This window comes from Peromyscus californicus, unplaced genomic scaffold (genome assembly GCF_007827085.1).
Source record: "Peromyscus californicus insignis strain IS unplaced genomic scaffold, ASM782708v3 Scaffold_5__1_contigs__length_169319896, whole genome shotgun sequence".
Classification (NCBI taxonomy): domain Eukaryota; kingdom Metazoa; phylum Chordata; class Mammalia; order Rodentia; family Cricetidae; genus Peromyscus; species Peromyscus californicus.
This window is the reverse complement of record NW_026294573.1, coordinates 39,676,878-39,748,966: the sequence shown is the minus strand read 5'-3', so window position 1 is coordinate 39,748,966 and position 72,089 is coordinate 39,676,878. Positions and strand designations below refer to the sequence as shown.

Genomic DNA, 72,089 nt, shown 5'->3' with positions numbered 1-72,089 from the left:
TTATGTTCACTTGGAGAATGGAGAAGGCTAGTAAATCTGCTCAGTTTCAGGTATTTCCTGAAGGTATTTTGAGTTATTTACTTTTCTTTTAATGGAAATTTCCTGCAGGATGAAGTGCTTTACCTTATCCTAGAACATCCTGTTGCTTCGCCTTCTTGTAAACATGATACCCTAAAATATCCTCTTTCTTTACTTTTCCTTTACGTCCTATGTCTTAAAAGTTTCCCTCTGAAATGAAAGGCTTAGCCTCTTAGAAAACTGCTATACAGCTGTACTCTTTACTATTCTTCCTACACACAACCTTAATTGGTGTGGGTTCTCTAGAAGGGCAGAACTGACAGACGATTCCAGTACAAAGGTATTTATTAGGCTGGCTTCCATAACACAGGTTCAGTAGTCTGAAAGTGACTGTCTGCACACAGAGGAGGCTGAGAACTCAGGAACTGCTTAGTCCACAAGGACAGGTGCATCACCAGTGTCGGTCTGGTTCTGAAGGACTTCTGGATTGCTGATGACCTTCATGTTGGAAGGTCATGTTGGAAGGCTAAAGAACTTGTATTCTGATGTCAACCAAGGATGGCAGCAGCACAGCACCAGTAACAACAAAGTAGATGCACTTGCCAACAAGGAACAAAGGCAGTCGGGTCAAACCAGCCCTGCTCTTCCTCAGACCTTTTTCTATCTGAGCTACTGTCAGAAGGTGCTGTGAACTCTGGGTAGAGTCTTTAATCCTTTCAGGAAATACACCCACATATCCTCACAATGAAAGCAATACTAAGAGGGACAGTCATACCTATGAGTACTTATATTTTTTAAAAAGAAAAAATAAACCTTGAGAGATCTTAAATAAACAACTTAATGATGTATCTTAGAGCCTCCAAAAAAAAAAAAAAAAAAAAAAAACAAGAACAAGCCAAACCTCAAGATGAGTAAAATAAAAGGACCAATCAAGGTTAGTGCAGGAACTGGTGTAAATTAAAACAAAGGAACAAGCAAACAAACAAACAAAAAAACAGTGAGTAATTTGGCGATATTCTTGCATATTTTACTGCAAAATTCTATATATTGTTACAAAATTCAGTTTTCTTTTTGCAGATATTGTATCCTACCATTTTAATGTACATACTCATTTTAACATTTTATTTTTTCTAAAATGATACAGGAATTGGCTCTCTGCTATTGCCTTGGTATATCTTAAAGTAATTTAACAATTCACCATTGCTGGGTATTAGATTATTTCCTAGTTTGCCCAGTATATATTTAAATTTGGAAAAAGTGTGTTTTCACCGAAGTAAGTCACATGATCAGTTTATGTAGTGTGCAAGCACAAAGTGGCTGACAGAAGGGTTGCTCTTCCTTCCTTGTTTGTTTGTTCCAGAACTTTCTACTGTTTACATACATTTCAGCCTCCATGCCATTTTCAGAAGCTTTATTTGCCTCACATTCCTTTTTTGGTTTGGATAAGACTTAAATATAAAAACCCATCTGTGAACCATATTGCATATTCACATTGAAGGCTAGAAGCTCATTTTTAATTAAAACTTTATTCGGCACTCCCAGTTCACTTTGTCCTGCTTTTATTATGAAACACTTCAGTCTTCTCCCCAAAACACATATGTCTGAAGCATTTCAAGATGTTCCTTGTTGTTCGTGTGGAACTCATTTCTGGACGCTGTCAGCTCACTGCCATATGTCCCGGCTGTTCATTTTGTTTCCCTTCCTGGTGTTTATGGAGGCAGCATCTTGTTCTCAGTGCAAGTTCATTTTGTTCCCTTCTCTTTTGTGATGCTTTGTCAGGTGATGGGAAAGCAGACTGGAGACACTGCAGAATACTTCAGCATGCTAGGTGACATGGGATCAGGAGAGGCCACGGGCTTTCTGAAACTCCCAATGTGTGGGGGGGATGTGTCCATGACACCTGAATTCTTGCTCCATGTGGACGTTTACAATGAGGCCACTAATGACAACACATGTGGTAGCAATTGCAGGTCTTTAATATAACTATTAAAACCCAGACTTGGGCTTGGAGAGTGCAAAAATAGATCACCCCTTTATTCTCGACAGTGATGCACCTCTCATCATGTTCTCTGAAAACCTCTGCTTGATTGTCCACACCATCACAGATGTTTTTGAGAAAAGCTGTTATGCCTCAGTTGGGGAGAATTAAGAGACGATGAGCTAGCTGAAAAGCAATGGTGTTTGTGTTGAACCTGGATTGAAAAAGGCAGTGCTAGCTACATTAGAAGGCTTTCTTACCTTTAAAGAAAATTATTAGTCAAAGTAAGTTTTGTGCTTTGTGTAATAGAAATTCACAAAACACCAAGCTGTCTGTTGTGACCTCTAATGAGTGAGTTCTTAATGTCTGAAATACTCAAATAACTAGAGTTGTATTTTATTTGCTCTAGTAACTAATTCAATCCACTCTCCTTAAACATACTAAACATATTTTGCGTTTTCAGATTTATTAAAATATAACTGAAAATTGCATATGTGATTCTTTGATACATGTATTCACTGGACAATTCTGACTTGCCTGTATGAATAGTAGTTGTTGGAGTAGCCTGTAAAAGTATGGCTACTAGGGTAGGGAAGAGCCTTTGTATCCATAGTGTGGCCTCTAAGCTAGCTTGTCTCAGTTTGGTTCTCTCCTCAATGTTATTATTGTTATCAGTTTATTTTTATCGTATTTTTCAGTTTTAGAGGGATCTAACCCAGAGTTTTGCATATAATTTTTATTTTTCCCATTCACATTTTTGATGTTCATCTTTTCCTGGCTGATGGTGCATATTATTTCAGAACTTGACTTTCCTCTCCAAATTTTCTATGTATGTTATAGAGTAGCCTTAGAGTCAGGTTATTAACCCAGTCCTATCTATCTGGCCACAACCATTAAATTTTTTTTCTTACAGCTTTATAGGAATAGTAGTATGCTTCTTCAGAACCTTCAGATTTCTCCAGACAGTGTGAGTTGTTGGCCATCTGGTCTCTTTCTCTTGTCCCTGATCTGAAAAAAGGAAATAATGTTAAATTCCAGGGCTACTACATTCACTGCCTGAATTCACTGCCAGGGAGCCCCATTCCTGCCGTGTGCAGAGGCCCTGCATACCATGGAGAGGATAAAACATGGGGATTCACATAGAACTTGTTTTGCATGGTGGCTGTCACACAGTAAGGGCTCCGTAGATTTTGACCTCTGTTGATCATATAGCTACAACTATAACTTATTAATTCATTTGAAATTTCTTCTATTTATAAGAGTTTGTTCGTCTTTACCTTTCTTAAGACACATGAGACAAGATTAGTTTAAAAGATACGCTGTGCTTAGCTGACTGTGATTCAAAGATGGAAAGAAGCCAAAGAAAATTAAAATAATCAAATTCCCCTAAAAGATTCTGAAAGGGAACTCCTTCCCCAATCTTGGCTCATTTTATCCATGCATGTTCTTGCACAGAATTCCCAAATACATTTATTTTGATTAGTGACACCTCTCTTTGTGACCACGCAGTGGTTTCACTGGGTGGGTGCATTTTCCTAACAGTTCTGAGGCCCTGAAGCTTGAAGAGGTGTTTTTGTTTCTTTCCTTCCTCTTTTATATTTAGAAGCAAGGCTGTTTAGAACTGGCTAGTTGATTGGACTGTCTGACTCAGAAAAATGGGATGACCATGAACTTGGCTGAAGATTCAGAAACATAGCTAGGGGATAACAATTATTACCAGGCTTCAAATATCAGCAAACATTTCAGGGGTGCAGCAGAGAGAAAATAAAACACACAAGGCTTAATGGTTTCTGCTGTGGAGTCTGTAGGGTAAGCTGGAAGGAGTTCTGTGTGGGACACATGATAGTCTTTTTGTTATTTGTCTGACTGGGTTAATTGAAGCCTATTACTACTCTGTCTTGAAAAACAGAAAACAGCCATCAGCTGCTCACCACAATGTGAAGGAAATGAAGAGGTTCATGGTTCAGCTGGAGCCTATCTTCAGAGAACACAGGGGCATAGCATGGGATGACAGCAAGTATTATACATAGGCGGATGAAAAGATGAAGGAGACTGGTTTCCCATTCTGGTCCCATCCCAACCATTGAGACTGCAGCGGGAATAAAGGATGCTAACTAGGGAATAGTTCTGGATCCTTCCCAGTGTTGGGGAGAAAAGTGTAAAAGAATGGGTAATGGTGTTAAACTGAGATCCAGGTTCGACAATGACCTTGACCAAATCTCCCAGATCTTTGGCACACCTGAGTTGCTTTGAGAAGCTGAAATGGCCAGTGTCTTTTTATTTATTAAGTCTCTGAAATTTGGGCTGCTTTCCATATGGTGAGTGCTCTATACGGAGGCTCTGAAGCTGAGGTAACTCCTGACCAGGCTGGTAGGTGGTGGCTGCCTCTGTGTAGAACTGCTGGTACCCATGGCTCCAGGTCTTCTCTTTTCCTTTTTAAATTAAATTAAATTTTATGTAGATGAGCATTTTACCTGCAAGTATGAATGTGCAGTACCCAAGGAGGCCAGAAGAGGGCGATAGATCCTCTGGAACTGAATTTACAGATTGTTTTGAGTGCTAGAAATTGAACTCATGTTATCTGGAGGAGTAGCCAGGGCTCTTAGGAACTGAGCCATCTCTCCAGCCCCTCCAGATCTTTTCTTGGAGAATCTGGTGACACACCCCCAGTGTTTTTGTGATTCCCACTCCACACCAAGTTTTACTATAGTACTTGTGATACAAACCCATTGGAAGTGTGGTTGGACACAGACAAGCTCCACCTACCTCCTCCTCTTCCAATTCCTCTCCAGGATAATGTCTGAGGTATCTCTCTATTCTTCAAATTGCTACATCATCAAGGGACATCACCACCTCTCTCTACAGAGCTGCAGATCCAGAGCTAAGTGTAGGACTGGTAGTGCTTTTCCCAAGTAAAGTTCATAAAGACAGTTACAGCTTTGACCCCATCACCAAGCCCCAGGATACACAAGAAACTGTTTGCCGATGCCAGTGCAGCCCTCACAGTACCTAAGAATCAATGAGCTCATGTGTGAACTTGTAAACATTTTTCTTCCCTATCAAGACCAGATCTACACCCTGCATCTCTGAGGATAAAGCTGTCCACTTTTCAGGACCAAAGACTGAGTTATTCTCATCCTCTCTACTGCTCACTGAGTCCATGGATTGCTTGGGAAAGCTCCATTTAATTCAGTTCTTCCTGGCCCCTCTCCCCTCCAACTGCCCCAATCCATTCAAAGGAAGATATCTTTGTGTTGCTTGTACTAATTCTTAATTTTTATTTTCATTTTTCACTTTTAGCTGACACATTAAAACATGAATTTGTACATAAAATTTACTTATTAGTTGGGTATAGCATGAAGTAGTTATACTATTATTTGCTATTTTTATTGAACGATAACAAATAGTGTAGCTCAGCTTATGATGGAAGTCAAGCTCTCCCTTTTTGCCCATGGCTGAAACGATACCTTGGTGTCTCCTCGACACACAATGTGACCCCTCTCTCTGACACCTGTCACAACTTCTCTGACTTTATCTATCTTATGTACCTTGTGTAAGTGAAATCATGTAATATGTATCTGGCTTGTTACAGTAAGCATAGTATGTTAAAAGTCCATTTACACTGTAATGTATAGCACAAGTTCATTCCTTTTCATGGCTTCGTGGTACTCTGTGGATATACTACATGTTGTTTATCAAGCATGTGTTGATATGCTCCTTTATTCTTTCCCATGATACTGTAATAGCCTAAAAAATTCCTGTCCTATAGTAATATAGGACTCTGTAATTCTCCCTGCTGCCAGAACAGTATTTCTAAACAAATAAGATGCTGCCTGGGTATTCATTTCCTTTACTGTCTCTGGTACTATCCCACTCTTGCAGCATCATGCTTCATGCTGTATGCCACAGTCATTAGTGCCATGGCTTCCTCCTCTCCAGGCACATCTGGTTTATTCTCCTCCCTCTGTGTGTCAGCCACATCAACTACTTCATTGCACCCCCCCCCCCCATGCATGTCCTTATACTTACTTGTCTTACTTTGCACTTTGTAACGCACCCTCAACCTGGAGTTGAATGCAACCCACTCTGCTTATTGCATAGGAATTTCACAAAGTAGTAAATGTCAAAATCCAAGATAAATATTTTTCCCACAGATTTCCTAATTCTGCCGGGTAGTTCGTTGTTTTTGTTTTTGTTTTTCTGCATTAGCAAGGTGTTTTGTTTTTACTTTCAGTGCCCGCTACCATTATTTGTCTGACCTATATCTTCACTGTAAAGCCAATATGCGCCTCTCACACTTATCACAGAAACCTGGCAAAGAAGAGCATCCATAAAGGATGTGCTGAGAGTGGGCGCACAGTGGGGATGGGCTGAATGTGAGGAGAGAAATCGGAGCTCAAGGACTAGCATGGCAGCTCAGAGGCAGGGCTTGGCAGGATGCATTCCTTCAGCTCTCAGGCTCTGCTTCTTTGTAAAAGACAACATCTCTTAATGAGGCTGAAGGCCACACTAGAGGAATGGTGTGCACATGCTCCCTGTAGAGTGATTAAGGAGGTTTTTAAGCAATCAGTTTCCTTCTGTCCCTATACTTCTAATCTCAGATAAACGTGTACTTCCACATCAGGTTTCCAGGCTCCTGGATTATTTCTTCAAGAAGAAATCACTGATAGTTTGGATCTAATTTTGGAATAGATGATTCACTTGAGCTCTTTTTTCCTATGGTTTGTTTTGGTTGAAAATTACAAATTTAGCTGATAAAATGGAAGAACTTTCCACCGATGGTGAGACCCCAGTGATGGATGCTGACCCTCAGGAGGCCGTCAGCCCCCTCACAGGAGCTGTGTCAACAGCTGTGGAACAGAGCTGGGGAAGATGTCAGAAAAGCTCCGGCCCAGGCCAAGAGAACAGAAGGACTATAGCAGGGGCCTCTGAGAGGACCTCCCATTCCAAACATCTGTAATTCTGAAATTTATATGCAGACCACACTAAGAGATGGGCCAGGGCTTGACATTCTATTCAAGAGGCAAGGCATAGAGTGTTCCTTTTTCCCTTTCAGCAAAAGCGGTAGATTTAATGTAAGATCACAGTAAAAAGTCTGACATTTCTACTCTGTGAATCTGAGCTAAAGCTGAGATTTGATTTTGAAATATGAACATAAACTGTAACTACCTCAATTTAAGTCACTAGGATTTATATTTATATATAACCTTTAAAGTTCTCCCAACTTTTTACCCCGGAGAAAGGAGAAAATTATAGTCATCTCACTGTTGGAAGTCTAGAGTGGATTTCCTCCAGGTTAATGGAAAAGCTACACCGCTTTGCCTGGCCTTCCAGCAGCTTCCCCCCTCTTCTGACTGATGCGGACTCTCACACTTGGGGACATCGCTGTAAGTCTCCCATGTTACAACTGAGTGCTTTTTGTGGCTCGGCCACTTTAAAAACATTTTTTTCTTGATACTTTTAAGCACACTATTTGTTCTGAAACTGTCCCGTCACAGTGCAAAGCTCCTGCTTAATGTTCTTATTGCTCGTGGCAAAGCCATTTCTGCTGTGTAAATGACTCCACTGTGATGATGTTTGTGCTGCTACCATTCAGGCTGTCATGAGGCTTGTTTCCACTATTCACCTCCCAGCCACCAATCCACTCATGGGCTCCGCTCTCTTAATGTGTGGAATCAAGTCAGAAATACATGGTGTCAAGTTCAAAAGCATCAAACCTTTATACTCACTTCGATTAAGGGATGGAGATATTGAAGTATGGCAGGAGCATCACAAAGCAAGTAACAAAGTCAAGCAAGGATGCCAGCTTTGGCCCCTGGACTTTCATCTCTTCTCTGGCAGTGAGAGGAGATGAATTGAAGCAAGGACCCCTAAATGGTTGCAAGGAGGGCTGCCAGCTGGCACGATGGACAAGCAGTTTCCTTTCAAGTTAGCTGGTAGAGTGTCTTTTTTAAAATCATCTTTCAACACATACACACACACACACACACACACACACACACACATACACACACACACACACAGAGTACATACTGAAGGCTAGAACAATGCTGAAATACCATTTAATATAGACTAAGTGACTTCTTGTCCACTCACAGATAAACAGGCAGAGCCTGAGACCTGAGCCTGAGAATGGAACCTTGCTAGAAGAGCAAAGAATATGGTAAGGTGATATGGTTGTAAAGGGGACAAAGAAGCATAGTAGTGTAAGAGGCTGATGTGTCACTTTGGAGTCTGATCTACAAATGACGGGCATGTGAAGGTGATGTGTGTGCCCATGGTAGACCTACCCAAGACCTTGGGGTGGACGCAGGATTCCAAATGTCCTTTCCTCCAGCCCCACCTATATCAAAGCTGGCTCACTCATCACCTTTGAATTAGCTTTCAATTGTAGCTGATGGGTCTCCAAATACATTGGCATTCTGAATGTGAAGGTGCCCTTCTCCTTTGAATTTCCCTTGTGCTGTCCTGCAGCTCACATGGGAGTGACCATCCTCTCTGGAAAGATGCTAAGACTTGCCTACCTTCCTCTAGGAGTTGTAGGATTTAATGAGACTTCATGCTCAGCATGATTGTGGAATCTGGAAGGCTGTATAGACAGCTGCTTCTAATTACTGCTGTTGGTTATGACTAGGAATCAGGAAATAACAGGCAAAATACTGTGTAGTGAATTCATGAATTAATTTAAATATATCTCATAATTTAATATTCATTCATTCACTGGGTATTTTTTGAGCACTTACTAAGTTTCCTGGCATATGTAATCCCTGGGTGAACCTAGTGCCCACCTTTAAAGAGCATTTATCTATGGCAAAGGAGAGATGAAAAGGAATTGTAACACTAGAATGAGGTTCTTATAGTTGAAATAACACAGCATGTGGGGACTCAGAGGGACCCAGAACTCTAGGTAAGAGGCATCAGTAAGTCATTGGAAGAGATGGTTCCTGTGATGAGCAGGTACTAGGAGGCCTGGGGGAAAAGGTCAGGAGTTGAGTGTCCTAGGCAGAAGGGGCCACATGAACAAGACAGAGGAAGGATGGCTTGGTGGGAGGAACTCTAGATGGTGAAAGTGAGACAAACAATACACACACACAGACACACACACACACAGACACACACACACACACACACACACACACACACACAGACACACACACACAGATACACAGAGACCCATACACAACAGACACACAGACACAGACACACACAGTCACAAACACAGACACACACATACACACACACACACACACACACACACACAGACACACACACACACACACACAGAGGATGGCAATTTGTGTGCCATTGGTAGATCTACCCAAGACTTTGGGGTGGACCCAGGATTCCAAATGTCTACTGTCCTCCAGCTCCACCTGTGTCAAAGCTGGCTTGCTCATCACCTTTGCAACATCTTTTATTTCATGGGACCTTGGTAGCTGCTGACACCCTGTAGGGTCTTAAATGTGTCCCACCCTCACGGGAAGGCTTCATTTTTTCCCCTGAACTGACCCTCACCTGTAAGCCTCTAGCTACACCATTTCATTGTTTACCCCTGACTCTGTCTCCACTCACCTCACTATCCCATGAACAAGCAGTTACTGGAATTCTCCTTTGTGTATTCAGATCTTGGGCTCTAGGAGCAGAGCTCAGGTACCCTGATTCCAGCATATGACTCTTACCTTTCCACTGCCTTGCACTCCATTATTACAGCTGAAGTAGAGATGTCCTGGTTCTCAGAGTCCAGCTGGGGAGTAAGGCATCACAGATAGACCGACTTAGGGCACTCTCTGTGTAGAACAGAGCCTGGCCTGTTGCAGGTTATCTTAATGGTCAGTAACAAGACAGGAGAAATATGCATTGTAAAACCTCACAACCAGAGGCCACTTCAAAGGTATTTTGTTGTTGTTACTATTTTCTTTCTTGTGTCTGGCACCGTCTCCCAAGCACCCTCCATGTGGCCAGAAATGGAGCTGAGACTTGGTGATGGAGCAGTGTGTGGGGGTGGGGTGGGGGGGGGTGATGGTCTAAAGTCTCCCAGTTTTGCCATCATTTCACAAAAACCTGGAGAAGACTGATTTCTTCCCCAAAGACACTTGACTTGTTTTCCAGCATGCCCCTAGATTAGGTCCTAGGAGTTTACCTGGGTAGCTATTCTGAGGAAACTGCATCTGGGAAGCGGAAAGATGAGACAGGAAGGAAGGGGAACATTTGCAGATATATGAATGAGCATGCTGGTGCTGTGCTCAGAACCCAACCACCTGAGAACCTTTGCAAGGGGATTTAGAAAAAACCAAGGCTAAACTGTCTCGCTTAAGGGCAAGGCACCAGCTGTGTTGTATATCAGTGTCCATTCACCGGGGTTCAGGGCTGCCCGAGGTGTACGAGATAATGCTAAGCTCTGCTCTGTGCTGGTCTCCTGTTTACTATGGGTTCGGGCTGCATCAGGTGTATTAGATAACACTCAGCTGTGCCGTATGCTGGTGTCCTGGTCGCCATGGGTTCAGGAACCAGACATATTAGCTAATTCTCAGCTGTACTGTATACCAGTGTCCTGTTCACCATGGGTTTGGGGCTGAAGCAGGTATGTTAGCTAACTCTCAGCCTTGGTAGCCACTTCTATGCAGGAAGCTCAGAATCTTTCCACAACCAGAAAACGGTCACAGGAGAGTGAACTCATGGACACCCAAGGTACTGCCAGCCTCCGCTTTACTTGCCAGACATCCATTCTCTCCTGTCTGTTGTCAGTAAATCTCCCAGCTCTGCCTCACCAGATAGATACTGAAAGCAAGCATGACTCTGAGGAAAATTAAATAGAGTCAATATTCACAAATGAGTGGGTGAGGTCCCTATTTTATGGGAGCCTGTTATATACTCTTGCTCTTTAACACTTTTGCACGCTTGCACATGCTGACCTTTTTTTTTTTTTTTCACTTTACACAACTTCTAGGAAGCTCCATCCCCCAAAGTCCAGTTCCAGTTCTCATTTTCCTATTGTGCTCCCATCCTCATCAATTACTTCATCGGCAGGCTGTGCTAGCTCTACAGTAGTGTCACTCTACAGTTTCAGGCCACCTGTGTCCATCATACCTGTAACTGATAACTTCAGATACCATCTCTAGTTGGGAATGAGAAGCCTACCACAGAGCACTTAAGCAGGGTTAGCACATGGCACATGACTCCAGGTTCATTAAGAGACCGTGGCTAAAAAATAAACATCTACCTCTGGCATCCATGTGCATGTGCTTACATGTGCATACATGAACACGAGCACACACACACACACACACACACACACACACACACACACACACACACACATGAGGTCAAGGTCATCTTTAGCTATATAGTAAGTTTGTGGCCAGCCTGATCTACACAAGACCTCTTTCAAAACAGAAGGTAGGTCAGTTAGAATTCAATTTTAGACTATGCTCCTGTTGAAATCCATTCCCTCCCAGTTTTTCTTTACGATTTGCTACACAAATGACTTGTGTGAGTGGTTTGAGAGGAAGTCAGAAGGAAGCCGTAATTCTCAGCCAGGGTCCATGAAGAAAGACAGAGCATGCTATCCTCTGAGACAAAGGTACAGTGAGGTCAGAAATTCCCTGGAAACAAAAATTTGGAGGCAGCAGAAAGAGGAGAGGTTCAGGGATGTATCTGTGTCTGCAGGTCAATGAAATGGAGTTTTACTTGTCTGCAGTTGGAGTAAGAGATAATTGACTTGGTGATCAAAGGCAGCATTGCAGAGGACCAGAGGAGAGGGAAAAGGGCCATTCCCAGCTGCATCTGTACCATTCAGCCTAGATGCTTGAGACTTAGCTGTTTCTGATATCTCAAGGAGTCTCCACCTAGGAAACCAACTCCCCAGATCTCTGCCCCCCATCAACAGAGTAAAGTCCATAGGGCTTGGAAGAGCATATGAACCTAACAAGCATTTATTGGCTTCTTTTATTTATCAATACAAAGTCAGGTTGGACATAACCATTGACCCCTGCTCCTAGGCATTCACTATCTAGAAAGAGAAAACACTACAAGGCAGTGTGATAAGGGCCACAGGGACACAGCTTATGCACTGTGGCGGCTGGTCGGGACCTTGACCCAGGTTGAAGCATTTGGAAAGTTTCCTGGGAAGTTACACAAGGTCACAGTCTCTGGTATATTTCAGGGAAGGAGTTTTGGCAGGTAAAGGTAAAGGGATACAGACCTTAGAGTGCCACCCCCAGGCTGTCCTTTCCACTCTCTAGGGCTGTTTGATTCTCATTGCTTTCAACATATTTTGCCTCTCCAGCTGGACCTTAAGCCCCTAAGCTGTGGATACTGCAGGAGTAGGTGTGATGGTAGAAGAAGAATTAGAACTGTGCCAAGGAGAATCCTGGTCTAGGAGCCCTGTGCCCTGGACACCTGTCTCTTACCTCTGCCCTTCACTCTTATGGGATTGGCAGCCACAACTGGGGAACCAATGGCATAATAAAGCCCTCCTCACTGGACTCATGCTACACATTACTGCAAGCCAAGGCAGGCAAGGGAGAAGGAGAGAGGAAGCAGAAAGGGAAAGAGGATAAGAGAAATGGGGGAAACACAGTGTACTTGGATAATTTTTATAGAATTCTCTACTCATTTTCTTTACTATGTGTCTAACCTGAAGATATGCATAACAATGAAGATTCTTGAATAAAGCAAGGAAATGGTGTTTTTGAGGTAGGGTTACAGGACAGTGTAGCAGAAAGAAAGCTGGAGTTGGAGACCCAGTATGAGTCCTGCTCTGTGACCCTGGGCAGTCCTAGTGATGTCTCTAGTCCTTCATTTCTCCATGTGCCAGGCATTGGACTGGATGTTCTTCATGGGCTTTCACTCTTTGCCTCTGTGATTTCCAGTTAGCACAGCAAGGTGGGAAGAGAGCCTGTCTCTGGCCTCTGGTCCTGGCCACGGTTCAGATGTTTTTTAATCACTTCAACTGGTCTGTGGAGTTACGAAAAATACCCCCAGAGAAAGATGTTGATGGCTAGCAGGATGATGGCATTGATGTTGCAGACATGTCTCCAGAGTGGCTCCTCCTCGATGTTGGTCAGCTTCTTTTCCAGTGCAGCTTTCTCAGCCGAGCTCAGGACTTGCTGTGGGGCCCCTGAGAGTCCACAGAACCAGCTCCACAGCCATTTTCCCCAGGACCTATGTAGGGCTGAGTGACACAGTCCATAAGGAGAGAAGGAGGAGAAGGGAAAGGGGAGGAAGAAAAGATGGAGAAAGGGAAGGTTGAACAAGGGATGAAAGAGTGGGGGATGGTAAGACATGGAAGGAAGGAATGGGGTACACATGGGGAGGATACTTTGTAAGGCTCTAAATTGGGTCTCTAGAGTGAGCTATGACCTTGGTGATAGCATCCAAATGGTCACAACTCAGAAGTATCTCATTACGGGAGATGATGTGTCTAAGCTAGCATCATGTGTCCTCCTCCTGAGCACCAGTGCAGAGTGGGGACAGAAAAAGAGCCGATTTTCCCAGGAATGGGGAGCATCTAAACCAGACAGACTAATTTTCCTGGCTGTGGGGCCTGATACTGAGCTAGAGGTCAGGAACCTGGCAGCAGGGCCAGCCTTGCATAAGGCCATGTGTAAGCCCGGCTCCCCTTAGTGGCAGGCGCTTTCTCCCCCATATGTCTCAGTGACATGTTCTGCATTGCTCCAAGAGTTGTTTAAGCATCTAATGAGAATGAAGGTTGACAACACTACAGAGGCTGCCAGTGCTGGGACTGGGAGAGGCTGTGTAAGTGAGGTCCAAACGCCCAGGTGTCTAAGGGATGCAGGCCAGGCCAGGAGTGTGGAGTGAGGTGTTGAGCTTGGGCTCACACAGCTCACAAAAGCTAAAGGGGCTGCTTCCCCCCTGTCTCGAGTGGGGACAGAAAAAGAGCCGATTTTCCCAGGAAGGGGGAGCATCTAAACCAGACAGACTCATCTTTGTTTCAGCAAGAAGGATCCACTGCATCAGCAGCTGCCTTCCCTGGTCTCTCATCTCTCCACAGTGGTGGTTTGTAATGGGATTGGGGCTTGACAGAGAGAGGCTGTATTTCCAGTGGACATCATGGCTGACGCAGAGGCTCATTTTCCTCCCTTACATGTAGTTGTCCATGGGGAGCAGGCATTCCTTTGTATCAGCAGGAACTACTTTGCCCTGGACACAGGAACCAGCAAGGGGCCTGTCTGTCTCTGTAGCTGGTGTCCAGTCATGGGCAGTCTCTCCTCCTCAGACACTCTTTCCTCTCTTCCTTGGTAGCTGCCTCACCTACACCATTGCTTGAAGAATGGCTTTTTTAGCTCATAAACTTTGTAGGTGCCTTTGGTCCTTGCAGTGATGGGGGAGACCCACCCCAAATCACGTACATGACTTTAAAACTTATATTTAAAAAAATAAAGCTACATTTTGCCAAGCAAAATTCACTGAACCTAAGTGGGATGACCAGTAAGGCCAGGGAGAGCGGCTTTGGCCTGAGGTGTTTCTGAAATGAGCCTCTCTGTGTTTGACTGTGGTGCCTATAAAAAGAGCACCTCTCCTTTACAGATTGCTCCACAGACCTCTGACTACCACAGCCTGGGCAAGAAGTATTGAGCCTTAGACCTCAATGGCTCTGGAGCTCAAGATATCATTAGCTACTGACAAATAACCATTTGTGTAGCACAAGAACCCTGAACGAAGGTGAAAGCCTCAAAAAGTGGGGGTACATTCAAGCCTGAGGGACAGTGCAGGGCTTTAGACCTGGGGAATGCAGAAGAACTGAATGGCAGAGCATCGGCAACTCAGCAGGTCCAGTGAGTGATGCTTTGCTAAGAGTGTCTGCTTAACCTACTGCAGTTACAGAGGTGGGCACTGCAGAGGCAGGAATGACACTCAGGCTGTCTGAAGTCTGATGGAATTTTGCCCAAATCGATGTAGAGCTGCCTCAGAGAGAATCCCAGCTCCATCCAGGCAGTGAGAATCTCTCTAACTAAGGCTGGAAATAAATACAGCACTTAAATTTTATTAAATTTCTACTTCATAAGGTAAAGATAATTGATTTTGGACTTTAACTTGCAACTGATGTGACTTTTGGAATTTAAATTTTTTCTTTGAGAATATTATAACAGAAAAAAAATTCCCATAATGTTGCCATTCTATTGTCGGGGTATCTTAATACTATTATTTAATCTCACTACAGGAAGGTTATGACCTCGTTACATTATGGCTTTGATTTAATTAATGTACTATCCAAGCACAGTTAACAACCTCTGGGAAGTCATTAGCAGATATAAGAGCCTGGCAGAGAAGTGGCCGTTTTCCTGAGGTATCCCTACGACAACAGCAGAACTGTGTAGGCCTGCTCTACACTCTTCCCATGAGGGACAGCCAGGCTTCCGTGTGACTACAGACAGTATCATTGAGACAAGAGGGAATAAATGCATAAATGCAGACAGGGATAAGGGTGACTGCTTCTTGGTGATGCCTAATGCTCCCTTCTATGTGGAGGGAACTCAAGAGGTGTAATGCTGTTTGGTTTCCTGCCCATAAGTTCCTCCAGGCTGTGCTGATTGTTAGATCTACTGGAGAATGGGTGGGCACTCTGTCTAGTGTTGGGTTCAGTATTAGGAAGTGCACCTCTCTATGGATAGAATCCAAACCTGACCACCTCCCGAGTTACCAAGACAGTCTTTCTCATCTGTCTTAACGGATTTAGTAGTCATGTAGGAAAGTGAAAGGATGATTTTGATTGTGTCCTCCCAGAATCATACATCCTCAGTGACCCCAAAATTCATCCTTGGGGGGAAATCCTCAGCATTATGCCTGGCCCATTGCTCCTTTGTGACATGTACGCCAACATGCACCCAACCTACCTCCTGGTTGCTCAGGCCCCTGGGTGGTGTTTGTTCCTTCCCCATCTTTTGCAAGGCCCTCCACAGCCGGCCTCTCTGCCAGCCCTGGAGTGTTTCCCGCCTCAGTCTCATTCACACTCTCAGAGGCCTCATTCTCCAGCTCAGATAAGGGACAATTCCTAGTCCACCAGGTCAGGCGAGCAAGCTAGAACAAGAGGAGACAACATTTGGAGTCAGAAGACAGTCCTGCTGTGGAGAAGGAAGTCTCATTCATGAGAGGCCATCAGAACAATAATAAAACAGGGTGAGGAACAAGGTGAGGCTGGGAGGGGGCACCTTGATTTTCTCTTTCTTCAAGTATGGAGCCTTTCTTGAGTACCCACTCTCTGTTAGCCCCAAGCTGGGTGCTGGAATTGAGATCTGAGCTGGGAATCCCCAGCTGCTTGGAGCTCAACCTGGGAGAAACAAAGACAGACAGGAAGCAGGTACATGATCACCAGTGAAAGGCTTCAAAGGTCCAGCAGAGAAGCTGATAGCTGACAAAAACAAAGCCTGAAAGCCAGCAAGGGCCACTGCAGACTTTAGACAAAGAGAAAGACCTGTGAGCTAGGATTTTCAAAGCTCCCTCAGAGGGAATTGAAATTGTCCAGCCAAGAAACTGTTGAAAAGTGAATCAAACAATAATGGAAAGAAGTATTCGGCGCCTGAGAAAACAAGAAGGAGGGAGAGAGGTCATGCATTTATCTATGCATTTATTTGTTTTGCAGAGCTTGGGATATGACCTAGGCCTTACACATATTAGACAAGCACTCAGCCACCCATCTGTCTCTCCATCCCAGGAAGCAGCAGCTTTGTGAGATGTTAGGGAAATAAAACATATAGGATGGGGTGACCTGTGGAATGATCAGGTGAAGAAGAGGAGAGACAACTACAGCTCTTGGTTTCCGGCTCAGCTGATGACAAGGGTAACGGAGCGTCTCCAAGGGATAGAAGATGCAAGACAAGAGTTGGTTTGGGTTTTTATGAGAGAGCAGGAGAGAAAAAACTCATGCATGCTCTCTCTCTCTCTCTCTGTCTCTCTGATACTGTCTCTGTCTCTCTGTCTCTCTCTGTCTCTCTGTCTCTTTCTGTCTCTCTGTCTCTCTGTCTCTCTGTCTCTCTCTCTCTGTCTCTCTCTCTCTCTCTCTCACACACACACACACACACACACACACACACACACACACACACACACACGATGGTGAGCTTGAAGTGTCTGTAATGCTTCCGACACCTTCAATCAGGAGAAAACAAGCCTTATCTCTCTGGGGTGGTCCTGGTAACTTTTCATCTCCCTTTTTCCTGACCCTGAGAACTAAAACATAGCTTCTTTAGATGACATCCAGTGGTATTAGACCCAACCATGTTGAAAGTCTCCTTCAGCAAAACTCTTCCTCTGCCCCAGATGCTCTGTCACATGCAGAGCCAGGTGTCAACTGCCTGGTTCTATGGTCCTACTTTGCACCATGTGCTCATTTGTATCAGGCCCAAGTGTGCCTCTGTCTGGGATCATAAGAACCCAGGAGGCTTATCTGTTTGTACACATCTCTGTAAAATTTATGAAGTTTATGCTCACACTCTGTGTCACGAATAGCATAGGAGCAATGTGTCTTCATGTCACCAGGAGGCAGTTGGATTTTCAGTTTGAGTCTTGAGAGAATGGATAGAGACAGAATTGAGTGCCATAAACAGTTGTTGAATTTATAGCCCTGGGATACTCTAGGGCAGTGATTCTCAACCTCCCTAAAGCTGTGACCCTATAATACAGTTCCTCATGTTGTGGTGACCCCAACCATAAAAATTATTTCATTGCTACTTTATAACTGTAGTTTTGCTACTGTTGTGAATTTTAATGTAAATTCTGATATACAGAATGTCTGATATGCAACCCCCAAAGGGGTCACAGCCCACAGGTTGAGAACCACCGCTCTAGAGTAACATACCACAAAGGTGTTTCTAAGGTAAAAGAAAAGTTCATGAAGTGACCAGAAGATTAGGATGACAAAACAAAAATCAAGAGCAAAGTGTAGCTGACGTGATTAGAGAAGGGGTCTTCCAGGTTCAGGATGTGGTCAGTGGAGACAAGTTCTCCTTGGAACTCACTTAACATAGCAAGGAAGAGTTAACCATTCAGTTTAGCGACAAGAATATAAGTAACTTCACTGAGATCAGTTTGAGCGGCGTTCTGTGAAAGGTAGTGGGTTGAGAAAACATAGATAGGAATGGAAGCTATTCTTTTTAAAGGTTGTCTGTAGAGAGGAGGGGGAGAGACCACGATAACCAGAGGAAAGAGATGATGGCCCTGAACTTTTTCTCGTTTCCCTTTTTTTTTTGTGACTCAGAAGACTAAAAGACAAGCTTTCTAGCTGACATCAGTGGTGTGAGAGATGACCCAGGAATGGATTCTAATGTGGAAATGCCTTTGCTGTGAGGAGTGAAAATTCAGACAAGGAAAAGCAGAGACCCCAGTGGCAGGAGGCCATGTCTGGCCACAGGAAGAGCTAGCTCACTTGCCTATCTGTGAGATCTCCTCTTGTTTAGGGGAGCAGTAAGGTCATTTTACTAGCTCACAGACACCACACAGGTGAGAGTACACACAGTGACTGCCACTCAATGTTTGGGGTCCAGTTTCTACCACAGGCTCTGTCACATTGTGCCCTGTCAGACTTTCTATGTTGAAGTCTTAGCTCTCAGATCTCAGATAATAGCTACATGTGCAGATAGGGTTATTAGAAAATAATTAAGGCAAGATGGGGTGACGTGGGCAGGCCTTACTGAGATCAGGTCCCAGAAAGACACAGATGGCAGACTCAGGAAGAAGATGGCCATCTCTAAGCTGCAGAAGAGTCCTCGGATGAAAATAATCTGCTGGTCCCTTGACCCCAGGCTTCCAGGCTCCAGAAAGGTGATGTGACAAATTCTTAATGTTTATGCCATCAAGTCAGCGTTAAGTAATTACAGTGGCTTTAGTAAGCCAAACAGGCTGAACAGAAAGGCTTCTACAGACTGGACATCAGTATTCAGAGGCTAGGGAGCAGTCAGCTCTCTGGTTCCTTTCTCATGTATTTCTTTCATACCATTAAAAAAAAATCTCTATTTCTTCTAAATCCATCAAAGAGAGACATTGCCAGTGTGCCGGTTTCTGGACCTCTGTGCTTAGCCTCTCTCATTAAGCCTAGATCTTCTATGCTTTCTCTCTATGTAGTTAACAGTTTGTGTTGGCATCTGCTTTCCTGGGGACAGTTGTTGGTAGGAACCATTAATCTTTATAAACCCAGCGCTACACTTGACACATAGTGGGTAGACAATGCGTAACTTTGAACTGAATGGGTTACTTCTCACCTAGAAATTCATACACCAGTGAGCATGTCCTCCAAAGGATATCTGCTTAGCAGCAGGTGAGACCCTAATCCAATAGGATAAAAACCAGTGTGTGTGTGTGTGTGTGTGTGTGTGTGTGTGTGTGTGTGTGTGTGTGTGTGTATAGGGGGGTTGGGCATTAGGGATAGAGGAATTGTTCCCATGAGCCTCAGCCTGAACACACCACTTGCCTTTTCATCAGGGATGGGCCCTGTGCAGAAACTGATTATGATGGTGATGATGGCCGTAAGTCCACAGAGGAGAAGGGCAAAGTACAGGTAGTGGAAGTCCTTCAGAACATCCGGCCTCCTGTCCACCTCCCCACAGGCTGGAGCAGGGTATGAGAACTCCAGAATCATGCGCACTATTCCCACTGCTAGGCCAAACATGAGGCCCCAGAAGGCACCCTAAGGAGAGAGTGGAGATACAGAAAGGGAGAGACTGGGGTGAGGTAGGTAGATCCTAGGAAGTTGAGGGACACTCTTTCCTCACATCTCCCTCCTACTGGCTTACTACAGTGGAAATTTCAGCCATCTTACCTAGTTCCCCATTGGCACTCCATGTCTTGAATTAAAAGTCTCTGGGACCTCACAATTATAGTTGCGTATGTTCATTACCCACACCTCTTCCCAATATGAACTGGTCAGATGACTGAGATGTTAATAATGAGACATTGATCTTGAATTTAGTACTTTGGAATGAGCAAGGGCACCCAGAATTCAATGGGCCCTTGCTGTGTTCTGTGGTTGTCAGCAAGAATAGTTCTCACAAGTAGTAGATATCTTGCTTAGGGATAAGTTGGTTGTGTGGAGTTGTGAACATGACATTCTTTAATTTGTCAAGGCACATCCCCCAGATTTGGGCCAGTGTCTTCTTTTTATTATGAGATGTAGTCAAGGTTCCCATCCTGGCATCTCTCCTTCTCTCCCATAATTGTCAAGAGTCAGTGTAGTACAGAACAACTGTGTAGATAACACCCTGTGAGTCCACACTGCATCAACAATGGCATTCTTGCTTTGCTTATACATAGTAGGATACAGGTTTAGAGGTGGAGCAGAGACTGTAGAGCCATAGAGCCTCAGGCTATCCTATACTTCCACAAGTCTCTCTTGTCCAGCATTCTCCTCCTCTACCACTGACCCTTCAGGAATTGTCTCACATGCCACTTCTTTCAGGAAGTCTGCCCCTCTCCTAGAAGTCTCTTCACTGGCTCTTTGCTTTCCCAGAGGCCATTGTCCTTTGCCATTATTGCTTATTTAATCACCTTTCTTCCCTGACAGCTCAAGATGGCAGACCCATGTGAACCTTGTAAACTGTTATATCCCTAGAGATGTTATATTTGGGTTGGTAAGTGTTTACTGGGCAAATGAGAGAATCTTGACCTCATGGTAAGAGTTAAATACCTGGAGAAGGCAGTGGCTTTGCCCAAGGTCTTAGAAACCAGATGAGTGACAGACCCTTATTCCAGATCCTGTGATGTGTGGGGGAGGGGCAGAGTTGTTACACTCACAGGTTCAGTGACCCTCTTGCTGAAGATGGCCAGCAGGAAGAGGGCCGTGATGGGTGGGGCTAGGTAGCTGGTGATAGATTGGATGTAGTCAAAGAGCTGCCCACTATTGGAGCTTTGGATGATGGGGATCCAGAGGATGCTGATGACTACCAGTAAGACTATGAACAACCTGTGGGAAGAGCACAGGGCACTGTGAATACCACTCACATGAGCATGGACAGGATGAAGTATGCATGGAAATCATACATTCTGTGGGTTAGAATCTCAAATACTAAAAGGCAGAAATTAGACAGCTAAAATCCTAGAACTTGGAACTTCAGAATTCAAGAAACCTTGATATTCATACATTGGGTGGCATCAAGGTTGCCCTGTACACCCACTGATGAGGACTAATCCATACCTTCCACCCCCAGCCATGCACTGAAAGGTCTCAGCTGAGGATGCCTTTCTTCCTCCTTGCATTTAGCCCTGTCTAGCGCAGTTTACTTCTCTAGGATGGCTCTAGCCTTACATTGGCCCTGAGTCTGTGCTTCTTCTCTTTACCCCCTCTTGGCTAATTCTCACTCATGCCTAAGCTCCCAAAGTGCTCTTGGTGCCTGACTTTGAACAAGAAAGGATGTATTTTCTTGGATGGGCTGAATGCAATAATGCATATGACCAGGAGATGGAGCTCAAGTCACACTAATTGAGAACTATAGCCCTGTTGGCATGTAGAAAGGAGCAATACTTACTTCTGAAATATTCTCCTCTCCTCCGTTTTTACTCTCACTTCCTTTTCCCCAGGTCCTGTTAGAGAAGTAACTGCCCACCTGTTCTCCTTGATGTTCATTCCCTCTCCAGTCCTACTCTTAGATGCTGGGTCACTGTCTAGGTGTGTGCAGATGAGCAGGCCTTAAGCCAGAAACAAAACACCCAGGAGTAGACAGTGTTGGTGAAGAGTGAGATGTCTAATCCCACATCTCTAATCAACAAAGAGGCTGAAATGTGCTCTTCAGTTTTGAAGCCAGGGCCTGGGAGACTTGAATTGTGAAGCAGCGATTTCAGCCCTTTACCCTCATGGGAACTCTGAATCCCTAGTCTGTGGAGAATAGGAAAATTTACCACTAAGTTGTGCTTTTAAAAATAAAAATTACTACATTCAAGGTGAAGTTCAACATTCATATCTTGGTGTTCAAAGCTTGTAGGTCATTTGGAGACGACTTCTCTGTGGACATCTCCCTCAAGACTACACCTCACTGTCTCTTGAAGTTTTCTCTTCATTGTAAGCTGGGGACATCCTGAGAGCTGAGTGAGAATCAGACAAGGGGGGTAAAGAGAAGAAGCACAGACTCAGGGCCAATGTAAGGCTAGAGCCATCCTAGAGAAGTAAACTGCGCTAGACAGGGCTAAATGCAAGGAGGAAGAAAGGCATCCTCAGCTGAGACCTTTCAGTGCATGGCTGGGGGTGGAAGGTATGGATTAGTCCTCATCAGTGGGTGTACAGGACAACCTTGAAGCCATCCAATGTATGCATACTAAGGTTTCTTGAATTCTGAAGTTCCAAATTCTAGGATTTTAGCTGTCTAATTTCTGCCTTTTAGTATTTGAGATTCTAACCCACAGACCTTCTCTGGTCCAGGGACCACTCACTTGATCTTTCTTTCTGATTCCCAGCATCTGTGTGGCCCCAGTACAACAGTGTAACAAATGATGGTGTTTGTTCTATGTATATCTGGTGGGTTAGATTAGTAGCATTCTCATTGTCCTAGAATAACAGCCAGAGATGACTTAAAAGACTTCAGGGTGTGAGGTGTTCCTCCACTTACACGTTATCAGTCAGGGTTTACATACATTACCATCTCACAGTGAACTTGCTAGTTAAACAGACAAAGACAGATTTCTCCCCTTTCCCTGTTATTCTGAACTGAGAGAGATGGGTTCTGGGAAAGGAGTTAATGCAAAGTCACACAAACCCACTGTCTGACTGCAAGCCTGGGGTCAAGAACTAGCTGGTCTTCCCAGAAAGCAGCATGGGAGATGGGAAAGGGAATTCTTCATAGAAAGGGTGCTCTGGAAGCATGGGTCAGCATACCTGCCTACCACCATCAGCTCTTGCTCCGTTGCCTGCCTGCGGAAGCGCTGCCACACATCTATGGCAAACAGCGTGCTGCTGCTGTTGAAGATGGAGGTGAGTGAGCTCATCAGGGCGGCCATGATCACGGCAATCATCAGGCCTCGCAGACCTGGGGAGAGACAAGGCTGAGTGGAAAGCTGTCCATTTAAGGGCTTTGCCAGGACAATGGAGGTTGCACAAAGCCAAAAGTTTTGGGGTGGGGATGAGATGATGTGGGTGCTGGGGAGGGTCCCATCTAGGACAGATACAGAACCAGGAAACCCACAGTGCTTGAGGCCAGGTTCTGGCCAGCCTCTGTGTCTGCTTTGTGGCCTTAGGTAGCCCATCAGGACTCTCTGAGCCTTCATCCCCCCTGTGCATGACAAGTTGTACATGAACCGAGATGATAAGAGGTTTTCTGAAGTCTTGTTGTGTGTCTTGGTTTCATAGCTGTGGATGATGGTGGGTCCCTGGGGCTGGGAGCAAGAGGGTGGCTGATGACATATTTTAATCTTTATGCCATGTTTTATATACTTTTAAAAGAGGTGTTTCATACCACTTTATTTATGATCACTGCCTGAAGTCCCAGTCTTAGAGACAGAAACCTGGGTTGTTTCCTGGCTTTGTGGGTAACTAGATAAATGATCTTAGGACTAGGAGCTCTCTTTTCTTGGACCCAATTTTTTTTTTACCTGGACACTGAAAATATTAGAGGGTACACTGATATTTGAAATTTCTACCTCTGATGTCCAGGCTTCTGGAAATGACCTTTCAACACTGGGAGATGTCTCCCTAAAGTTCTCTGGCTCACCCGGGGCCTCTTTTTCTCCAAATGTGTATGTGTAACCAAGTCCTTGTAGTTGCTTTGGACTCCAGGGTTCCAAACCGACACATCCCTGTCCTGAATCCTTCGTTTCCCTCTGGCTAATAACACCTTTTTGGGTTCCCTCACTGATGTCATAATTATCCTAGACCCTTCTTTTATCTCTCCCCATTCCTTCCTTTTCTTAACTGCTTGGCCCTAGCTGGACCTTCACTGTTTCTGCTATTTCTCTGACTGCTATAACTACTAAAGAGAAGCAATAACCACTCATCTACTGCCTTCTAGTTCTTTGGCTCAGTATCATTACAAACCCATCTTCTGAAGATCAAAAATTGGAATCAACTTGGGCCTCTCTCTTTCTTGTAACTAATGAATATTGAGTCATCAAAGCCTGTCAATCATACTTCACAATTATCTTCAAATGCCTTCTCTTCATCTTTGAAGTCATTGGTCTGGTCAAGTCACTGATGTCACTTATATGGACCAGTGCAGAACCCTCACTGCAGAACCTTATGTTTCCTTGACTTTCCCCTCCAAATCTCCCTCCATGCTGAATTCTTCAAGCATTCGAGCTTGGACAAAGCTCCCTCCAGTCTCCAGTGCCCTCCTTTGCTCTCAGAGAAGAGGCTGTGCTCCTGCATGATGTTTGGCCATAGCATTCCCATGGAAAGCTGTCTCCATTCATCCTTTCTGCTGATGGTGCATTGCACATTGCACGATCTTTCCACCCTGGTCATTTGCATGTGCACTATCTTTCTACAATGGTGTTTCCTATGCTCTTGGTCTTTGACAAGGTATTCTTGTGACTCAGCAGTATTTCTTTTCTTTGGAGAATTTTTCTGACACTCTTCAGGCTTGGTCACCATGTCCTATACTCTTGGGGAACCCAGGTAGTCCCTGGAAACCACAGAGAGCCTAGGATCAGAGAACTGCCTTTTAACAATGCATTTCCAATTCCTAGAACACACAGCAGGTGCCTTAAGAAAGCTTGAGGAAGTGTGTGTGTGTGTGTGTGTGTGTGTGTGTGTGTGTGTGTGTGTGTGTGTATGTGTGTGTGTGTGTGTGTGTGTGTGTGTGTGTGTGTATGTGTGTGTGTGTGTGTGTGTGTGTGTGTGTGTGTGTGTGTGTGTGTGTATGTGTGTATGCTAGGGTGGGGGCAGAGGTGGGTCTTTCTCATCTCTCTTTCCATCTATTTGTAGTGCAGTCCTTCTGGGTAGTGAGCCTTGAAGGATGTAGTGGGTAGTGGAAATGGGTAGGGGAGCTAAGACTCACCCACGGGCATGAGAGCCATGACCAGCTTTGGGTAGGCGATGTTGGAACATCCCACTCTGGCCCCACACACTCTTTGACAGATGTCAGGGTCTACGCAGGCAACTTCATCTGCAAAAGAAAGAAGCTGCATGATGCTGTACCTCTTTATGTTGACCCACTATTTGCCTTCTGATGCTATGGGAATACATTTACTGGAGATTCCAACCTAGTCTAGAAGGTCAAATGACAGGTGGTCTGATTGCCTATAGATTTGTGTATGAACTACACTGCAAAGCTTGTCTGATTCCTTTGATAAAAACAAATATCCTTGGGAGGATCCAATAATGTCTTGTTTCTTCTCCATATGAAGGGGAAAAGTTTAAAATGGCCTTCAGATAGATTTCTTCTACTCCAGTACAAAGTCTAAAATGCTTTCTTGGTTCTCTTAATCGAGAAACCCTGCCAGCCCCTGCTGTAGTTCACCTGTCCCAGGAAAACCTTCTCCGAAAGTGTCCTGCAAACCCACCATGCACAGAGAGCAGCACTAGCTCTTACCTGGGTACAGGGCCCGGCTGATCATGCCAGGCATGACAATGAAGAACATTGGGAGGATCTTTAGGTAGCCCCCCAGCACTGAGCCCCCCTTGGCATGGGAAAGACTCTTGGCAGAGAGAGACCTCTGCACAATCACCTGAAATAGTGTGAGATAGGCATAAATAGCAGTGGAGATATGTCAGTGAGAGACTTAGCTCAGTGCAGGTGAGCCCCAACACTGGTCACTATTTGCCTCCACTCAGCCCCAGGATGATGTCCAACCCTCTATGTACCCAACTGCCTGTTCATTTGTTTTCAGGAAGCCCCTGCTGGGCAACGCCAGGATGAGGATATTACCTGGTCTGTGCACCAACACCAGGTGGCCAGGACTGTGAGCCCAAAAATGAGACCTGGCCAGGGAATGTCCCCATTCACAGGGTCTCGAAGCACGTGGAAGGCATCTGGCCGTGGGAGGTGACAGGTGGTGTTGGGAACTGTGGCATTGGGGATGGCCTGCATATATAACTTCTGCAGGCCTGGGTACCAGCCCACCTCCTGAAAGCCTGTGGGAAGAGACATGGGGTGAGAAGTAGACCTGAAGGTCCAACTTACAGCCTCATGTGAGCCTCTGGGTTTGAAATGACTTGAGAATTGAGAATGGATGAGAATGCTGGGCTCTGGGTTCAAGATTCTTGGTTTGGAATAGAGAGAATCCTGACTTTAGGGAGCCCTGGCCTAGAAAAGGGATATGGTCTAATGCTATAGAAAGTTCTAGGGGTCAAGGATCGGGTGTATTTAGATCGTTTTCTTACCCAGAAACATGAGGACCAGCGCTCCCCCTACCATGATCACAGTCTGTAGAGCATCTGTGTAGATCACAGCGGTGAGCCCTCCTGGGTACCCAAGGAGAGGATACATCAGTCAGCATCATGGGAAGGGGAAGTTTCCCTCTGGCTGTCTGCCCTGTGTTTAGCTACACTGGGGGAGACCAGAGAAGACACAGAGCCCTTTTAGCAGGGAACCTTGGTGACAGACCCTTCTCCATCTCTTCTCTCTCTATCGCACCTAGGGATTATGCTGGCTGGTTACAGACCAGTATGTTTTGATGGAATTCTTTCTTGGCAAGATCTGGTCACCACATCAACAATAGCCTGTTGTTCTTGCCATTACTATCCCCAGGTTCTCTGCTTTCCCTCCAAAAGCCCATCTATATGTCTCCACATTCAAAGCCAACTTAGCCATAAGTTGTTCTGTCCTGGGCTGTTGTCCCAGGGCACCCAGTTCTATGAACTGAAGGAAACAGAGCAGAGCAGATTCATGGCATTGCCACAGTGATTATGACCCAGACGGCAGTTCACTGATTTCCCACCTTGTCCTTGCACAACCCTTATCTCTCTCATTGCCTGCCTTTGCCTGGTAGGCTTTCCATCTCTGCCATTCCCACCCCTATTTCTCTCCTCCTGACATTTCATCTTCCTCTGTGTGCGCTCTCACAGTATATCTCTGTCTTCATTAGTTTGTCTCTGTTTTTCCCTATCTCACTGTCTTTCTCTGGATCATCAGTCTTCTGCCTGTCTCTGTCTATCTTTATCTTTCTGTCTTTCAATATACTTGCCAGTGAAAGCTTCTTTCCTCATCTCATGGTCTCTACATATCGATATGGCCTTTCCCCCTTCCTACCTGCAATAGTGTAGACAGCTGTCACCACCAGCAAGATCACCGTGGAGAGATAGAGGTTCCAGCCTAAGGCCATCTGAATAAAGATGGCTCCAGAGAAGATATCTGTCTGTAGAAAGCAAGGATCCACAAGTTCATGCCACCCAATGCTTCCAGAATGATTGTTGTGGGTGTGTCACCTACCTTATCAAACAATGGAGACAAGGCTGGAGAGCCATGCTAGTGAGTTTGGTCTTGGTATTAAAGTGCCACACTATGGAATGTGGGCTTGACCTTGTACACATGGAGGCATGGTAGAATTTAGAGTGAAACAATACTGTATAATGTTTTGAATGAAAAAAAAAATAATCAGCTAGCCTTGAGAGATTTATCTGTATATTATGAAGGTCAGGGTAAGAAATAAAAGTGGAAGATGGAGAAAGTAAAGCTAGAAGCTGGAGGTGGAGAAGAGAACATTTGGGAGGAGAGGGTAGGAACTGTGCAGGTTGCTGGCTGCTCCATGAGATAACCTGCAGGACTGTCTGGGCAGGCAACAGTGGGTTCTGGGTAACCCTTATGCTTGGGTTATTATGGGACTTGGGGTAAAGACTTTGCCTCAGCTAACAGTGTTGGTCCTGAAAATAATTTCATTGCTAGATCTGGCACCTGACTGATTCTGTTCTCTTCAGTCTATTTGCTCATCTCATCATATGATAGTTCATAAACTAATTACAGAGTCCACAATAAGATAGTGAAGGGACATAATCCTCTTAGGAAATGGGAGTCAAGATCCAGTTCTGATTCCAGACCTAGTCCTTTGTATAGACTTGGACAATTCACTTGACTTGTCCAGGTTTGTTTTCTGAGTTTAGTTCAATAAAGCAATAGTAATGTTTTTTTCTGACTCTAACATTCTAGGTAATTAATAAAGAGTTGCTGAATGAAGTATCAGTTAATGGAAACATGAAAGAGTAGACCCTAGTTTGGTAGTTTCTTGTGTGAAAGATCAATATTCACTTAAAACAGTTATCATTCATTTCTGATCTTCCCACTTCTGAAGTCAGGTGGGTTCATCTTTCCTTCCTTTTATCCTTCATTCCATCCACACACTCTTTTATTTCATTTTCTTCTTCCATTCCTCCATGTCCCTTTCCTTCTTTCCATCCCTCCCTGCCATCAGTGAGCTCAGCATAAAGTCCATGGTAAGGAAGCCACCTTGGAGTTATACCCACTGATATCTTGGTGAAGATGTAGAGGATGAGAGACAGGACTGACATGTACACCTGGATCCTCTGTCCTCCGAATCGTTTCTTCAAGTACTCTGGCATGGTGACCACACCAGCTGCGATGTACACAGGGACGAAGATCCAGCCCAGGGCCACAAGCAGCCAGGTTGCCTGGGAGAACATAGAGAAGTTATTTTAATTTTAGAAAGATTGGCAGCTTCTTACCCAGAGATAGCATGTTGTATGGGAGAGCCATGAGGGGGGAAACCAGGGACCTGGGTCCTCATCCCAGTTTTTCTGGATAATTTCAGATGAGTCTTCTTTCTTTTATAAGGCGTTGATGTTATCATCTATATAATAGGTCCTCTGTTTACCACACAGCCTCCCAAGTACCTCTAAGATATCTTTCATCCCTAAGGCCAGGCATAGGAGATGGTTCTGACCCTCAACACCCTGGAGCAGTCAGGTCAGCATCCTTACATTCCACTCAAAGCCACCGACAGCAAGGCCTCCAGCAGCCCCTGTCCCAGCCAGGCCAATGAACAAGCCACTGCCCACATTGCTGGACATCAGAGATGCTCCGATCTGAAAGGCACAAGTGAGGTTAGTTTGGAGCAATCTTGTCTTAGGACCACTTACAGTGAGGAGGCAGCTAGAGGCTGTGATTTTTGAGGCACTGTCTAAACAGAACCATTCCCATGGGGTTTTTCTTTCTCCTCACAAGGGAGTAGCTGGAAGCACCAGTCATTTTTCATTATCCCTGTGAACTTCTAGGTTCCCAGACTCAAACGTCCTTAGGTAGTTATCGTGTTGATACATAGGTTCCCTGTCCTTAGATCTTCCTGCTCCAGATAACCAAAATCTTTCAGAAACTTCCAAAGGCTTTCAGGGTTTTCTCTTCTTTTTAGAGAGCAGAATGTGAGCCATGGTGGGCAGGGATAGTGAGCATCGTTAAAACAGAAGGTCAAAAATGACTGATGTTATGAGTATGAGGGAATGTGAGAGTGAGTGAAGAGTGAATGAGGGAGTAAGAAGGCAAGAGTATGTGGGAGTCTTTAAGTGTAAGATTATGTGAATGAATATATGAAAGTGAGTGGGAGAGTACATGTATGCACATGTGTGAGTATATGTGAATGTTGGCTTGTATGTATGTACCTATATGACTGCTTTAGTATGTGGATGTGTGACTGTGAGAAGATGAGAGCGTATGAGTACATGAACGAGCATGTGAGAGTTTGTGTCAGTTTGATGTGACTGGGTTTCTAGGTAGGCCTGATCTTCCTTCATCCCACTTTGGGAAGAGGAAGTTAATTTTCAAGGTTCAGTAGAAATGTAGGGTATGGTCTGATAGGAGAGATGGGGGTTCACAAATGCTGGGGATCAATTTTGGAGATGGTTGGAGGCTTGCCCCTGATTCTCAATTCACTGTTCTTTACTACACTATTAAGTGTAGGTGTCATTCTTTCAAAATAATAACTCCTATTTCCTATTCACCTATTGCCCGAGACCCAGCTGAGAAACCCAGTACCTCCCTCTGTCCCAGGTTTGATTACATTATTCATAAGTCTGTATGCCTACTCAACTCTGAGTGTCTCTATAGCAGGAAATTCCAGCTATATTTCATTAGATCCAGTGCTCAACATGAGGCTCACACCTGGAGATAGAGCAGGGGGATTGAACTCTCCCTGGGTGTTTGGATGCCAGATTGAGCACTGAAAGTGTTAAGAATATTTATTTCTGAGGTCTTTACATTTTGCTTTTGTTTGTTTCCTGTGAATGAGTGAAACTGTAGAGAGAATGGGCTGCTCTGCCCTTTGATTGACAGCTGACAAATCCCTCCCTGAAACCCGGATGCCTTGATCAGGTAGCTGTCAAGCTAGCAGTTCCTATTGGGTGGATGGCAAAGACTGTTGTTATGACATCCCAGCTGCTTCAAATAATTCATGAATCCACTGAGGAAACTCTACTCCAACTTCAGAGGAATGCTGCAACTACGATGCTGTGGAAGCCACAAACGGCTGCTTTGGGAGGCTGTACTACTGTCATGACCGCTTCAGAAAACATGCACTGGATTGGAAAGACCACACTTTGGGCTAAATTACCTTCAGTGGATAATGAATGACTCTACTCATCCTATAGCTACTCATGCAACACAGAAGGGAAGCAATTTCCCAAGGGCACAAAAAGTCTGTGATTGGTGCAGTGTGAGGCTTGCAATTGGTTCTTGTGTAAGGAGTGTGATTAATGGAATTAGAAGCTATATAGACACCAGGCTGTGATTGGTGAAATTATATTCAAATTAATAAATAATATAATTAATTAAAAATTAATTACAAATTAATTGTAAGTGTGCTTCCATTCTTTTCTGGCCATATTAGTTGGTTGGTTGGTTGTCATATATATATATATTATATATATATATATATTATATATATATAATATATAAAATTAATTAGCTTGGGATGCTTCTCTTCTGTGTATTTCTCCAAACTCCCTGCTGCATCTCAGTGTTGAACATTTTGCATAAATGATCTCTACAAGGGGTCTTTATTATAAGTAGAACATGATGGTTTGGTTGCACGAAGAGCAGATATTAGATCATAGGGCATAGCAACCTTAGTAGTGAGGAGGTAGCTAAGAATTCCAGAGATCCTCTGAGAGCTAAGGACCTTGTTATTCAAAGATCCGACACACAACACTAGGCTGAAAAGTTACAAAAAAAATTTGAGGTCAGAAACTGCAAGAAGCTTATTATGAAGAGCTGAATGGTAGCCAAGAGTACAAGATTGTAAATCTGGATCACTGGAAAAGTTTGAGAGAGACACCAAGGGTTAAAGAGTTGAAGGCCTCAGCTACCTTTATTTAGTCCTTAGGTGTTGGAGCTTCAAGCTCATAGCAGCAACCCCTGCCCTGAGCACCAAGAACAATAACTTTCTGGTTCTAAAAGCTGGGGCCATGAGACTCCAGTTCTACAGTATAGAGCTGAAAGCTTCTGTTTGGAATCCCAGCTTACAAACTTCTAGAATTGAGTGCTATCAATACTATGTTCCTTTCCTGCCTCTGGTTTATGTCTGGATAGAGCAAAAGAACCCCCAGCCAGTCATCTGTGACATGCACAGGAGGCACCTGGGGGAGATGTCTCAGGCTGCTGGATGATTGGGGCAAGATAGGAATCCAGAGCTGGGCAAAAAAGTAAGAGGGTGTTGATGTAGTTCTGGCAAGAAAATCTGAGAGGAGGTCATGGATGGCCAAAGCTGGTAATATATGCTGGAAGAGGAGGGAGGAAGGTCAACTCACTGGCCACCAGGTCATGGATCTCCCAGCCAGGAAATAACCACCAACGGTCCCTCGGCTTGCACGAATAGATGACTGGAAAGAATATGCAAAGATGTTAGTACTCCCCAAGGCTCTTACAGTCCCTATCTTCCACCCCTTGATTAACTGCCCCCTTGGTATAGGCACTGTGGAGACCAAGAGGACAAGGACTAAGGTAGAGCAGAACTGTCTGTATACCTATATCATCAGACTTTTTAAAACTATGGGTCTGTGGGAGAGTCATGCCCTCTATGCTAGTTTCACTCTCCATCTGTTTCTCAGGACTGATGTGAAAAACAAAGGAGGCAAGGTCCTCAGGAATAGCAGAACACCATGAAAACACTGAAAGGTAATTAGTGTCTCCTTACTCTTCCCTCTGTTCATGACTTCTTCCAAGGGGTGGTTGAAATCTGCCTCAGGTGCATAATGACTGACTCTCCCCTAAGCTAGCCTCTTCTTTTTTTTTAGACAGACACCCACACTGGAGAGTGTACGGTTCTAGCCATTCTGAACACTAGCAAGAAGGAAGAACTCTGTTTTGACATTCCTTGATATGACTTGGAGTCAGAACTGGAAGGAGCCAGTAGGTAGCCAGTCAACAGCCTATTTTGGGATATGCTCTGAAGGGTGAGGTGGTGCAAGGAGGGTAAGCTCTTTCTCTGGGGACATAAGCCCAAACTTCTTGGTCAAGACACTAACAGGACTGGAATGATAGCCAAGCTTTCTCCACCTTTGATGTAGAGAAGAGGCTATAAGTTAGGCTCAGGGTGGCTAGGGGTGGTTTGGCAGGGCATGATGAGAATCTGTGGTGTGGGCTGATGGTGGGCAAAGTTGTGTTGCAATTTGTGTTTAAATGTTCCAAAGCCTTGTGCGTTAAATACTTAGTCTGCAGTGCACTATCAGACATGGGGATTTTAGGAAGAGTTTAGATTATGAGGACTCTGACCTAATCAATATATAAACCCCTTTGATGGATTCAAAATTGAATGGGCTATTGGGAAGCAGTAGAAACTATGGAAAATGAGCCTTGGTTAGAGCAAATGGGTCATAGAGGGCATGAATTTGAACATTATATCTTGTCACCATCATTTTCTTCTATTTCCCAGCATTCACAGATGATCAACCTCCTCTTTTACATGCTCCTGTTGCCTTCCCACATACCCACTGTAATGAAATTAGCTGACAATGGTCTGAGACCTCTGAAACCTGGAGCCTAAACACATCTTTACTTCTTCAAGTTAATTAACAAAGTTTTGTCACAAGAGAAAGCTGACACAGGAGTAGAAGTTACTTCAGAGTGGGAGACAACAAGTCTGGCTAGATCTTAGGAAAGAGAAATCCTTGAAGTAGAGGAAGGGAAAACAAAAGGTAATTAGTCATTGGGGAGTGATACACACATGTACAGGACCTGACATGTGTTAAGCTTTGGCTAGAACTTTCCTGTGTCACCTCTGATCATCTTGGTGGCAACAGTAGCAGTAAAACTTCATTTCACAGATGAGAAATTGGGCTACAGAGCAGGAAAGGACTTGTCCAACACACATGGGAATTGGGGTTCCCATGCTGGCCACCTCGCAGGGACTGCTGATCTCCTGTCTGCCCACTTCTTTCTCAAACCAAGCCTGACAAGTGAGGGTTAGCGCCTCCCCTCGCAGAAGAGAGGCCTGAGGTCCATAGGTATTCCTCACCAGCTGAGACTTGGGTGATAATCTGCCTCACAGCAGTCCAAAGGTACTGACCTCTCAGCAGACTCCTGTGTTGATAACAGCAGATGTTTATTTCCTGCTCCCTGCATGCCAGGTACCGTGCCAGGTGCTTATGTGTGCCCTGTCACTGAATGGTTATAACTTTCAACAGTATCAACTGCAAACACACGGGCAAAGTCAGAGGTTTCTACGTCCCCAGGACCACATAGCTTTAACTGCTGGGCTCGGGGTTCTCTGACCTCAAAGCCTTGCACTTGCCCACAGCTTTGTGGTTTCTTTGAACAATAGGAACATTGGAATCTGGAAGGCACTATTGCCTGAGAGCATGCGAGTCTGAGTTCCTTGTTTAAGACACTAATAGAAGGGGAGGAAGGCTAGGTGTTGATCTTACTCTGAGTTGGGAGACCTGAGGCAAAGGAGAGGAGAGTCAAATTCACAGTGACTAAACAGGTTGGATGTCTGAGCTCATAGCCTGACCTGCCTCTGGTTCACTGTGTATTGCTCAGGGAGGCCATAGGTCTCTCTGGGCCTCAGTCATCCATATACAGAAGGGCAGGATGGGAGTGGGTGATTCCTAAAGTACCATTAATGTCAGCTATCTGTGGTTGTGTATTCTTCTTCATCCCTTTTCCCCTGTCCTCTCCCAGCTCAAGATGAAAGGCTTCTCTGCTTCTTGGTCAGATTTCAGCATTGCTTAATCCTCACTCACCCAGATTCCCACAGCAAGGACGAAGACAAAGTAGATGACCACCACCACGATGTCATAGGCATGCAGGCTGACCCCAGAGCCCAGTGCTGGGTATGGTGCTGTCTCAGTGCTGACTCCATCCCTTGAATCTCCAGGCTCCATTGCTGCTAGCTCCTTGCTCATCGGTTACTGTCATTCCCAGCAGGCTGGACTTTGATGTCCTCCTGGCTTCATTCCTTCCGTTTAATGATTGACAAACCCAAGCTTCATTAGCCTTTGAGAAAGCAAAGAGTCCTGCTAGCATGTGAAGTCCTGCCCACTTTCCTCCTAACTGCTGTGCCTTCCCTTGCAAGACTTCTTCCCTCCCTCCTTCCCTCTCTTTGCCTGCTGCCATTGTATTAGCACACACACACACACACACACACACACACACACACACACACACACACACACACACACACACACACACTTTAGAAATCAAGGTGCCCAAGCAGCAGCTCAAGCAGCTGCTCTGTGGAAGAACTGGAGATAGTGAATGTGGAGCTGAGGCTGAAGTTCAAGTTTCCTAGTCATCAGTTTAACACAACTTTCCTTTCCTCAATAAGAGCAAGAGGAGGGAAGACAGGAAGAGTCTGTGACCATCCTTGTAAAGCCGCCACTGCCTCTTATGCCCTTACCTCCAACCCACCAAGGTTCCTTGTTTTACAGTGGAGGAAACAGAAAGCTAAATTTTTCTTGCACAGAACAGGGCAATTTGTGTCAAGGCAGGCCAAATTTACATCTTCTGATGCTCAATCTACACTTCCTGTCCTGGGCTATGACAGATGGAGTAGATGAGGTCAAGTTCTACCTTGCAAAAGGTAGAGTTCACTGAGGAAGACTGTCTCTTAAGATTCTGGTAGCCTGGTTTCTGGTCCCCACCATGTCTTTTACTAAACTTTGGATAACTTTGGACAAGTTGCTGTCTCCGAGTTTAAGTATTCTGCTCATCAACATGCCCTGAGTACTGCCTACCTCGAAGCACCAAGAAGATTAGAATGTACTCCCCAGATCCTCTGCAAACTCTGGGCTACTTGGTTCTCAGTACTAACATAGATAAATTAATATCAGTCACCATCTAGGTCCAGATGCCAGGCACAATGCTTGTTAATATCATCCCATAATAGTGAAATTTAGACCTTTCACTCTGTGAGTGTTGTGTTGCTGTGCATAAGTAGGCCAGTCTCAGATTGGGGTGGATAAAGGGACCCCATTGGCCATGCATCCCTATCTCAGCCTGTGGCGAGAAGCATAGGGTTGGGTGTAGGGAACATGTTCTCTTCTCTTTTCCTTAGGGGATAAAAAAAAGGAAAGAAAGAAGAGCCGTGGATTTCTTTTGGCTTGGCCCTGTAGCCCAGAACAACAGGTATAGACCATTTTGAGTCACAAGAGTTGGAACTGGTTCTGCCAGAGTAGCTAACTGGAATTGAGTACAGCAGAGTCTAACACCGATTTCAGTTAGGGGACAGACAGAAGGACAGAGAGGCAGATTTGTAGCAAAAGTGCTTTTCGCATGTATTTACATGTAGATAAGTGATTGTCAACTTACCCAAGTGAGATGGGTAAGGGGCTCAGCAACTGTTAGCAACATCAGAACAATGTGAAGGACAGTCCCTGGTGTGAACTTTGTGGAGAGCAAGTGGGAAACGTGGCTTGCAGTTGCATGGATGTTGTTAGGGAGGGATAGAGGCTAGGTGTGAGCTCAGGCCAGTGAGAATGCCATAGTGCTGCCTGTGGCTCATTCTTTCAGAGAAGGATGAGGGACAGCAGGGAGAAGGGAGCTGAGCTCACAATGTTCTGTTCTCCACACTCAGTAAGGTCACCTGGGCCCTCAGGGCTCTGCTGCTTATGTACCCTACACCATGTCCTCAGCTGCCTCCTCACAAGGGCTGGAGGCTAAGCACAAACTTTGCAGTTGGTCTAATCCTAAACCAACAGGTTTGGCCACATAATCTCAAAGCTGACAAAATAAGGCAGCGAACATTGAATGGTCGCAGCCATGAAACTGGTATGTCTTAGTGTCACTCTGAGGGACCCTGAACACTCCCAGGGATATCCCCAGGAAAGAGCCAGCCTTCTGCCTTTTCTAAGTTCTCCAGCAAAGCCTTCTCAGGAGAGCTCTGCTCAAGTCAGAAGTTCTGTGCCAAGAGCATGTCTCCTTCCTTCTTCAGTCACAGCTCCCAGGCTTGGCAGCAGCACTTCCCATGAGGGGAGGGAGACAGCAAACTGATGACGGTCATGTTCCCTCTCCCCAGTGCTGGCAGATATCCAGAAGCCAGCTCTAGAGAAGGCAGGATGCACAGGGAAGAGAAGGCTGCCTGCTGAATGAAGACTGAACTATTAAATAGTCCGAGGCACTTGGCATCACAATTTCTAAGAACTTGAGGCTGCATCTTTATACTTAAAATGCCAGAATTTCCATGTAACTGTAACCATAAAATGGCAATGGCTTAAACTTTAATTTAGAAGTGTGGAAAGAATGTCCTACTGAGCAACCAGCTTAAGAAAATTGCTCTTAGGATCATTTCCCTGAGTCCAGCCTGTGTTACCTACAGTTCACAGTACATGGAAGATACTTGTCCAGCATCTTAGCCAGGTATCCCTTAGGCTCTTGGCTGGATCTTCATTGAAGACTGTGTAATTCTTGGAATCTAGGCTAGTAGATCTCCTAGCTTCCCAGCCTTATCATTCTTGGTCACCAACTACCATTTCTCTCCTTTTGGATAGCTCATGCCTCCCATAGTCCTAGCCTCTCCTGCTGTGTCTGTCATGTTCTTTTCCCTTTGGTCATTCTGAAGAGTACAGATGAACACGTGGCCCTGTCATCTGTCACAGGGTGCTGTCCTGTGTGCACCTTATGGGGACTATCCTTTCCACTACACCCCTCAGAATTGGGGTTATAAGCCTTCTTTGCTGTTAGGCTTCGTGATGGGGGGCCACTGGAATGAGATATGCTCACTCTCCTCTCCGGGTCTTTGTGAGTACCATGTCCTCCACCATCATCTTTCCTCAGAAGCCTTCTCTGGCTCCCAGCCTCGGAACACCCTGAGCTCCAGAACACCCCTGCTTACTTCTCCAAATGCAACTGCTGATTTGGGACCTAACTGCCTTAGACATGAGTCCTTAGAGTTTTTAACTGTCTTATTTTTATTCATGACTCCCACTGACTGGAGCAAAGCCATTGAGGGGAGGTGGTGAGATTGCCTTTTAGAAGTCCCTCTTGAGGCCAATGTGGGTGATAGTCCAGAATGAAGCAGCTGGTGCTACAGTGCAGGCAGAGGAGGCCATGGACCACGGTGGAGAGGAGTTGTCCTGATGACTTTCATGAGCAGGATATGTGCCAACCGGCATGGGTATTTTCCTTAGGGTCTCCCCCAACCACCTGGAAGTCCTTCCCCTCACTTAGTCCCCAGTGCTGTATGTGTAGAACAGACTCAGTTTTGAGTCAACCTAAAGGACTGACAGTGCCCCCAGGAAAGATCTGGTAGGAGGTTTTGACCAAGTGAGGGAATTACTGGTGGGGAGGCCTTGAGCACATGGCATCAGATGTTGGATCATGTAGACTAGTAGGCAGCCCTTCCCTTTTTCCATGTGCTTTGGAATTAGTCCTTTTCAGGAAAGTGAAGGCCCCTTCATGCAGCTGCCTGCAAATCTCCTGTCTCCTTGCAGCATTCCTTACCTCAGTAATTCTGGGCAGGCTCTGTGTACCTCCTCCTACTGGCCTGTACCCAGGCTGCTTTCAAGTCCTTCCTGTAAAACCTCTCTTTGCCAGGCTTTTTGCTGACAACTTCCTCATCCACAACAATGAAGGGTAGAATGTTTAAGACTACTGCCCACAGTACTAGGTCACTCACCTCACAAACACTGACATATGGGCATTTCAGTTGACTCTTTATTATTGCTACTTTCAGGCAGAAAAAAATTATTAGTTAACTTCTGGGGCTCGTTTGCATTTTTAATTTGGGTTTGAATGATTCTTAAAGTGCTCAGCACCACTGTCCCTTCTCTCCTGGCCCTATGTTCCCAGAGAGAGAGGAGAGAAGAGGTATCCCTCCTTATAGTTGGATAGAGATCAGCTCTAAATTGTCCATTCTAGTTGGAGCAGTGAGCAGGGTGCAAAGGAGGCTTAACTGGGTACAGTCCCCCCTGCCCCCGAGTCTGAGTCTTGGTTCTATGCCAGTGATTATCACTGCAGTCTTTACCCACTCCTTGCCCACTGCCTTTTGCAATTTTCTGACCTCAAGGCCTAGGGATGCTGGTTTTACATGCAAGTGTTCAGTTCAGTTCAAACCTAGAGCTCATTCACTCACTAGCACATCTGTACCAGGCCTGGGTCAGGCTGCACCATGAACAACCCAGGGGCACTATACTACCCCTGAGAGTATAACACCAGCAGCAAAGCTCTCTCACAGGGGTGGAGGGAGAGGCAAGTCTGGATCCTGGCAAGGAAATCACATGGTTTGTGATGCCAGAGTGGGTACCCACTGTCTTCCTTACAGGTCCCTCCCTCCAGCTACCAAAGGGCAAGGATCTGGAAGTCTCCTGTGTCTAGGTGGCACCTGAGGAAGAAAGGAGACCCTATGTTCACAAGCTAGATGCTTAATTCTAAGAGGAGAGTAAAAATACGTAGACATGTAAATCTGAGGAAAATGACAACAGAATTACAGGGATGTAGAAAAGTGGAGGAAGGTAGCAAGGGAGACTTATATTCTAATCACCAAAAACATACCTGCACAACCTGGCCTGGTCAAAACCTCCTGGGCTCAGTGTCTGTGCCTCAGGCTCCTCAGTGGCATGGCATGGCCTTTAACAACTTTTCTCAGTGACATAAGACTGGAAAGGAGCCTGTCTCCTCCCCGAGAGGGTGGCAGGCAAGACTCTGAAATCTTACCCCAGTCACTGGGCCTTGAGTTTTTGAGGGACAGAGTCTGTTCTTGTGGCAAGGTGTGGTCCCGGAGTAAAGTAACCACACCCTGTCTTTGTTCAGAGCTGCTCAGGTCCCCAGGAGAGGCAGGAAGGGAGACACAGCTCAGTGTGAGGCTCTGTCACTGCTGCTTCAGTCACAACTTCCTCTCACACCTTGGCAAACAGGTTTTTCAAGGCAGCAATACAGTGTTTGGGTTTCCAGAAGAACAAGTTTTGGACTCTAATGTACAGCATGGCATTGATCATATTATATTGTATACTTAAAACACAAGAAGAAAGTACAGCTGAAGAGTTCTCACCTCATGCTTCAAATGTGATCGTGATGGAGCTAATCATTTTACAATGTAAAATTACACATGTTAAATGACTACTACATCAAACCATCACATGATGCATAATTTCTATTAACTATGCTTTAATAAGGCTGGAGAAACTAAAATGAAATTCTCTCCTGTTTCTCCCAACATATGAGGAATTGATAGCTGGAAGCTGACAGAGGAAATCCAGGCAGTCAGGATATTTGAAGTGGTGTTGGGATTGGGCCACAAATGAGGCACAGGTATGAAGGACATCCCTACCAGCACTCCCCTCTCCCACATTACACCCCTCACACTATTTGCCACTTGCCCAGGGAAACTGAGGAGTAATAGTGAAGACACTGAGCCTAAAATACCATAAGCCTAGATTCATTTAGTTTTCTCTACTCCCTAGAAGGGCCCTAGTGACAAAGTACTTCACAGTTCTCTCTCCTGTTTGTCCTTTAGAAGAAGAAGATAAATACCATCTCACAGGCCAATGGAGGAAGATAAAAGTCATTAAGAAAGTGTCTTTGTTCCTGGCACACATGGCCCTTTCCCGAGGTCCCAGCAGGATTCCAAGATAGAGTGTGATAGCCCCCGTCATGGCCTGTCACTGGAGCTCAGTGAAGCAGAAGACTGAGTACTAAGTGGTACTGGGAGGAGTAGCTTATACACAATGCCCACGACTTTGCATCTGTAAAATGGGATGATAACACATGCTTTCTAATCAGTTGGAAACATTAAATATGATGGTAGTTAAGGAACAAGGTGCTGAAATGGGACTTCTGTCTCATTCTGGCTGAGACCTGGAAGTAGAGTTAAGAGACTCCCAAACATCATAGGCTATTGTCTTTCCTTCTGTCTACCAGAACTTGAAGGTAAGACCCAATTGTTGAAGGCATTATACACTTTGGACATAAGACTTGGAAAACTTGAACTGGAACTGACATGGAAGCATCCTCCCTGAGGACCAGCTCTAGCAGTTTCTGAAAGTGCCATGGAACCTATCAAGGGAGAAAAGTAATCAGTAGTCCTACACAGTTGTAAAGCCTGTGAACCACAACAATGACCAGGGCAGCAAGATATCCCCAATGGTGTAATAGTGACACTGAGGTTTAGTAGATAACCAACAGCCACATAATTGGGCTTGAAGGCCTGCTCAATAAAAGGGAATTTGTGCCTGATAGTGTAGCCTAGCCAAACACCCACTGCTACTAAGGTCCTGTACTCTCGAGAACCTACCACTGCCCCCTTCCTAAACTGGGATCAAAATGCTTATCCTTTTACCCTTAGATAAATAAGGCTATCATGCCTCATCAAATAAGCTTATTTTTGCAGCAAACATAAACCACTGAAGAAACCCACAACTGGTCAAAATGCAGAGACAACTGACCATGGGGTACCCAACACAACACATATTCCTAAGGCTCAGGGAACATTGAGGAAGAGGGGAGTGCATTGTATTGTAAGATCCAGAGGATCAGTAAGTCAGCTGTGAGATGGTAACAGGAAATGTAACAAGAAAACTACATAAATGAAATCTCAACAATATGGCTGCAAGTTTACATGCCAACAAGGATGGGGGCAATCTCACGACACTCTAGATGAAGCGCTACAGGCGACTGCTGGCTGCTGAGGAGTCAGTCTTCTCCAGTGATGAGCTTCTTCATAAGTTACCTAATCCCAAGTGGTCAGCTCTAAATACATATACATACAAGCCATACTAAATGGCCTCAATAGGGTGTGTGTGTGTGTGTGTGTGTGTGTGTGTGTGTGTGTGTGTGTGTGGTTTGACAATTATAATTAAAGAACAAGTCATGAATTTGAAAGGGAATAAGGGAATGCAGAAGGAATTGGAGGAAGGAAAGTGAGGGGAAGAAATGATGAAATATAGTACTTGTGCATAACATTTTAAAAAAATTTAAAAATGAAAAAATGTCTGCTAAGTCCCTTGGGACATGCTCATGTATATGGTAACTATCAATGGTGGCATAAGTACATACACATTTGTACATGCACATATACCCATTTAAAGTCTGATAGGAGAGGTACAGTTTATATGTGAATGTCTTATGGGGCCTTGGTGTGAAAGTAAGTAATTAAGAATCGTTATTACTATTTATTAGCAAAACTAGCTATTTTCAGAATTGCAGTACAAGACACAGCCACAAAGAGGCAAACAGAACACTGGATCGCCCATCCAAGATCCTCTGAGAAGTGAGGCAGACGCCAGGTGCCTGAACTTCCTCTCACCCCATCTTATTCTGGCTGTGAGACTAGAGGCCCACATACAGAATCTGTAGGTGTGAAAGGGACCCCTTGGGGTTTTCATTTTACAGCCAAGGTTCTGAATAGCCTGAGACATTGCTGGCAGAAACCAGTGTGCAAGAAAAGTATCTGACCTCATATGATGTTTGTCTCTCCTCAGCTTTGCTCTGATGTTTTCAGTTCTCTGTGATTTTCCTCAAATCCCCACTTCTTTATCTGTCCTCCTTCCCTCCTCACTCTCCCTGCTCTTCCTCTCTATGTCTTCCCTTCTCCCCTCTCTCTGTTTTCCAAAATCTACAAGTTTCTACAACTGTAAAGTTTCAGGGAACTTTCTTAAGGATGCTGTTAGTATATGTCAAAAACTTTCGGAAACTCCCCAAGATTACCCTTTTTAAGTCTCTGAAACTCTAGATCTCTGTGAAAGTTTTTCACTTCCTTTTCTCTTTGAAACCACATCCTCTCTGAACCTCAGAGACTCATTCCCTTGTCTTCCACAGCCCACTATCATTTGGCAAATGGATACTGGTCAAAGGACTTGGTACTTTTACAAACCCTCCACACTCACTAGCACCTGTACTTTTCAGAGATGTTAAGATCAGTCAAAACCAGAGAAGAGCCTGGCATCTAAGTTTTGATTCTGTGCTCTTTATGCTGTTTGTGTGGCCTTTGGAAAATTGCTTGTGCCCTTCCAAAGTTTTCTTTTGTAATCTAGAGAAACTAACAGTGGATATTGTGGTATTTTTGTTGTAAGGACTGGAGCAATAGATTACGTGTTTCAGCTATGTGGTTATGGTTCAGAAGACAGACATAGATAGCTAAATGCCAGATGCCTAGGTTAACACCTATGACTCATGATTTTTCCATGAGATGAGAAATAAGAAAATGAAGAGATCATGCTTATGTTTTGTACGCCATTGCTAGGAAGATGGAATAATTTGGAAAGTTCCTTGAATTTTAGAAGTGCATTATACAACTTCATAGCATGCCCTTCTGTGTATAGTCTGTTGGAATGTAGATTTGACTTTGAAAGTACAATATCAATAATTGAACACAAGGTGGCGCCATGAAACAGGTTTCAGCATCTACCCTGTTTGCATTGAGCGATGAGAAAGAGCATTAGGCGATATAGATATTATCTGTGAGTCCATCATCCTGCATAGTCCTGCATCAGATGACATTGGCTGGATACCAGCAAATATGGACTGTCCTGTAATAACACATCATTGTGTTTAATATGTAGACTAGTATCATTTAATAAAATCCTTTGATGCCAGAAATGTTCTGTGACTGTGTTGTTTGGAATGATACCCATTCACATACACATGAATACTTGAGCTGTGGTTACTAATGAACTAATTTAAAATATAAATAGCCAGAATCCTAGAACACTTCAGGTTTGCTAGTGATAAATGAAGACTCTCTAGCCAAGACTGTCTTTGAATTTGGACTTTCATAACACTAACACAAGTGAGCCTAATTTCAGTAAGAGGTAGAAATGACTGTTGTCCTTTTCTCTGAGTGATAGCCAGGTGAAAAATGCTTTCCAAGGTGGCCTAATATAACAGCATTCCTATGACACCTTGAAAATGATAAAATCATGGTTCAATATGGCCCAATGGCTTCTTATTTGTGGCATGAAATTTAAGTGTCCATCGGAGTGAGTCAGCCACCCCTCTCTGCATAAGGCTGATCAAAGTTTCAAGTAGAAACAAACCACACCCAACAGGGCTGCTACAGGAGGATTCCTGAAGGGAGTTGGCTTTGAGATGGGGAGAAATAATGTAATAAAGCTTTGTTAAAGAGAAGGAGACACAGGTACCAAGTGGATGGATAGCATGGAACAGTGAACAGAAAATGCTCTGAGTAAGTTCAACAAATTGACATTATTAGTCAGTATTGAAGAAGATTTTCTCCTCTAGTCTGAAACAGGTTAGGCACATTCCCTAGTAGATGAGGTCCTAACTTATAAGAAAACAAACAAGACATGCTTCATGAAAAATGTCATCTCAAACTACTGGTCTGGTGTGAGAGACAGAATGGGGAGTTTCCACAGGAGGTGGCAAGCTCTGCAGCCCAGGGAAGAGAGGATGCAGGAAGGGGACCCCCAGAACCACTTGGGAAATGTTTGATGAAATTGTAGTGGTTTATACTACCATGGCAACTTGGAGGCAGCGCTCCACCAACCTAACAATTTAGCTGTGTTTTGGCCAGATGTTTTTTGACAAATGTACTGAGTCATTCAAACAAATCCTTTGCTAAAGAGTTATCAGATGGATCACAGTAGATAACCTTTTTGAAGTGTGCTTGGATGTGGTTGGCAAGTATTTTATTGAGGATGTTTGCATCTATGTTCATAAGGGATATTGGTTTGTAGTTTTCTTTCTCCATTGTGTCTTTGTGTAGTGTGTGTATCAGGTTAATTGTAGCCTCATAAAAAGAATTAGGCAAACTTCATGGCTGCATGTAGAAGACTATAAATAGATCCATATTTATCACCCTGCACAAAACTCAACTCCATATGGATCAAATACATAAACACAAGGCCAAATACCCTGAATCTTATAGAAGAATAAGCATGAAATAGTCTTGAATTCACTGGCACAGGAGAAGACTTACTGAACAGGACACTGATTAGAACAGGCACTAAGACCAATCACTAATAAATGGGACATCATTAAACTTGTCCCTTTGCTTTTGACTCTCACTATTTGTGTTCTTCCCATAAGCTACAGTGATCAAGGGTGGGCCAGATCTTGTTCATTATATCATCCTCTGCACATGCTAGACATGTGCTACATATCTGATCTTAGAAGGATGGAATTTTCTTTCCAAAGAAACCACCTATTTTGGCAATGGCTGTGTTTGTTCATGCCAGACCCATTGTGGGTTCCAAAGAAGCTAATTTTAATGAATGGGTCATAAACAGAGAACACACCTGCATAGAGAGCTATGAAGGAGAGGAGACTCCAGCTTGAAAGGCAAGATACCTGTTAAACCTGTTTGTTAAAGTCTCTTAAGCTTCCAGCTGGATGGAAGAATTTAAGTGACAGAAAATAGATTAACAGGAGAAGAGCATATAAATTTATTAAACATTTGTATGTTCAGAGTAGAAATATTTTATACTCTAAAAGGAAACATCAACTGCAAATTTCATGACTTTATTATTCTTTACAGCTGAGTAGAATTCCATTGTGAGTGTGTGCTATCTCTTCATCATCCATTCATCAGTTTGAAGGTTGTTTCCCTTTCCTAGCTATTGTGAGTAGAGCAGCAATGAATATGGCTGAGCAAGAAACTTTGGAGTAGGATGTTGAGTTCTCTGGGCACAGGTCAAGGAGTGGTATAGCTGAATAGATAGATCTTCTCTTAGCTTTTGAGAACTCTGCACATTGATTTCCAGAGTGACTGTCCCAGTTTGCAGTTCTATCAACAGTGAATGAGGGCTAACCCTTTCCCCCATCTTTTCCAGCGTTTGTTTTCTGGATGTGAGCCATTCTGACTGAAGGAAAATGAAATCTCAAAATAACTTTAATTTGCATTTTCCTAGTTGCTAAGGATGATGAACACCTTTAACAATACTTCTTAGCCACTTTTATTTCTTTCAGAAATTCTTTGTTCTGACTCTTATCCCATTTTTTAATTGGGTCATTTTTTTCTTGATTCTTTGTGTTTATCTTCTAGATGCATAGGCTCTTTGTGTATTCTGGATATATATCCTCTATTTGTATGCATTAATGGTGAGGATTCTTGCCTGTTCTGTGGGCTTTCTCTTCACCCAATTGATAGTTTTTTTTTGTGGCACAGAAGCATTTTAATTTTGAGGTCATTTACAGTTATCAGCCACGATTCCTGAACTCTTGAAATCCTTTCCAGAAACCCCTTTTCTATAGCTGGCAAGGGGGAGGATAAGTAACACTAATGTGTTTGAAAAAGCAACAGGGAAACATTGTGTTGACTTAAAATACATATTAAATTGAGTTATGTATCATGGGGTGATAATTTTTCTTTCACGAGCCATAGACTCTTGGAACAAAACTCCCAGTGGCAGGCATGGGAAACGTCTTGACAAGTTGTCTTCCAAAACAATATAGATTCTTGCCAATGATTTTAGTTGTCTTGAGGAAGTTGGAGGAAAACTGTTGAAGACCCCATAGGCTTTGGACACAGGACTTGGAGAAATCGCACTGAAACTGACCTGGAAGCTTCCTCCCTGAGGACTAGCTCTTTCAGTTTCTGTATATATTAGTTGCCAAGGAAGAAAAGCAATCAGTACTCCTGCCCAGCTGTGAAATCTATGAACCACAGCATTGACCAGCTCAGCAAAATATACCCAATGGTGCAATAGTGGCACTTATATTTTGAGTGTGACAATAGTCATGTAATTGGACTTAAGACCCACTTAATAAGAAGAAATTTGTGCCTGGTACTTTTTTTTGTTAATTTTATTTATTTACTTATTTTACACCCTGACTGAAATTTCCCCTCCCTCCTCTCCTGCCATTCCCTCCCCCTTCCCCTCCATCCCCTCAATCCACTCTTCCTCTGTTTCTGTTCAGAAAGGGGAAGGCCTTCCATGGATATCAACAAAGCATTTGTGTTCTGTGCTTTAAAACTAGCTAAGTACCTGAGGACAGTGAGGCTGTGGAATCACTTTCCTAAACCAGGATACTCTCTAGCTTCATTCTAAATATCTACCCTTAGACTCACAGATAAATGGAGCTCTTGGCCCTTGTCAGTGGTCATCCCTACCATGAGCATATGGAGACTATTACAAAAATCCACAAGTGATCAAAATGCAGAGAACAGCTGATTATGGGTGCTCATTCCACAACTGATACATCTACAGTGCAACCCTTACATCTAAGACTCATGGAACATTGAGGAAGAGGACATTAGAGAGAAACAGAGAACCAGGAAATCTGCTGTAAGAGACTGTTGTTTATACATGATAGGAAAGCTATACCTGTAAAATCACAATAATATGACTGCCTAAATAAGACCTATATAATGAGAACATCAGTTGACATGCCAGTGTGGATAGGGAGTGTCTCATAAGGCCCTACCCCTGATGAAGAGCTACAAGCAATCAATGGCTACTGAGAGAGCAAGAATGGGTCTTCTCCAGAGACTAACTCCTGAAAGGTGATTCCTTTGACCACTAAGAGTCATCCTTGAACATCTATACATATGAACAACACTAAATGGACTTAGTAGGTTGGACGTAGGAGGACATGGAGGAAGGAGAATAAGGGGTGGAAATGACGTAAATACAGTACCTATGTATGAAATTCTCAAAAAAAACCCCAAATAATTAAATTAAAAAGAGGTAAGAACACAAAGATTTGAGCTGGGCAGCCAACGATGAGAAAGTTACTAAGAGATATGTGTGTTTATGTAAGAGGTGGAGTTATTAAGGGGAAGACAAAGTTATTAGAGTGAGCATATTTGGGCTACTCCATTTCAACATCAATTATTAATCTCTAAAAGTAAGTGTCTTTATGGAACAAGGCAGTTCCCCTTCTCATGAGAAACTTTGCAGTTAACTAGAAGCAGTAAAGAGGAGTCACATCATCCATGACTCAAATGCCTACAGCTGGAAGTACTCAGAGGCGAGCATTTGTTGTTATTTGGTTTCTTAGTGTTGGACAATCTAAGTGGAATCAGTTGACATCTTGTATAGATTTAATTTACATTTCATTGATAGCAAAATTTGTTGAATACTTTTTCATGTTTATTGATGATTTGTATTTCATCTGTGGTGAACTTTATGTGCCCATTTATTAATTGGTTTCTTTACTAGTTTGCAATATAAGCTCTTGAATTATTTATGTATTCTGTACATTAATCTTTTGTAGAAGTAGACCTAGAAAAGAATGTCCCCCATAGAATATACACTATTTTAAGGATATGAAATTAGAAGGGGGAGTATTTGGAAAATAGAAGGGGACCACAGAAATGGTGGGGAAGATATAAGAGGAGATGAATATGATCAAAGTATATTATATACATTAATGAAAATGGCAAAATGGAACACATCATGTTATACATTTAATATGCACTATAAAAATTTAAAGTACAAATATAAAGAGATCTCATATTCAAGAAGATACTTTTCACGGTGCCAGAGGAGAAAGGGAAACACCAACCTAGGTACAAATCCTGTAATCTTCAGTGTTGATCTGCCTGTATGATATACTGGTTCAATAGTGGCACAAACTTTTTGGGAGTAACCTACCACATATGAGCCTACTTTCCTCTAGAAGATGGAAACCATGCCTGATACTTCCCAGATGACCAAAAGCCTCATATTAAATAGGCCAAGGGTATAGGGGAAAACTAACTGCTATTATTCTGCTAAAGGAACAGCAATAAAATGACTTCTAACAACATTCTGCTATCCCATAAATCAGTGCCTCACTCAGCCATCATCAGAGAACCTTTCTCTTTCAGTAGATGGTAACTAACACACAGACCCACAGCTAGATTATATGCAGAGAGTGAAAGACTGAAACATTGAGTCTTAAATGGAATGTCATCATCAAACTTTCCCATGAGGCCTCAGGGAATTATGCAGAAGAGGAGGCAGAAACATTGTAAGAGCCAGAGGGCATGGATGACACTAAGGAAACCATGTCTTTCAGACACAACAGAACTAATGCACATATCAATCAAAGATCCTGTGGCAGCATCACAGGGCCCGCACAGGTTCAAGTCAGATGGGCCCTAGTGTTGAAGTGGGAAGTGGACACAAGTTCCCATCCTCAGCTAAGAAGCTATCTCCAATTGAGATATGCTTGTCATGGGAAAAATAATTTTTTATTATGGAGTATCACTGTGAGATTAACCACACTTAAGCTTAGACATCATGCCTAAAAGTAGATGACCAACACAAAAATGAACTAAAGTGTATTTTTGTAGATGTTTTGTCTCATATCAGTTTGTTTGGGCATTTTTGTCTTATTGGTCTTTTGCTTATATTATGGTTCCTGATTTTGTGTTTTTATGGTTCCCAATTTTGTGTTTTTATGGTTTGTGTGTGTGTGTGTGTGTTTGTGTGTGTGTGTTTTGTGTTTTCTCTGTGTTTTATGTTAGTTTTTTAAAGCTGGTTTGTTTGCCTTTTGATATTTGCCTGTTTGTTTTCTAAAGAGAGAGAGAGAGAAAGTGTGGAATTGGTGCAGGGAGGTGGGGAGGATTTGGGAGAAATTGGGGAGGAGAACCTTGATCAGAATATATTTTACGAAAAAAATTTTATTTTCAATAAAAAATATTATCTATCTTATTAAAAAGGTTTTGACAATTATTACCAGTCTAATTCTGTACCCTCCATGAAGCTGAATACTGCAAGTATTTAGGAAGAAAATGTAGTTGATATCCAGAAGTACTAGAAATATTTGTAAGTATTGGAGTGGAAAATCTAAATAACATATTTATAATGGTAATTTTGAGAGTGTATGACAGTCTATACTAGCAAGATTAGTGTTTCTAGTGTTCTCAAGCAAAATTTAGGGAGAAACGATGTAAAAAAAAACATTCCTTGTCTCAGATATCATCAGGAGACAAGCAGGTCATGTTGGAACAAGTCTACTGTAAACAACAGAGAGCCCGAGAGTGATGCAGCACATGATGCTTATGTGAGAGCTCATGGAGCTGCTTTTATAGAAATAAAACAAAAAGAAATCTTCCAGTCTTCTCAGTGAATGGGGACTAATTTGAGAATGGAGAGAGATAGACACCACCCTGGAGGAAACTGGTTGGACCTGGAGAGAAGACCAGCTCTGAGCTAAAGGAGGTGTGGGTGACTAATGGTGAAGGAGCTTTGCTGAAACACCTGCAGGCACTGAGAATCCTTAAAAAACCAGGAAAGAAATTCTCTTTGGATTCTGGAGCTCAAGTAAGTGATCTGTGTATGTATGTTGGAGACAAGGGTGTTTCCTGACTCTGTAAGTCTAGCCTTTGAGTCTTTAACTCTAATTTCCTAATAAGACAATTCTTTATTGTATGTGGAGCTTAGAAATCTGACAGGCAGTGAAGTCCTTCAAAAGAGAGGATTTGCTTTCAAATTTCATTATTAAGATAGCTGACATTCAGGGTCCATTGTGCCCTGAATTTCAGATATTATACCATTTCCACAGACTATTTTTTAAAAGAACCCAGAAAGAAAATAGTCGGGCCACTGTTTTAGACATGACTCTCATGATCTGCTTACTAATTGTAAGTTATATAGTAAGACATATATGATAAAGCTTGTACACATAAATATCCACCAATAGATTATCATTAATACTTAGTTTATTTAAAAAGCACTCTTTATCAAGAGATTTATTGAAGTTTAACTGAAATGCAACAAAGTCTGTAATATATTTAGGGTAAATAATTTGAAAGGCTTTAAATATGAGTACAATCAAGAAATTGTCACTATATCCATATAACAAATAACTGTGACCTCAAAACTGTCTTGGTGAGCTTTTGGGATCATTCCTCTCCATCTCTTTTCTTTGTCCCTAGGAAACCATTGATATACTGTTGTAATAATTATTTTCATTTTTTAGAAGTTTATGTACTTGCAATTATAACATGTGAACCAATTTCATCAGACTCTTTTAACTTAGCCAAATCCTCTAGAAACTGATACCCATCACTTATAGAGAAATCTGTCACATTCCTTTTCATTGATGCATATATTATGTGGCTAGCTATAGCTTGTTTGTCGATTCTTCAGTCAGAAAAATGTTATTTCCAGTCATTGGCTTTCACATACTACTACTGAGTGTAAGTCTTCTTATACTTTTAATTCTCTTGTCATTTGCTTTTAGAAGTAAATATCCTTAATAAATTCAAACATTAGGTTAATTGTTCTAAAGGCGGTGGGTGGTAATGGAGGGAGATCCCGGAATCCTTCCAGTCATTTAAAGATTACATTTCTTATCATGTCTCCTTGTTGGATGTAACCTGTTCTTCCAAGTAGTAAGCCAACCAATCACCTGCCCACACCATGGTGTGTAAGTCATATGATGTAACAGCATTATCGTGTTACATAATGTGTTATTTTTCAGATAAGTAGACGATATTTCATTTACTTTAGATGTGTGCACACTAACCACACAATGGTCAAATAGACTTCCCACTTTCTTTAGTAGTAGAGGGATTTTGCTGATCTTTGTGACCATGGGGATTTCCTCCTCATGATCTCGACTTGCCTCTAGAGCATATGGCAATGGCTTAAATAAAGTCCTGTATTTCACTATTGTTTGAAATTTTTCATTGTTTATGGCTGTCAGGCTGATTTGGCAGGCAGACACAGTGAATTAACTCATGTCGATGACTTTAAGGTAATGTGTGCTTATCTAATAAAACGCAGAATAACCAGATATGTTTGAAGTAATTTATTTGTCTAAATATACCATATCTAAATATTTGATTGTATGTATATAAAAATTCATCATTTGTTTAAAATTAAAATTTAAATATATACCATGGTTTTGCATAAAGGGCAAATTTAGAGTAAAATTTGAAGTTTTGATTTATCAAGGGCCAAAATTTTCCCTATTTATTTATTCATTTATTTATTTACTTACTTATTTACTTTTTATTAGTCTTTTGTGACTTTCTAGTTTTGTGTGAGTTTTGATGATATTTATCCCCCAAATCATCCCATGTCCATCCCATCCCTATTTATTCAACTTTGTGTCCATTTTTAAAAACCCTTCAAGATCAATTTTATGCTCTCCAGATACTCTTGGAATTTAGTCCTCCCCTGGAGTGTGGTCAGTTTTCATTTGCATATCCTCTTTGGGAAATCTAGCCCTTTCTTTCCCAGAAGCTACTAATTGCTGATTACTCCATGCCTAGGGGTGGGATTGTGTACCCAACATCTTTCTACATTTGGCATGGATAGAGTTTGCACAGGTTTTATGCATGCTGTCTTAGGTGCATATGCAGAAGGGTATCCAAAAGATATTCAAAAGTATTTCCTTGTGGTCATCTACCACCTCTGGCTCTTGTACTGTCTCTGGCCCCTTTTAAACAATGATCTCTGAGACAAGAGAGGGAGAGCAGTGAGGAATATATATTCCCTTTAGGGCTAATCATTTTTCAGTCTCTTATTTTCTGCACCTTGACCAGTTGTAGTTATCTGTGTTAATCACTATCTATAGAAGTTTCTTAGATGATTAATGCGAAATGTATTGTTCAATGAGTACAAGGATAAGTCATTAGGAGTCACTTCAATATTATGTCAATTTAGTAGCATAATTGATTAGGTTTTCCCTAAGGTCTGTGGCCTGTCTAACTATACCTGAGTCACAGAACATGATGAAGTACAAGAGTTTGAATCAATGGGATAAAGGTATTGTGAAGACTTCTCCTGATCAGAAACAGGTGTGAGAACACAGGCATTCTATTAAACACTGGCAAGCCTTGCTCTATATAAAGGAAAAGTATTAAACTTTTCCCTTTTTATACTTATTAAGAATGTTTATCTAGCCAATCTATGCTATGTCCACTCTATGCTCTATGACCACTTTCTAGTCTCATTTCCAGATATGATGAAACTTAAGTTCTCTTACTTTTCTGGATACTGTGGATACTTTCTGTTTCTGCAAGTGATGATGTCTTCAGGTAAGAAGTTTATTTATTTATTTTTACTTACCCTTTCCTTTTAAAACTCTTTCAAAGTTCCTTTGACCATTTCAGACATGTGCATAGTGAACTTAAGTTCTGTTCACCCCATTCCCTGTTTGCACCCCTTCCTTCTCCTGATGACGCCTTTATTTTTCTCAACAAGTCCCAATTCTACTTTCACCCTCTTTTTGTGTGTGGCCCTTTCAGTGTTTTAAAATTGCCTGTATGAGATTGGGTGGAAAGTTATTTATTAGGACACAGGCAACTTATCACTGCTACAACACTGAAAAAGGGATAGCCCCTCCTCCAGAAACCATTAAGTGCCAACAGACTCTCAGGCGTGGGTGGGGGCTTCTGGACTGCTCCTCCACCAAGAGTGTAATATTGATGGATTTGGTAATGTGCAGCCCTTGTGTCAGTAACCACTGTCATACTGGCGTGAGTGCAACATCTGTCATATCCAGAAGGATTTGACTCTTTATTCTCTATGTCGCCTTTGCCTCAGTGTTCCCAGAGTCTTGAAGTGGATGACGTAGATGTTCCATTTAGTGCCGAGCACTCCACCACCCCTTGTTCTCAGCATCCTGGCCAGTTGTGGGTTTCTGCATTAGCAGCCACCCACTGCAACACAGAGCTTCTTTGATGAAGGCAGAGCTCAACACTAATCTCAGATGGAGGAAAGGACCTGAAGATGACTCGTTTACTCTTTTCTAACTCAACACTAATCTCAGATGGAGGAAAGGACTTGAAGATGACTCATTTACTCTTTTCTAATTAGTTTTGTCTGTGGGAGAAATCTAAGATAAACTTCCAGTGACTCACCTTGCATCTAAGGAGCAGAAAGCTGTCACTCCATTGTTAGAACAAGTAAACTACTGAAAACAACAAAACATCCCTGGAAATCAGAAAGTCATTGTAGCTCCATAAAAGTGAGGTGACTAGGAGACCAGGAGCCAAAATAAATACCTCATTTTAAGCTGTTTCTCTGAGGGAATCTATCACAGTTCCCAGCAAATGACTAATTCTAAGGCTCTGGAAAGTTCCAAAATAGTTGCACCAGACAGATTCTTCCTCCATATGACTGTTTTTTTTTTTTTTTTTAAGGAGAGACACAAATTGTTGTTGCTTCTTGCTCTGCTATCTTCCCAAATACATTTTTTAAGGTACAATGAAAGTACTGGGTTTTCAAAAAATAAGACATTGATGGACTATAGGGAGTATAGTCAGAGCTGAACGTTTGGATCAACTAGGTATGTTTTATTAAACAGTAAGAGACAGGGGTGGTTTGGGCTTCAGACTTATTTGGGTATTCTTTGTTCTTCCACAGAGAAACCGATGGTGACTACTCCCACAAGACACGTGCTAGCTAGAGTAGGAGGCCATGCTGAGCTCAGCTGCCAGGTGTCCCCCCCACGCAGTGTGGAGTACATGGAGGTGCGCTGGTTCAGGAGTGGCCGTTCTCAACCTGTTTACCTGCACAGAGGTGGCCACGGACTGAATGGAGAAGCTGCACCTGAATATGTGAATCGCACAGAGTTTGTGAAAGACGCCATTGAGAAGGGCAGAGTGGCCCTCAGAATTCAAAATATCAGCATTTCTGATGATGGGCTTTACCAATGTTCATTTAGTGATGATAGTGGCTTCAGTGACATGGCCAGCATGAACCTCAGTGTAACTGGTAAGTTATTTGTAGAATAAGTGTCCTTGTGCCCAACAAACTGAAATACATGAATTATCTAGGCAGTTCTTATTTTTTTTTATATTTTAAGTATTAAAGTCTTATTATTTATTTAAAATAAATATTATATATTTATTTTTAAAATAACACCAAAACACTGAGGCACCCATATAGCCTAATCCCTGTCATCTTTTTGCTGTGGGATGTTCTGTATGTCAAATGTGTTGCTGATTAGTCAATAATTAAAACACTGATTGGCCATTGGCTAGGCAGGAAGTGTAGGCGGGACAAGGAGAATAAAGCTGGGAAGTGGAAGGCTGAGTCAGAGAGACACTGCCAGCCGCCATGATGAGAAACAGCATGTGAAGATGCCGGTAAGCCACGAGCCATGTGGCAAGGTATAGATTTATAAAAATGGATTAATTTAAGCTGAAAGAACAGTTAGCAAGAAGCCTGCCATGGCCATACAGTTTGAAACCAATACAAGTCTCTGTGTTTACTTGGTCGGGTCTGACGGCTGTGGGACTGGCAGGTGAGAGAGATTTGCCCTGACTGTGGGCCAGGCAGGAAAACTCTAGCTACAAATGGCGCCCAACGTGGGGCAAGAGTTTCCACCTAAAAACTGAGAAAAAAAAAGATTCTAAAACAGAGCTAAAAACAGCTTCCTAATTGTCTCTCTCAAATGAGCGGCAGCTGCCGGTTTGAGCTACTTGTGGGTTTCTGTTGTGCGTGCTCGACCTGCAGTTTGGCGGGAATGAGGCCTCTGCAAGTGGCACATTAAGCTGCATGGTGGATTTAGCCTTTGCAGGTACAAAACAAAAAAAAGAGGTTTCTGGGCTACACACTGCTTGGATAAAAGCATAGAGACCCACGATAGCTCCCAGAGCTGGTGGAAAATGCCATGTTGGGAAGCTGAGGTGGGTGGAGCCAGCAGCTACAGCTGCTGCAGTTTAAGGCAATAGATTCACAATAAGACAGATTCAGATGTAATAGTTTACAATATGTGTAAAAGATACGTAGGCTTGAAAGAGACAAAAAAGATGATATATAGAGTTATAGAAACAAATACATAGTTTTAAAAAATAAAGTCTTTAAAGAGACAGTAAAGGTAGTATAAAAATTAAGCCACGTAAAAATGGATATTACACAGAGAATCTGGATTGTGTTGTCTTTGGGACTTTTAACTGCAGAAAAACATTTGATTGTAAAAGCTGTTGAGTTATGTCAAAATGTATACTTTAAAGGTACCTTGACTTCAAAATTTGAATATAAGGATATGTTACTTTGGAAAGGAGACTCTGCTTTTGTTCCCACAGAAAGCCAGAGGCTATGGATTTGTTCCAGATTAAGATACATCAGGTTTGACCAGCCAAGACCCCCTGAAAGGTCTCCTATGACACCATGGCCCAGATGATCCAACATCCAGAATGGTTTGAAGGCAACTGGCTCAGACGATACACCCTCATGGACTTTTCCATGATCCTAAAATTTTCTTTGTATCCCCATAAGATACAGTGCCCCCCTCCAGCAGGAAGTAGTAAGAGAAGCTACGCCCAAATTCCCAAATTATATGTAATTTTACTTTGTTAAAGTTAAAACCTTCCTTTTTTAAAAAAAAAAAGGGGGAAGTGCTGTGGGATGTTCTGTATGTCAAATGTGTTGCTGATTAGTCAATAATTAAAACACTGATTGGCCATTGGCTAGGCAGGAAGTGTAGGCGGGACAAGGAGAATAAAGCTGGGAAGTGGAAGGCTGAGTCAGAGAGACACTGCCAGCCGCCACGATGAGAAACAGCATGTGAAGATGCCGGTAAGCCACGAGCCATGTGGCAAGGTATAGATTTATAAAAATGGATTAATTTAAGCTGAAAGAACAGTTAGCAAGAAGCCTGCCATGGCCATACAGTTTGAAACCAATACAAGTCTCTGTGTTTACTTGGTCGGGTCTGACGGCTGTGGGACTGGCAGGTGAGAGAGATTTGCCCTGACTGTGGGCCAGGCAGGAAAACTCTAGCTACATCTTTTAGCTCCAATGATATAATAGTTCTTTTAAATTTTTTCTTTTATTTGTTGATATTATAATACAATTACATAACTTTCTTCTTCTCTGTTTCCTCCAAGCCCTCCCATAAACTTCTTGTAGCTCTCTTTTAAATTTATGGTCCCCTTTTACAATTAGCATTGTTATAGACACACAAACATACACACATGTATACACACATATATTCCTAAATATATAGATATAACCTGTTCAATCTGCATGTGACTTATATGTAAGTTTGTTTTCTGAGCTGACCAATTGGTATTGGGTAAGCAATTGGTGTGCTCTTCACAGCTCTCAATATTCCTTAGCTGTCTTTGTATATGGTGTGGGACTTCTGGGCTTCCATCACCCTCCCCACCAGGCCACTTTGGCATGTCTATTGTTGTCCTGGTTCAGCTCATATTTAGGCAATCATACCAGTGAGACTTAATGGGTGTAACTTCTTATCTTACTAGGAAACACAGTCCCATCAAACTTCCTGATCCTCTGACTTTTACAATCTTTCTGTCCCTTCTTCTGCAATGTGTCCTTGAAAGACCCTAACCCTTCAGGCTTACACCCCCAAGCTCCAGGAGAATAAGGAACTAAAAAGAAAACTAGTTCCAAGGGCAACCTGACTCAGCCATTATTCAACCACCCCTGCCACAATGTAACAATGTAAAGAGATCTCTGTTAAGAGATGTGCTCAACTGTGACTGGGATAATTGCAAGTGTTCCAGGAAGGACCACTGTGACCTTTGTGTAAACTCCACTCCCGCCCTGATACCCCCCTTGAGGTTTCGGGAAGAATGTGCATGCGGATGTGACTGTACCCACTCTGTGATCACCCTGTGATCAGGCCATGATCTTATGAAATTAGCCTCTAGACATAAATCAATAGAAATGAAATTGTATGGGAATTGTAATCTTATGGCTTTTGTGGGTCTTTCCTTTAAAAGTACCCATGTGTTTGCAATAGGCGCGACTCTTGCTCTTTGGAGTTGAGTTAGCCCAACTGTACAGCCGCAACAATAAACCTCATGCTGTTGCATCAACTGGACCGGAGTCTGGGTTCTTGGGGCACCCACTTGAGACCCTAGGTTTTGGGGTCTATCATCCTGAGCCTTAGGTTATGAGAGTTTTTTTTCATATCCTTACAAGAAATTGATTTTATTACAGGAGAAGTAATCAGCAATACATTTGTCAATTTTTAATACAACTTCTTTGCATATTCAAATATCAGTTCCACTTAGCCCCACTCTGTAGAAGCTCAGGGAGGGAGGGAGAAAGGGAGGGAGGCAGTGAGGAAAATAGAAGGAGAGAGAGAGAGGGAGATCAAGAGGGAGAGAGAAAGAGAGGGAGGAAGGAGGAAGAGAGGGAGGAAGGAGGAAGAGAGGGAGGAAGGAGGAAGAGAGGGAGGAAGGAGGAAGAGAGGGAGGAAGGAGGAAGAGAGGGAGGAAGGAGGAAGAGAGGGAGGAAGGAGGAAGAGAGGGAGGAAGGAGGAAGAGAGGGAGGAAGGAGGAAGAGAAGGAGGAAGGAGGAGGAGAGGGAGGAAGGAGGAGGAGAGGGAGGAAGGAGGAGGAGAGGGTGGGAAATGAAGGAGGAAAGAGAGAAGAGGAAGATATAGTAGGAGGGAGGACGAGAGGGAAGGAAGGAAGAACTCAAAAGAAAACACCCTGCCTCTGTACTCCTCACTACCCCCAGCCTGTTTATTTTCCATTAAAGTAACACTGGTCCTTGCAAATTACAATCACAGCCAATAATGGCCATTTTCCCACAGCTTGAGCCTCTCTAACAGTTTTATTTTTATTCTGATAAAAATAGACTCTTTGTGTAACTCTAGACTTTTCTTGATTCTTTTTTATTTTATAATTTAATTTAGTTTTACATATCAGCCATGGATGAGAACATAGGGGAATGGCATGGTTGAGCTGGAACAGGGATGGAGTGGGAGAACAATAAAAGAGGTATCTTGAGAGAGGGAGACATCATGGGGATAGGGAGAAACCTGGTGCTAGGGAAGTTCCCAGGAATCCACAAGGATTACCCCAGCTTAGACTACTAGCAATAGTGAAGACACTTTCTCTAGAAAATATTAAAATATTCAAGCGATGAATAAAAATCATGCTGCTCTCTCATACATATGCTATGCAGTGGGTAGCCATCAAATACTCACTGGTTAGTCTAACTTGTAAATCAAATGTGGTGTTGATACACAAATTTTCTGAGCTTATAGAACAAGCTGTCATGACTCTGGTGTTTGAACTGGTCAAGTCAACCTCAACACAATATCCTGATTCTTTTTTTTTTTTTCTTGTTTCCTCCAGCAGTTGGATTGGAGACACAGATCCATGTTCAGGCTCCTGATGCTGATGGAGTCATGGTGGAGTGTAACTCAGGAGGGTGGTTCCCACAGCCCCAAATGGAGTGGAGAGACAGCAGGGGGAAAGCACTTCCACCATCATCAAAATCGTATTCACAGGATGAAGCCAGATTTTTCCACATGAAGATGACTCTTAAAACAAACCGGTCACAGGGCAGTATCATATGCTGTATTTTCAACCCTGCAACAGGTGAAGAGAAGCAAACAAGTATCATCCTAGCAAGTGAGTATTGTTGTTGGGTTTGGCAGTTGATCTGGAAACATAATACAAAATTAGGGAGGTGATTAATATTTAAAAGGCTTATTATGTTATTGAGTTCCCTTTGGGTTTCAGTAAAACAAATATTGTCAGGTACTATGATGATAGTATTAGAAGGCAAGTGAACAATGACAATCTATAATAAACACACAGCTTTATTGGCATTTAATTTTATTTCAATAGACATAGTATTTTTCTGCAAGTTTAATAAGATACATATTTTGGTAAATATAAGAATCTTGCTGATTTTTAATTATTTTTTTTACCAAGGTTATAAATATGTATCTGGGAAATGAATATATAATCAATATCATGTTTTTAAATTTTCTTTATTTGTTTGTGTTTTGTGTGTGTGCCTGTGTGCATGTGAACACACACAATGGTGCATGTGTAAAGGTCAGAGGATCATTTCCTTGAGTTAATTCTCTTCTGCCACAGTGAGTTCCAAGGATTAAACTTGAGTCCTCAAGCTTGTGTGGTAAGCAGTTTTACCTACTGAGCCCCAAGCATAATGGCTTTTGTTGTTCTTTGTCTGTTTATTTTTGATTTTGAGACAAAGTCTCACTGTGTAGCCATGGCTGGTCTGGAACTTGCTAAGCTGAGCAGGCTGGCCTCCAATGTATTTAGATCCTCATGGCTTATGCTTCTGGAATGCCGGGATTAAAGGTGTGTGCCACTATGCCTGGTGCCAAAATTTATGCTTTTTATGAATCCTAAATGAGTTTAAGCAAGAAACTTTTATTAGTCTCATGTAATTTTCAGAAGTGTTCTGTCATTTGAATATAGTACTGAATGATAGTTGACAGAAGCCATTAAAACAAGTAGTGAGTAACAAGTACATCTAAAGCCCAGACTACTTGCTCTTGCCTTGCTGGGTCTTAGGAGGTGTAATGGGTGAATGCTGAAGACAAATCAGAAAAAGTTTGTGCCTTGAGTATAGCAAAATTGCCTTTAGCTGACAAGGCTGTTTCAAGGGTAATTGTAGGAGAAGGATGTGAGCATTTATATATATGCTTTCTATGACTATGTGTGAGTCTGTAGAAAAGATTTGTGTGATTGAAGAAAAAGCAACACACATGAATAATCACTGGAGGCAGCTGTGATGGCACATGCAGTAATCCAGCACCTGGAAGCCTGGAATAAGGATCACGGAGAATTTGGGTACAGTCTAGGATATATAGTGCTGCTGAGAGAGAGAGAGAGAGAGAGAGAGAGAGAGAGAGAGAGAGAGAGAGAGAGACAGAGACAGAGAGACAGAGAGACAGAGAAAGACAGAGACACAGAGACACACAGAGACACAGAAACGAAGAGAGACATTCTACAAATTCTGCTGAGATTTCCCAACATGTAGTAAAAGAGAGTGTTTTAGAATAGAATGATTACAAGGTCACAGAAATGAGTGTGAATGGAGAATGTTTTCTCTATATAGGGAAATTGTATAATGATCACATCTCAGATGTCACATTCCAGGACTTTAAGGAGAAGAAGGGTATTTAGGATCAACAATTTTCCAAACCATAATGCTGTTGTGATGTTCATAATGTTTTTAAGACATTCGTTCTTTCTTTTAGATGACCTCTTTAATCAAGACGGCATTTGGATGATTTTTTTAGTTTCCATTGCATGTATAATGCTCTTTTTATTTGTGATGTACTTCATCTGCTTTTACAAAAGTTCAGGTAATGATATGATGAGGTAGTATAATTAAGGTATTTTTGAGAAATTTGATTCCAAGTCATGTGAGTTTTTAGGCAAAGCTGGATGACATTGATCTTTCAATGTTATGGTTACCACAAGCAAACTCATGATTGCTTTTCATCTTAAAAATGTTGAACTTCACATTGATAAATTTGAGATTCCCAAGACATGGCTGTTCTTAGGGATGGTGTCTATTTACATGACTTTTAATTCCCATAGTCAATTCTATCCCTCCAAAGAAGCATAGAATGAATGAAGTAATAAAATAAATGAAAAACTAATTCCTGAAAATTAAAGGAATAATTTCCTTTTTAAGAAGTAGTTCAGCTTGGGGTTGGGGATTTAGCTCAGTGGTAGAGCGCTTGCCTAGCAAGCACAAGGCCCTGGGTTCAGTCCTCAGCTCCAAAAAAAAAAAAAAAAAAAAAAAAACAAGTAGTTCAGCTCAAAATGCAATAGACTCAACTAGTGATGCTTCAGGCCAGCTAGTACAGCAATTCTATCTCATTATGTATTTCCACTAGTTACAAACCAAACTTTCAGATGGATCCCTACTAGGTCAAGAGGGAATGAGACAGTGACTCCTGCCTTTCCAGTTAGTTGTCCATAGGCTAGTGTCCTACACTCATGTGTTCCTCTTTGTCCATTCTACCCTTCTCTGTTCTAGAGCATGAATTTGGACGGCTATATAGATATCTCTCTGTGTTGAACTCATGGCCTATTCAAATACTGAGTTTCTTAGCCTGTGCTGTAGTACTCTTTGCTGTGTATCTACCATTCCGGATCAGAGGTAAATGGAATTAATAATGGTGGGATATCCTTTAGTCTCTCTCATTTTCCTAAGAATCTTTTCCTGGAGATTTAGTCATGTGAGAATTTCATCATTACCAGGAGAACCTGTGGTTTTGGTGACAGCTCAGAGAACCATTTTCAGTATTAAAATTGTGAATGTTAAGGGTTAGGGCTGCTCTAAGTGAGTCCACAGCATTTTCAGCTGTGCTGGACATCAGATCATCCTGTTCTTTCTTCCACAAAGAGAAAAAGAAACATGAAAAGAAAATATGCTCAAATCCAGTGACTCACCTTTAAGTATTTTCTGTGGTCACTTAACTGTCAGTATGAATTCATGAGACCAAGTCAAGTTTCAGTGTGTATTTGGGGCCCACAGTCTACATTGAAAGCATGCTAGATATTAACTTTACACACTTATTTCCAGCTCTGGCAATTATCCTGAACATATATATGCAATTTGTGGAGATTAATGAAACTTCAAAATCCTTCTATGGATACATTTCTGATAAGATATGGCCATTATTTAAAAGTAAATTAATGATTGATATAATTATACTAATTGTATTGTATTTGATGTCTTAGCAATTCTCCATTATTTAAAGGTTTATAGAGAAATGCATGTAAAGGAGATTACCACCCATTTTATTTTACTTTTAGCATGACTTCCCAACCATAGGTGAGAATTTTATAGTTATAGGTGTCTCAACAATGCTTTCTCTATTCCTCTATTTTCTATCATCTTGCTAGACAGGCCTTCAAAAAGAATATGTATAGTCAGATGTTTCAAGCATCTCCATTGAAAATTACAACATTCTGGCTTGGGATTTATAAAACCAGGGGATAAAAGAAGCCCTGTTAATTATTGTCCAATGACAATAAGTACATTGACATTCAAAGTGCAAGCACAGAGGTCCAAAGTGACTAAACAAACAAACAAAAAACCACCAAAACCCAAATTCTCAATGTCTTCATTCGACTAAGTGCTTCCTCTCACTCCTAAGGATCATAGAGGAGAAAATATGAAGAGCCACAAAACTAGAACACAGACCATCTCAGCTTCTAAATTATCCCTGATCATTTTTTCAAATTTTTTCGCAGATTTTTTTTTCAAATTTGGTGACCACACAGGAATAGTAGAAAGTTCTATAAGTAACTACTATGATGCACCAATTGCATATCATTAACAATGGACAAGGGAACACTTACCATTGAGCTGTGTGTTTCATATGTGTTAACCTTTAATCATATATATGGATTACAAATAATTCCTCTCTTCTCTCATTTCAGTAGTTGTCTTTTCACTCTGGTTTATTTCCTTTGTTGCTTAAATTGGTTTCCAGTAGTTTCTCCTAGTTTTGCTTCCTTTGTGTCTTCTTTGGTGTTGTGTTCAAGAAATCATTGCCAAGGTCAATGCCAACCAATCCCCTTATGTTTTCTTTTAGAAGCCTTATGGTTTCAAGCCTTAGCTTTACATGTTTAATCTATTGATTTGATATTTTTGGTATATGGTGTAATACAGAGGTATGACACCATTCCTTTACATGTGGACATCTAGTTTTCCCAGCACAATTCATTAAAGAAACTATTCTGTTTGCATTGTATATATTTGGTGCCCTTGTCAACTTCAATAGACTACAAATACATGAGTGTGTTTCTAGGCTCTCTCTTCTGTTCCATTGATGAATATATATGTTTCTATATCAGCACTACAATGTTTTCATTAATGTGTCTTTATAATAGACTTCGGAGTTGAAGATTTAGCCTGGTGGTACAAAGGTAGCCTAGCATGAATAAGACTCTAGGTTCAGTCCTTAGTACTGAATAAATTATGTAATTTGAAGTATAATGTCTTCAACTTTGATTTTCATGTACAGGATCCCTTGGCTTTCTTAAGAATCTCTTGTGGTGCTATACATACTTCAGAATTATTTTTATTTATTTATTTATTAAATTTAAATAATTTTTTTCTTCAGCATTCCATACATGATTACTGTAATTACATAATTTCCATTCTTTCCTTTCTCACTTCCAAATCCTTTTGTGGCACCCCCACCTCTCAAATTTATGATCTCTTTTTCTTTATTATTTACTGTTTTATACACACACACACACACACACACACACACACACACACACACACACATATATATATATATATATTACATAAATATTACCTGTTGAGTCCATTTGGTGTTGCTCATATGTATATGTGTTTACAGATAACTTTTTGGGATTTGATAACTTATCAGGGGCTTATCCCCAGAGAAGACTGATTTTTCTCCTGCTCAGCAGCCATCAATTGTTTGTAGTTCTTCATCTAGGGGTAGGGCCTTGTGAGATTCTGAGAACTGTACTGGTATGTTAACTGTTGTTTTCATTGTGCATATCTTGCTTAAGAGACCATGGTGTTGTGGTTTCATGGATGCCTCAGCCTCCTAAATGCTAATATCATAAGTGTGCAACATAGTACTCAGCCCTAATTGGAGACATTCTATAACATGTAAAGGAATATTAAATGTTATTTTTAAAAATTGATCCTGTAGTATACAATATCACTAGTTTCCTAATTTTTTCACCTTCTTTAGTCTCTCTTTCAGATCCTCAGTTTCCCTTATACAACTCCTGGATAACTGAATTGATATTGGTGATAACTTTCCTCCTGCTATTTTTCGCCTTACCAATCATTGTCTTATTATTGATACAACTTGCACATTTCCACCACATCCCCAAATGGAGAGGAGCAAGAAGAATACCTTGGACAGCCAAACTGTTCATGAGGCCTCAACCCTACACAAAGAACTGTAGGAAACAAAGAAAAGCTGGGAGCAGGAGAAGTGATTTCCAGAGGGAAGAGCTACCAATTGATTGTTGAATACCCAAACATCAGCCCTGAAAACATACATATAAGTAATTTTATATGAAGTGAACAGGTTATATTTAGGATTATAGTTACTTTAACTGAAATTTTAACTAGCCCAAGCCAGGTATCTCAGCCCAGAGAGCAGAGTTGATAAATCTGACCCAGCCTTTGATGAAGAAAAGGAAAGTTCACCACCATATACAACCTCAACTGTGTTGCGGGGTATAAAATCTTGATCCAGGTTTCACTTGTTTGTTTTTTTCATTTGGCTAGCAGTAGTCATGAGAGCACTTAGATAGGTGGGGCATCTTGTGGCTACAGGGTCCAATCATTTGGACAGGTATGTCACAGGGTATTCACCAAAGTTTGGGTTGAAACCCATTTTGTCTTTTTGTCACTATGCTTTTACTGTCATGCATATCACATAGTATGATTTATAGAGAATGATCTCTAGAAGGATTCTTACTACCAGGGGAAAGAACACTAGAAACAAAGAGAAAATATCAGCCTTGCTACAAACTATTTGACTTCCCCTATAAATTACTGTCCACCACTGCTAAGGACATCAAATAGATGACTCCTCTGAGGCAAGAGGTAACTGGGCCACTGACATGATTGCCTGACAAATGGCCCTAAGATAAGTGGTACCTATTGATATTCTGCTGACATACCCTATTACCATCAATTCACATGAGTCTATTAAATGGGTAACAGAATTTATTAAGCTATAAATAGAGGAAATACACTCACAATTATAGAACAGAGTAGACAGCAGAAGTCATCTTCTGATCTAACCGCAAGCAAATCCACCTCACAGCCAGGAGCAGGGAGAAGGGGCATGTGACCCTTCTCCAACCCTTTATCAGAGGTCATGTACAACGGCAGGAAGCACTGTCTCCTTTGGGCCCTATAGCCCAAGGTCATGGGCAGAGCAAATACCACTATATTTCTCCATTTTGTCTAAATAAGAAAGTTCTAATCTTAATGCAAACTATATACAGTAAGAATGATTATCAAGTATTGTCCAGCAAAAACAAAGGGTAATAACAAACAAAAATGGAACTAAAACCAACAAGAGTAACATCAAACAAGAGACAAGCTAAATGTCCAGAATAAGGTAAATGGCAAATTACCGGGATTACTCCAATAGCTGTCCTATCTTGAATATGTTCTAGCTAAGATATAAGAAGATTGTAACTGTAACTATCTAGTCTTAAACTCCATCAAAAACCTGAGAAGAAACATAATAATACCTGAGAAAACAGGAGATGGACACAATCAACTTTTGGGAATCTTGCGAGAGCAGACAGAGACAGCTGGCAGCGTGGACAGTCACCTAAAGTTTCTCAGCATCATTGGTGTATTCAAATTGGCTTCAGGCCTAGAGTACTTGACAGATCATTTTCAGAAGCAGATATTTTGGAAGACTACCTTACCCTGTCTTGGCAGAGTACAGAAGCTGTTTTTCCTTATGTCCTGCTCATGCAGAAAGAGACAATATTTGTACTGTCAGCAGTTGAGGCAAAGGCAATTCTTTGCCCAGTAGGCTATTTTGTGCCAAGAAGAAGACAAACTTCTAAATGGAAATGTCTCAGAAGCCCAACATTCTCTAGGGATCAGATTGGTGCTACACATATTACCTATCCATCTGACATATGTTTCTGTAAGTCTGGATAACCTAACTAACATAACTATAGAAATGACAAGCTCAGTAAGTCTTCTCTACTAAAATAACTTAAGGACTAAGGCTTCACATTAACAAGATAAACAGTCTATAAGTAAATGTACCATATAAGGACAATGACCTCAAAAACTAACAATATACAAAATAGCTTAAACAGAGGCAAGAATGTATAGTGCAATATGCAATATGACAATAATCCTAAATATGTATCAATATACAAAATATCCTGAACAGAGGTAGAACATACATACAGTATGACAAATACAATATTACATTTGAATCAATATACAAAATATTTCAAATAGGAGTAGGAATATGTGTACAATACAACAAATATAGTTTCGTATTTGTATCAATATACAAATTACCTTAAATACAAATATAAGAATATAAGTTTACATTTTTATCAATATACAAGAATCCTTATTGGTGCAAATTATGTAAGGCTGATATTTTACTAAATTAGTTCACTAGTAAATATAATAATCTATCTTAATATCCTATAACTATCAATCCTTCTTTTTCTTTTCTGAAAAAGAATACTGAATCCAAATTTTATTGTTCCACTCCCAACCCTACAACCATCCATCCATAACCCTGAGAAAAATGCAACATTTGGGACGGGGCATTGTTTTCTTATAATTACTTCCTGCTGTTTAGGGGGCTGTGGTATTTCTGTGGGGGCGTGTAAGAAAGCTTAGATTGTTAGGTCTTTTTTTTCTTTTTTTGACTACTTTCTTTTTTTATTTTATTTTAATTTTATAATTTGATTTAATTTTACATATCAGTGACAGATTCCCTTGTCCTCCCTCCTCCCGCCCGCCCCCCTCCCCTCCTTCCAGCCCACCCCCCATTCCCATCTCCTCCAGAGGAAGGACTCCCCTGGGGATTCAGCTCAACCTGGTAGATTCAGCCCAGGCAGGTCCAGTCTCTTCCTCCCAGGTTGAGCAAAGTGTCCCTGCATAGGCCCCAGGTTCCAAACAGCCAGCTCATGCACTAAGGACAGGTCCTGGTCCCACTGCCTGGGTGCCTCCCAAACAGTTCAAGCTAATTAACTGTCTCAATTATCCAGAGGGCCTGATACAGTTGGAAGATCCTCAGCTATTGGTGCATAGTTCTGAGTGAGAATTGTTGAGACCAAGATTGGAAAAAGCACAGGGACAAATAGCCAAACTAGTAGATTGTTAGATCTTAATAGGGATAGCCATAGAGTCTACAGCCAGTCTCAGAAATGGATAAGATTGTCTGAGATTCTGGCTAGAAGAGTAGTATGATGAACAATCTTATCTTAGAACTGCCCTGAAGAGTTTTCAGTCCAAAGCTAATCATTGAGTAATGTTCTTAGATACCATGGCATCTTTCTGGACCAAGTAGAGTCATTGTTGTGGGGCCCCAGCTTCCTTCTGGAGACTTCAGAGATTGCTATTGGAAAGACTTATTTTTTACTATGGAAAACTTGAACATTTTTAATATTAAAATGAAAAGTTTCAATTTATTCTGGAAAAGAGAAAGGATCCTCTGAAAGCAAGGACAAGCATGGGAAGAATAGAATCTTGATGACAATGGTCCCTTTTTATTGGTTTTCTTCTGTCCCACACCAGACAGCTCTTCTGATATGAGACAGAATCTTTTAACTTTTTCTTTTAGCTATATGCTTGGGTATAGAGAAGGAAAGAGCCAAATTCCAACTCCAAAGCCAGCTTTGTATATAACTGAATCAGAACCACAACTTTTCTAAAGTTAAAGAGATATAGATGTTAGGCAGTGAGATATTACTCTGTGTATATTGGTACCAATAGATTCTTTCCTTCTGCTGTAGATGTCTGGCTATCCAAGGCCTTACGATTTATGGAAGATGGGTATTTCTATTATCCTGTAATGACACAAAACAAAGCAAAACAAAACAAAAAACAAACCAGAACCCTGCCCCAACCCTTGTTTATTAACTCTTTCTTACAACTTGTAGAGACATCACATCAGTGGATGAACTTTTACTTCTCATCAAAGGGTTTCTCTTGTTTAAACAAAATTTTTATTAATTTTGTTGGTATTCATAGCTTTTCTTCTTCTGTGGAAACAAAAGGAAAACCCCTTCCCCAGCATAGAACATATCTTGATTTCTATTCTGAGGTCAACATATCCTTGAAATAAACCAGTTGGTTTAGCTCAGAAGTTTTTTTTCTGTTGTCTAATGTCTCTCCACAGCTGTTGTTCCTTTCTCATCAGCATTGAGAAAATTCAAGGTTAATAAAGCATTATGCAATTTATTTCTAGAGTCATTGTTACCTGTTGATGTTTATTTAGCATATCTTTTAAAGTTCGATTGGATCTTTCTATGACTGCTTGGCCTGTTGGATTGTGTCATATACCTGTAACAAGCTTTGTATTGTAATAGGGAAAAAACTGTTTCATTTTATTGGAGATATATGCTGGGGCATTGTCTGTCTTGATTTGTACAGGTATTTCTATGATGGTTATAACTTCTAGGAGGTCTGTAATCACAGAAGCAAACTTTTCAGAACTCATAGCAGTTGCCCACTGAAATCCTGAATAGGTGTCAATGGTGTGGTGTACATACATTCGTCTTCCAAATTCTGCAAAATGAAACACATCTATCTGCCAAATTTCATTTCTTTGTACACCCTTTAGATTACTCCCTGCAGGTAATGGAGTTTGGTTATAAAAGGAACAAGCAGGGCTTTTTTTCTTTCTTTCTTTTCTTTTCTTTTTTTAACAATATCCTTGGCTTGTTGCCAAGTGATGGAGAAATTCTTCTTCAAACTTTTGCTATTTACATAATGTTTCTTATGATATTTTGAGGCTTCTAGCATGTTACCTATTAGTAACTGATCAATCTCATCATTACCTTGTGCTAGAGGTCCTGGCACACTCATATGGGATCTGATATGTGATATCTATATCTATATCTATATATATATTTATACACATTTATTTATATATATTTATATATATGATGTTCCCTATTTCTGATGATTTCCTGCAATTGTATGAATAATGAAGTTAACTGTATTATCAGGAATAAATTCACAGTTTCAACATGTAATACAACTCTCTCTGTGTATTGAGAGTCAGTGATTATATTGAGGGTTTCTGTGAAGTCCATAATTACCATAAGAATGGCATACAGTTCTGCTTTTTGTACAGTTATATGGACTTTGAACCACTTTACTTAATTCTCCAGACTTGTATCCTGCTAGCCCTGATTTATTTGCATCAGTATAGAGTGTGGGGACTCCAGAAATTGGCTTTTGTCATACAATGTGAGGAAGAACCCATTCAGTCTTCTTTATGAATTTTAGTCTTTTGCTTTTGGGATAATGGTTGTTAATCTCACCAAAAAAAGTCACTGCCAGCTCTCTGTCAGTATTAATTATCTTTCTATAGTGTAGATGAAATTCTACATGGTCTTAGTAAATAAGAAACACAGAGCCAAATATAGAGTTAAAGCCTAAGAGATCAGAGCAAGAGCCACGACTCCCTTTTACCACTTGCTGCCATCACTTCCCCTGAGAGAGAGACCTTCTCCTGTGTGACCTGTCTTTTTATTGCCTTTCTGTTCTGCCTTCTCATTGGCTCTAAACCCAACTACATGACTTCCTCATCACTGCCTGCCTATACAGACCTCCAGGTCTCTATAGTTGGTACTGGGATTAAAAGTTCAGGTCACCTTGCTTGGCTGTGTCCTTGACCACACAGAGACTCTGCTTGCCATGTGATCAGATTAAGGGTGTGTGCTACCACTGCCAGACTTCTGCTTAATGCTATGACCTCTGATCTCCAGGCAACTTTATTTATTAACATACAAATAAAATCACATTTCAACACAAATAAAATATCACCATATTATGGTGAGAAAATTTCCTCATTAGTTAAGTTTACTACAGTTTCTGCTGGGTCCATTCCTGTCAACTGGCAAAGCCTTAATTTTCCTTTTTGAATCAAATCAGAGATCTTTTCTATATAAGTTTTTAACTTCTTACTTGGTTTACATGGTAGAAATATCCATTCTAATATAATATCTTCCCTCTGCATCAAAATACCGGTTGGGGAATGTCTGGAAGCGAGTATGACCAGAGTGCATTTAAGTTCTAGATTCACATGACACACATGTGCTTCTTGTATTGTCTTTTCTATTATAGCCAATTTCTTCTCAGCTTCATCTGATAATTCTATTGGACTATTTAAGTCCTTGTTCCCTTCTAGAGTATTAGCTAATTTTTTTAGTCCATCTTTAGGTATTCCAATGATACATAGTAAGTTGGAAATACTTTCTAACAATTTTCGAAAATTATTAAGAGTCTACAATCAATCTCTCCTGAGTTGTAACTTTTGGGGTCTAATTCTTTGTAAATCTATGTTATATCCTAAGTAATTAATAGAATCTCCTCTTTGTATTTTTTCAGGAGCAATTTGTAGTCTCTAGTGAGGCAAAGACTTTTCTTTACTTCTTCAAACATATTTTCTAAAGTACCTAACTTTGGATCAGATAATAAGATATCATCTATATAATGAAAAATATGGATTATTGAAATTTCACTCGAATTATCTCCAATGGCTTTTGCACAAAATATTGGCAAAGGGTAGAGCTGTTTAACATTCCCTGTGGGAGGACCTTCCATTGATATCTCTTGACTGGCTGTGAATTGTTATAATTAGGTACTGTGAAGGCAAATTTTTCTCTATCATTTTCTTGTAAAGGTATGGTAAAGAAACAGTCTTTTAAGTCAAAAGCTATTATAGGCCATTCTTTGGGTAGCAAAGAGGGCAAGGGCATCCAATTATGTAGGGAGCCCATAGGCTGAATTACTTTATTAATAGCTCTCAGATCTGTCAGCATTCTCCAATTACCAGTCTATTTTAAAATAACAAGTATAGGAGAATTTCAAGGGCTGGTAGATTTTTTAATGTGTTGAGCATTTATCTGTTCTTGAATCAGCTGTTCTAAAATCTGTAGCTTCTCTGTTGTCAAGGGCCATTGTCCAACCCAGACAGGTTTATCAGTTAGCTATTTTAAAGGTAGGGCTGTTGGTACTTCTGAGAGTTTAACAGCAGTTGTGGTCTGTTTTTGTACAGCCTGAATGGTTGATGACTGTTTTTTATAATATGTTATAATATTATTCCTAGAAACATGAATTGGTCTGTATTCCCTGTCTGAGATTGTAGGAATTTTAATCTGAGTATTCCACTGTTGTAACAGATTTTGGCCCCAAAGATTCACTGCCACATATGGTTTCAGCCTTCCTCTCTGCCCTTCTGGCCCTATGCATTCAATCCATCCCAAACTGTTTTACTTGAGATAGAGTTCCAATCCCTAGAATTTGGATATCTACCTCTTGAAGAGGCCAATTCAGATGCCATGATTTTGGTGTAATTATAATTACATCTACAGCTGTGTCTACTGCGCCCTCCAGAACAATGCTATTAATTTGAATTCTAAGCTTTGGTTTTTGTTCATTTATGGAAGTCTGCCAAAATATTCATTTTATTGTGTTCTTTGTAACTTTTAATTCATCCATCAGGACTGTTCTATCATCAGTGCAGTATTGCTCTTTACATTAGACACTGGGTTATCTAATAGTCCTGGAGAGGAATTTTCTTCACAGTGGCTGGAAATGTTTGGACCATGTTTGATTTGTGGGCCTGCAAAAGGCCTCCTGAGTTGTTTACTGTTGGTAAAGGGTTGCCTTGTATATCTATTATTGATCTGCACTCATTGGTTCAATGTTGGCCTTTGCCACATCTTCTACATAATCCAGAAGTTTGGGGTCTCCCGCTTGAGTTATTTCTAGAGGGAGTATTGCTTTTAGGAGCACCCCTTGTACAGTTTCTACTTATATGACCTCATGTACCACAGTTAAAACATTTGGTACCCCAAGTCCTTCTTCTACCTTTGGAAATTGCTTCTCCTATCCAAGCCTCATTACTATAGTGAAGAGACTCAACACTGATAGTATACTGAATCCATTCTTCCAAAGGAGCTGATCTGACCTTTAATGGCATAAATATTCTTTTGCATTCTGTATTAGCATTGTTAGACACCAAGGACTCAGTTAATACTTGTCTTAATTCTTTATCTGATACAGCTTTTTTTTTATAGCTGTGGTCAGCCTTTGTAAAAAAAAATAGTAAAAGGTTCTCATGGTCCTTGGAATATCTTTGTGTATAACTCATTTGATTTACCTGGTTCTGGAATTTTTCCCAAGCATTTGGTGCTGCTGTATGGCATAGGGATATTGTATGCTCATCATAAGTGGCTTGTACATTTCTATCAGTGAGATATCCCTCACCAAGAATCCCATCTTGGGAGATCACAAAAACCTGTGGACTTGCCCTGTTGTTCTAGAACCCTCGCTTCCTCTCTCAACCAGCTTTTCTATTGCAACTGCTGGCTATATTCTAGAACAACTGAGATTAACTGATTCCAATTATCTGGTATGATTCTATTTGTGGTAGACCACAAAACATATTTAACATCTGTTTTACATATGTTGAGTGTATATCATAGGTGGCCA

General features: G+C 41.9%; 2 protein-coding genes across 2 annotated transcripts; one reads left to right on the top strand and one right to left on the bottom strand.

The window, feature by feature from the left end:
- Nucleotides 1-12,960: 12,960 nt before the first annotated feature.
- On the bottom strand, nt 12,961-34,214 carry Slc5a9 (solute carrier family 5 member 9). The gene is made up of 14 exons (XM_052717584.1): nt 34,053-34,214; nt 31,620-31,691; nt 28,803-28,907; nt 28,329-28,493; nt 27,121-27,226; nt 26,253-26,333; nt 25,798-26,003; nt 25,462-25,597; nt 24,928-25,035; nt 22,812-22,962; nt 20,741-20,909; nt 19,422-19,637; nt 15,853-16,036; nt 12,961-13,169 (listed from the first exon to the last, which is right to left on the bottom strand). The coding sequence occupies exons 1-14, from the start codon at nt 34,212-34,214 to the stop codon at nt 12,961-12,963; spliced, it is 2,070 nt and encodes a 689-aa protein (XP_052573544.1).
- Nucleotides 34,215-52,104: 17,890 nt separating this feature from the next.
- On the top strand, nt 52,105-63,850 carry LOC128097173 (selection and upkeep of intraepithelial T-cells protein 8-like). The gene is given in 7 exon segments (XM_052717465.1): nt 52,105-52,180; nt 53,511-53,861; nt 58,211-58,489; nt 60,097-60,204; nt 60,888-61,010; nt 63,598-63,744; nt 63,747-63,850. Coding segments are annotated over 7 exon segments (1,188 nt in total).
- Nucleotides 63,851-72,089: the final 8,239 nt, after the last annotated feature.

Excerpts from the sequence above, each read along its gene's own strand:
- Slc5a9 (XM_052717584.1), bottom strand. The coding sequence starts at position 34,214 with ATGAGCAAGGAGCTAGCAGCAATGGAGCCTGGAGATTCAAGGGATGGA. Across the intron at positions 31,692-34,052 it reads TCCTTGCTGTGGGAATCTGG|TCATCTATTCGTGCAAGCCG; the intron begins GTGAGTGAGGAT and ends TATTCTTTCCAG. Across the intron at positions 25,036-25,461 it reads CAGCCGGGCCCTGTACCCAG|ATGAAGTTGCCTGCGTAGAC; the intron begins GTAAGAGCTAGT and ends TTTCTTTTGCAG.